The following is a 55,220-nucleotide window of genomic DNA, read 5'->3' on the forward strand; positions in this document are numbered from 1 at the left end:
CATAAGTATGTTAGAAAGGATATTTCTTATGCTATTAAATTTGTTATGCTGAAGTACTTGAAGGTGGCAAATGTTAAAATGCTTTGTTTATGAGTTAGTACTTTTGGACATTCACACAGAATGTCAATGATAATTAGTTTTATAATTTCTGTAAAATTCAGGTTAAGTAAATGTAACTCTCCTATAAAATTCTGCTTGGAATATTCGCTTATTTCATAAGGTGATTCTCAGGACAAGATTTTCATTGTTAGAAAACTGTACAATTTTCATATTGTCTGTTAAAAACAAACCTCACTCTATGCTTCACCTTTCATTACATGCACAGCTGAGGGCTAAATTCCAGCTTCTGAGTAATGTCTCTTACTATTTATAAATCCTCCCCTTATAGATTATTTTAAGAATGGAAGTTTTGTGCATGCATGCATCTTGTTTTTCTTTTTCTTTTTTTTTCCATCTGATATTTTGTTAGGCAGCATGGAGATTTCAGCTATTTCTTTTAGGGAGCCAGGTTGTCATATTGGATCATTGGAGTGATTATTTTATTTTTGCACCCAGCTAGTTATATACAATAAATGAATTTTTCTCTTTGGAATTGGGTTGATTGTTTTGTTGATTTTTATATTGAAGAATATGATATTTCGTATTGTTTAATGCCAATTTTATTTCTAGTCAGAATTGGGGTGAGTCATCAAGGTCAACCCCTTCAAGGTCTAAGTGCCTTCAACACTGAGAAATACAATATTTGTTCTTGTTTTTATTACAGAAGTCAAGGCCTAGGCGAATATTTCTCACCATCCATGTGGATTTTACAATGCTCCAGAAAATTACAAGTTTTGAATTGCAACATTTTTAATAAAAAAAAATGACACCTAAAATAAACAAAGCCCATGATAAAAGGAAGTGGCAGAACAACAAAGTAAAACAGGACTTTTAAAATTTTAGTAGAACAATAAAGTAAAATAGGACCCTTAAAATTTGAGTATGATTATCAAGAATGATGATAAAATATCTGCATGGTACATAAAATCCAATTGAGTACATGGTATATATAAGTTAAAGTTTTCCCTTTCTTACATGGGAGTGATATCTATAAAAGTTCTCATAATTCTTGTAGAGATGCTTGAGCAATGTTGCACTTGTGGAGGGAAGGGTCACACTGAGATGGTTAAAACTGTGACGACTGCATATATCCAGTAAATGGTAGATAATATTCTCAAGTATAACCTGTAAAATGAAAACTTGGTAAATAACACATATTAGCTATAATATTAATAGCAAAAGTACAGAAACTTCTTTGTCAAAATAATAAAACATTTAGTAAATCGTCAACCTGAAACCTTTGTTGCCAATAATTCTTAGCATTAAAACTAATGATAGTATTCCAGCTATACATATTTGCAGGAACTCCTGGGTATTTATGACACTGAAGTGAACACATTTCTACATAGTTACTCCTCTACACAGAGGGATTAGGTTCCTGAACTCCTTGTATAAGTTCGAAATTTAAGTAAGTCAGAAAAACCCTTCAGAGCCTCTTAAAAACACCTTTAACCCCTTTCACGGTTATAAAAAACACACCATAGAGGAAATGCAATAGCAGATACATACTATGTTATTATTATTATAAAGGATTAGTTTATCCAGACCTCTGAACCTAACAACGGCTCTTCTCGGGCTGGTTAGATACTATTGTGTAACTTCCATAATTGTTTACATGCATGGTATATAAATAATAAACAATGCTCACTAAATGTATTTTAGCGAGACCTAGATTTTTCTGAATAGTATAGTTAACAGGTAATAATTAGCTTGACTTAACAATTGCATTATCCACACTTATACCACAACAATCAATCCTTCCTTGCATCTCATATGGGTATGTGTTTTCTATACCTATTAGTAACATATAATTGCACATTAAACATCCATGTATAACAAACATTAGGGCAGCAACAATAATGTTAAACAAAAGTGTCCGAAACCTTCAAAGCATGTACATATTTTTTTAGAGATTCCTAAACCAGCTGTTTTCTCTATTATAAAACTAAAAGTAATTTTGTGCAGAAAATGTTCCCTAAACATATGGAATTTAAGGTTTCATTTGTCAGTGAGGGGAATTTTAAAATAACCGTCATTAGTGCTGCTTTCACATGATGGAGGTCGCAGTGGCCAGGGATGTGAGGGAAGGGGGTGCTGTTTAGGAAGAGGATGAAGCGATTAGGCTGACGTGAATAAAGTACCTCCCAACCAAATGTATTATTTATGTTTTAAAAAAAATGCATATGCATCACTTTAATCCTTTTCCCTCCCCATCAGTGCTACTTACTTGATATGTAAAGCCATATGTTGCCACTGTTAGCTAATCGTTTATATTAGAATAATTGCAAGAAAAAGAATCATAATTAAATGACTATTAATTAATTTTCCTCATTCACTTTAACCCCCTTCCTCCGCACATCCCAGGCTACGGTGACCTGCCACTACCGACCTCCATCGCATAAAAGCAGCCTTCATGATGACAGTTATTTTAAAATTTCCTTCACCGACAATTGAAGCCTTAAAATACACATGTTTATAGAATGACTTCTGCTCAAAATTACTTTTTCTTTTTTTCCCAAAATATTTGCATAAACTCATGTTACACCCTGCATAATATTACAGTAACGAAACAGTGCAGTATACCTGAAGGTGAAAAGTGCTTACAAAAGACATTATTACAGTTCGATCAAATATGGAACAAAATTTAAAAAGAAAGGGATGTTTCTGTGAATGCACTGCACCATGAAATGACTTGTTCTAATTATTTGACTTTTTCCAATGAAAATATCTGATTTTACTGTATTGACATGTAAAAATCTATCGCAACTGATACATAAAAACTACACCCAAAATATAAATCAATGGCTGGCCAAACTATACTGTACACTTTCTCATCTTAAATTACTGGATAGATTCATGTAGTAGCTACTCAACCTGTAATTTGGAAAAACTAAAAAATAAAATCTATTGTTTTACTGTAAAGTTCAGATTTCTCAGTACTCCATGGTCAGATTAAATGGCATTAAGCATCAGAACTGGTTACATTTTGCACATGAAAGTTTGTTAAAAAATAAATGTTTTAACATACACTGCTAATTATGACATTTATGGGACATGCATCAAAACATGGGCTATGATTCACACGTTAACAAAGTGATAGTTAATGTAAGCTTTTAACTTACATATCAAGCTAGGATCTAAGGTATAACATAGCATATACGTACACACTTTAAAATGAAGAACAAATAAGAAATAAAGGACTGTAATGATAAACTATAAACAAGAAAGAACACTGCCCGTTTTTCTTCATAAATCTTTCCTAGCTATATATAGTGCCTGTTTAATGTAGTTCTAGCATGTAAGCACATTGCTGTGAAGAAACCTTGGTGATGAGCAAAGGAGTTGTGTGTTACCTTGCCTTTGTAATAATGGTTTGCGTTTTGGCTCGTGTCAACTGGTGTTATTTTTAGCAATTTTTAACTTTACTGGTTTATTTTCACTATTTTTCAAACTTTGCTACAGCCTTGCTAATCTCTGAACTTAAGTCAAGCTTTATATATGGAGAGGAGTCTCTGTACCTTATAAGAAAGTCCTTAGTGAACAGGAATCTTCCAAGCTAATGAATTTGAGTTGAAATGACAAATTTTTTTATTAATTTATATTTTTCATAGCTAACAAGCCTCAGGTCTTAACATTAGGACGAGTCTAAAGAAAACTCATAATCACATGAGTCAATATAATGGAAAAGTAAATCCACAATAGTATAGTATGTCTGCTTGACTTTATGTCTGCTTGACTTTATTTAAAATATGAAGCAGAAAGCTTTCGATGACCTGCATGGTCCTCCTTGTCAATCTGACTATAATTACAAATAGTGACACTACAAAAACTTTTTTTGACCATTAGAGAATGAGGGGATAACATGAAGAGCCAACTACCCATCTTCAAAATGATATTGTTAAACTACAATAAAGTTTTGTACATACTTACCTGGCAGATATATACTTAGCTATAGTCTCCGACGTTCCCGACAGAATTTCAAATCTCGCGGCACACGCGACAGGTAGGTCAGGTGGTCTACCTTACCCGCCGCTGGGTGGTGGGTGTATGAACCAATCTACCTCTCCAGCCAGATTTTCTCTTCCACCTGTCTCCTGAGGGGAGGCTGGGTGGGCCATTAGACGTATATATCTGCCAGGTAAGTATGTACAAAACTTTATTGTAGTTTAACAATATCATTTTTGTACATGAACTTCCCTGCCAGATATATACTTAGCTGACTGGCACCCTTGGTGGAGGGTAAGAGACAGCTAAAGTAATAAGGAGAGATAGGAAACAACTGATGTTGTAGGATATAAATAACCTTGGTTCTTACCTGTTCAGGCAGAAGACTTCATTGATACTGTCTCCGAGTCTGCATTGCCTGGAGAGCTACAGCTAGGATCTGACCTGATGCTGAAAGACTCTTGGATCTACCACTGGGATATCTGATCCCTTTGTGTGGTAGAATCCAAGTCGGATCCTGTTAAAGGTAACTCGCCCGTTAGTTTAACAGGTCCTAACCACTACCATTGCAAGGAGCCACACTCATCAGACCACCTAACCAGACAACTAAAGGTCAGTATTACGACCTAAAGAGATGCCTTCCTGCATCCTCTCTAAGGCAACCCACAAAAACAAACACAAGACATAAGGGAAAAAATATATACTACTAAAAAGGATGAGTTCCAGCTCCCTGCCCCAGCACCGAATCCGCCGATACGTACGGGCCCAAGGCGCAGCATTTTTCGTAAGTGATTCTCACATCACCTAAGTAGTGGTTCGCGAAAACTGACTGACATCTCCAGAAAGTTGTCTCCATCAGGTTCCGCACGGACATATTCTTGTTGAAAGCAAGAGAAGTTGCTATGGCTCTTACTTCGTGGGCTTTCACTTTAAGAAGCCTAAGATGTTCTTCCCTGCAAGATCCGTGTGCTTCTTTGATGAGACTTCTTAAGAAGAAGGACAATGCGTTCTTCGACAAGGGACGAGTAGGGTCTTTTACTGAACACCACAGGACCTCTCGATTGGCTTTCAGTTGCTCTTTTCTTCTAAGGTAGTATTTTACCATTCTCACTGGGCAAAGAGTTCTCTTGGGTTCTTCTCCTACCAAAGAAGATAACCCGCGAATCTCAAAGTTCTTGGGCCATGGATTTGATGGGTTTTCATTCTTCGCAAGAAACCCAGGAAGGAAAGAGCAAATGAGAGAGTCCTCCTTAAAACCCACATTACCATCAATCGCCTGAAGCTCACTCACCCTTTTGGCGGAAGCTAGAGCCATCAAAAACAGAGTCTTCCTAGTAAGGTCTCTGAATGAGGCTGAATTAGGGGGTTCAAATCTAGAGGACCCAAGGAATTGAAGGACCACATCCAAATTCCAGCTAGGCGTCTTAGAAGACTGTATTTTCACTGTATCAAAAGACCTAATAAGGTCATGCAGGTCCTTATCCTCCAATAAATTGAGGCCTCTGTGTCTAAAGACATTCGCCAACATGCTGCGATAACCTTTAATCGTTGAAACGACTAGACCACATTCTTGTCTTAGGAATAAAAAGAAGTCTGCAATCTGGTTCACAGAGGTACTGGAAGAGGAAACGTTATTTCTCTTGCACCATCTTCTGAAGACATCCCACTTCGACTGGTACACTCGTAAGGTGGAAGACCTCCTAGCTCTAGCGATTGCCTTAGCAGCTGATGACGAAAAGCCTTTCGTTCTGACCAGTTTCTGGACAGTCTGAAGCCAGTCAGACTGAGAGCGGGGAGGTTTTTGTGGTACCTGTCGAAGTGGGGCTGTCTGAGTAGATCGCTCCTTAGAGGAAGCGATCTTGGAAGATCCACCAGCCATTCCAGCACCTCTGTGAACCATTCTTGTGCTGGCCAAAAGGGAGCTATCAATGTCATCCTCGTGGAATCTGACTCTGCGAACTTTTTTAAAGTCAACCCCAGAATCTTGAAGGGGGGAAACGCGTATACGTCGAGTCCTTTCCAATCGAGTAGGAGAGCGTCTATCCCTATTGCCCCTGGATCCGAGATGGGCGAGCAATAAAGATCCAGTCTTTTGTTCTTTGAAGTTGCAAACAGGTCTAAGTGAGGCCTGCCCCACAACTTCCAAAGGCTCTGGCAAACATCTTGGTCCAGAGTCCACTCTGTGGGAAGGACCTGATCTTTCCTGCTGAGGAGATCTGCCCTTACATTCCTCTCTCCCTGTACGAATCTGGTGAGAAGTTTGATCCCCCTTTCTTCTGCCCACAGAAGAAGATCTCTTGCTGTTTCGTATAGAGAGAAGAAATGCGTCCCCCCCTGTTTCCTGATGTATGCCAGAGCCGTGGTGTTGTCTGAGTTTATCTGCACAACTGCTCCTGTCACATCGGACTCGAACTCTTTCAGAGCAAGCCACACGGCTATTAGTTCCTTCCTGTTGATGTGCCAGGAAAACTGGTCCCTCATCCAGGTTCCTGACACCTCCTTGGTTCCCAGAGTCGCCCCCCAACCTGTTTCCGACGCATCGGAGAACAACACCAGGTTGGGGTCTTGAAGAGAGGCATCCCTGCGAGAACTTGTTGGGATTCGCCCACCATGTTAAATCCTTCTTGATTTGATGAGAAATGGACAGGGAGAACGTCAAATCCTGAGAAGGACGACTCCAATTCCGATGAAGAAAGAATTGGAGCGGTCTCAGGTGCAACCTTCCTAGGGAAACAAATTGCTCCAGTGAGGAGAGCGTCCCCAGCAGACTCATCCACTCCCTCACTGTGCATACTCTTTCCCTAAGAAGGTTGTTACTTTCTCGAGTCCCCGGGCTATCCTCTCCTGTGATGGAAAAGCCCGAAAACTCAGAGAGTTCATCTGGATCCCCAGATAAACACACTCTTGAGCGGGAATCAAACTTGACTTCTGTAGATTGACCAGGAGTCCTAAGGAATATGTCAAATCCAGGGTTTTCTTCAAGTCCTTCAGACAACGATCTCTGGAATTGGCCCTTATAAGCCAATCGTCGAGGTAGAGCGATATCCTCACCCCTTCTAGATGAAGCCATTGTGCTACATTTCTCATGATGGCCGTAAAAACTTGGGGGCCGTCGAGAGGCCAAAGCACAGGGCCCTGAATTGGAAAATTCTCCCCCCCTTCATGAATCTGAGAAACTTCCTCGAGGAAGAATGGATTGGTACGTGGAAGTAAGCGTCCTGTAAGTCCAAGGACACCATCCAGTCCCCTGAACGGAGTGTTGCTAACACCGAAGCAGTGGTCTCCATCGTGAACTTCTTCTTTTCGACGAAGAAGTTCAGGGCGCTTACGTCCAACACCGGTCTCCATCCCCCTTAGGATTTCGGAACTAGGAAAAGGCGGTTGTAAAAGCCTGCCGAATGATGATCTGCCACTAGTTCGATCGCCTCCTTTTCCAGCATCTGATCTACTGCTAGTTGGAGGGCCTGATTCATGATGGGGTCCCTGTATCTGGCCGTCAACTCCCTCGGGGTAGTCGTCAAGGGAGGCCTCGAAGAGAACGGGATAAGGTAGCCCTTCCTCAATATTGAAAGGGTCCAGGCATCTGCGCCTTTCTGGGCCCAGACTTCTGCAAACTGTAAAAGCCTGGTGCCTACAGTTGTCTGAAGGACTTGAGTCTTACTTGGGAGGTTTGACTGACTTCGCAAAAGTCCTCCCTCTTCTATTTGGTTTACGACCTCTGAACGAAGAGGATCTAGAGGTAGAAGCCCCTCGAAAGGGTTCCTGAGAGGTCGACTTCGCTTTCTTCGTCTTAGTCGGGAAGGAAGGACGAGGCTTCCTTGCAGACTGTGCTAAAAGGTCCTGCGTAGCTTTGGCAGAGAGAGCCTTCGATATGTCTTGAACAAGATGTTTAGGAAACAGCTGCGCAGAGAGAGGAGCAAACAGTAAAGACGATCTCTGTGCATGTGAGACAGACTTAGTTAAAAAGGAGCAAAATACTGATCTTTTCTTCAAGACCCCTGCCCCAAACAGTGAAGCAATTTTGCTGGCTCCATCCCTCACCGATTTATCCATACAGGATAAAACACAATTCAAATCCTCCGGAGAAAAAGGGTCTGGTCCTTGAGTTTTCTTGACTAGGACTCCAAGGGACCAATCGAGAAAGTTGAATACTTCCAACACTCTAAAAATGCCCTTTAGAATGTGATCCATTTCATTCATAGCCCACGTAGTTTTGGCCGAGTTCAGAGCTGATCTTCTAGTGGCATCTACCAGGGCTGAAAAATCTGCGTCAGCTGAGGACGGAAGGCCCAGCCCCAAGGGCTCTCCTGTCTCATACCAAAATCCAGTCCGTCCGGAAAGCTTCGATGGAGGGAAGGCAAACATAGTTTTCCCCACTTCCTCTTTGGTTCGCATCCATGAACCGAAACTCTTGAGCGCTTTTTTCATAGATAGAGTCGGTTTCATTCTCACACACGAAGACCCTTTCGTTGCCTTCGCTGTGGAGAACAACGAGTGTGGAGAAGGAGGAGCAGTGGGGCTCAGAGACTCCCCGAACTCCTGAAGGAGAAGCTCTGTGAGCTTCTTGTACGAAGAAACTGCTGCCGATGTATTCATTTCTTCCTCAGAGCCTTCCAGGTCTTCTTGAAGAGGAGAACGAGGAGGATCCTTATGAGGATCCTTAGATGAATTCCTTGCTGGGGTACAGTGCGATGTTGGAGACAAACGTCTTGAATGAGGAGAAGAGTCCAAAGGAGAGCGACGAGTCGAAACCGAAGGACGCTTGTCCGAAAATTCTTGTCTCATCACGCATTCCTTCCTAGAAGAAGACAAAATCTTAACAGCAAAAGAGGAAGGACTCCCGTCCCTAGAAAGACCAGGTCTATCCACAGGGAGCTTACGAGAGGGAGAGCGCCTACTAATATCCTGGCGCCGATCGTGAGGAGAGCGGCTACTAGGAGCCGAGCGCCTATCAGTCACAGGGCGCTTGGGGGAATCCTGGCGCCTACCAAGCGGAGAAACGTTGCTAAGAGTAGAGCGCCTGTCAGGAGCAGGGTGCTTGAGAGCCTCTTGATGCCTACGAAGCGGAGAGCGGCTGCTATGCTCCGAGCGCTTAAACGGAACAGGGCGTTCGACAAGATCTTGGTCCTTACCAAGGGGAGAATGTCTGTAAGGCTCCGAGCGCCTAACCGAGGAAGGGCGCTTGAGGCGTTCTTGACTTCTAGCAAGAGGGGACCGGTCAGGAGTAGGGAGCCTCGAGAACGAAGAGCGCCTACTAGGAGAACGAAGCAAACAAGGTTCAAGGCGCCTTTCTCCAGGAGAACAGCTACTAAATGAAGGACGCCTACCAGGCGCAGGGCTCCTACTAGACTCTTGATGTCTTACAGGCGAGGAGCGAACTCCATGTGAAGAGCGCCTGCTAGTCACGGGTTCCGAAGTACAATAACAGTAGTCGGAAGGAGAAGCGCGCCTACTCTCAGAAGGGCATTCCCTAGGTTCTCTGAGAAGACGAGGAGAGGAACGACGAGACGGAGACGACGAAATAAGCCTTCCTTGACCTGAGCGACTCTCTCCTCTTGAACGAACTCTAGAGGAAGGAGAAACAGACGGGGCGGAGCGTCTACCGGAGGCAGGAATCCGATCTGGGGAAATATCTTCGTAATCCATTGAGCGCCTATCCGACGATTGGCGCCTCGACACCTCAGAGAGAGAACCATGGGAGTGGTGCCACTCTCGTGATATCCTACGATGTGTTGAAGCATCCTCAAAAGAAGGAGATCGCCGATTACGAGGAGAGCGATCCTTCGACGAAAAGCGCCTCGATCTCTTAATAGGGAGAAAAACATCCTTCCTTCTACGGGATCTCGATGCTAAGGAGTCCGCCAAGGCCGAGATCTGAGCTTGTAGGCCCGCCAGCACTCGAGTCGGTGAGTCAACAGGATCTTCTTCCGAAGCAAGCTCAGAGCGAGGAGCGGGAGAAGAAGGGCGATCACAGGATCTCCTAGGCTTCTTTGCTTGCAAGGAAGCTACTTCAGAAAAGTCTTCTGGGCTGGACGCTAAAGTACTGAAGGGAGCCTCCGAAGCCCTCTTCAACGGGCGTGAAGCCTCCTTAGAGTTCCAACCACGTTTCGGCGAAGGAGAAGAAGACGACGAAAAACACTGGCGAAGTATCTCCTTACGATCCAAGGCAGCCTGGGAGCGAACTTCAGGATCTGCCGAGGGGACGCCTGACCGGTGGGGGCTCTCCCTAGCCCTCCTGCGGCTTTCGACTTTCCTCCTCCACTGGAACTGGGAGTCTGGAAGAGGTCTAGGTCTGGAGGCACTAAGGAGCCGGTCAGACGCACCCTCCACATCACTGGGGACACTGCACTTATCATCACTGACACTCTTACCTTGATCAGTTCGAAGAGTCTTGTCTTCCTTAGAACGCAAGGAAGCCTTTGAGGCCGCCGCCTCCGAAGACGAATCTACGGCTTCGGCGCGGGGAGCAGGGGCTGAGACCTGGGAGGAAGGTTCTAAAACTACATTAATGTTAGTTTCGTTCTCACTCACTCTCGACCTGCTCGAACTCCTGGAAGAAGCCTTACGCACCCTATCTCTTTCAAGCTTCCTAATATAAGAAGAAAGAGCCTTATATTCATCTTCGTTCAAAACCTCACATTCTTGACACGGGTTACTAAACGAACATTCATTCCCCCTACATTTAACACAGATAGAGTGAGGGTCAACCGCAGCTTTCGGTAACCTCACCTTACATCCATCAGTCAAACATACTCTAAACAAAACCGGAGTTTTGGGAACAGAATCAAAATCAGACATTCTACAAGAAAATCCAGCGCAAAGTCAATAACGGTCCACAATAAGCATATGCCAAGCCAAAATAGAGCGAATACGTCACCAAAAAAGTCCAAATCAATCTCCAGGCAAGTGAGAATCGAAGAATCTATCGGAAGGAAACGACAACAGTTGTTATCGTTTCAAGCGACAGAGAAAATCTGGCTGGAGAGGTAGATTGGTTCATACACCCGCCACCCAGCGGCGGGTAAGGGACCACCTGACCTACCTGTCGCGTGTGCCGCGAGATTTGAAATTCTGTCGGGAACGTCGGAGACTATAGCTAAGTATATATCTGGCAGGGAAGTTCATGTACAAAACAACCTATTTGTAAACAAGTAAAGAAAAGTTTCTGTATAGTCACTATTTGCATTTGATTTTAAATAATAAAATCAAACTCATGCTATTGTGGATTTACTTTTCCATTAGGGTAAGTCTTCTGGCACTAGCTGGAAACTGGTTAAAAACAATAAAAAAATTGTATATGCAAGGAATCTTTGGTATCTGGCATCTGATACGTATTTAGTCTTTCTTCCAACCTAGGATAACACAGACATAAGAGGGGTGGCTAGAGGTGGACAGTCAATGTTAGGACCTCAGGTTTGTTAGCTATGAATAATACAAATTAATTTAAAATTCCTCATTTGTTCATACGCGGAACAAACCTTTGGTCTTAACATTAGGATAGACTCACACTTGGAGAGAGGTGTGAGAATCCTGATCAACTGGAGGTTCTGCACACCTGATCATTCTTCTTAGAAATGAGGATTCTAAGGAAGAAGATCTAAGCCTCTGAGATGTTAGATATGTGGATTCTAACACCCAGTCCACAGGGTTTAAATACAATGCAACATGTCCAGATTAATTGCATATATGGAAGTCAATGAGAACTATATCTGTTCAAGCAACAAACCATGTTAGCAACAACAAATTGGCTTGCCACCACTCCTCACTCCCCTTGCTGGAGAGAGGTGAAGCTTCTGAGAAGCAGATTTGTATATTGTATGGAATGTAAAAGGTGCTGTAACAATATGACTGCAATGCTTACCTGCATCAAGCCAGTTTCAGAGTATGATGTGTGTATTCTTCAAACTGCTCCATAGGTATTGAAGAAATTAAAAAGCAAAGAAAATAGACCAGTCACCTCACTCATTCTTTCTTCCACACTATCATCTTAGGCAAGATATGAGCTATCCAGCCAGGGGCACTAGATGAGCTACACAACTTGCTGAGCACCCACCACCGGACCCAAGGAAAAGTATCCAAGGGACTGTGGGCCATACCCTTCAGGTAGAAGGAAGAGAAAGTGGTCTGATGAAGCCAGGAATCAGTATTCACAATCCTATGGACAGACAAGTTCTTCTTATATGCCAGACAGGAATTTACTCCTCTGATGTCTAGTACTTCTGCATGCAATGCAGTGTTGGCGACAGAATTTGACGAGGAGTAGGTTTGCCTAGTCACCTCACAGCTAAACGAAATGGTATTCTTGGACACCTCTTTCTTGGCCTGACTTGTGCTAACAAAAAGTCTACAACACTTAGGTCTTAGGTGACGAGTTCTTTTTAGATAACAACATAGTGCAATGACGGGGCAAAGCATTAACTCTCGAGGGTCATTATTACAAATTCCTTAAGGGAAGAAATGAATAATGAAATGAGGCAAAATCTGGCATCGTGAACTGAGGGAATTTTGGGTCTAAGCCACGAATTCTGGGACATTTGAAAGCTACTGACCCTCAACCCCTGGTGTGTTTACATCATAATCCCTACCATAGAGTTCTCCAACTCTTTTTGAGGAAGCCAAGGCCAGAAAGAAAAAGTTTTCAAAGTCAATTCCCTGTCACCAATCAGAGCAGATGACCCATTATCCCTTGTACACAGCTGAAGAAAATCACCTGAGGTAGCTGGACACCCTAGTCGCTGCTCTGTGAGAAATATCTCTCGCTCATAAAAGATACTGACTGGACAGCCTCCAGACAAGAAGAGATAAGGGCCCTACCAATTGGTGGCACCTCTCCACAAGAGGATGGCAGAGAAGGTTATGCTATGGGGAAAACTCTCTCGGCATTGCTGAGAGAAGAGACAGAAGATCTAGGAACCACTCAGCTTGTGGCCACAAAAAAGCTACTACAGTCATCCTGAGATTCTTGGAATCCATTACTCTGTTCACGACATGAAGGATCAGGCAGAATGGAGGGGAGGAGTAAACTTCCAGGTTGTCCCTAGTATGCTTGAGGGCATCCTCCACTTGTGCAAATGAAGCTGGGACCACCAGACAGTAGACCTCTAGCTGTCTGTTGAACTGTATAGCAAAGAGGTCTAACATGGGTCTTCCCCAAGTAGACAGAGGAGAGGATAAGTTTATTTCATATTTATGATGAAAGGGGAATCAAAGTGAAGGGCATCAGATGATAAAACATCAAAGGATGATGAGATGCCACAGAAGCATACAAAGGCTACATTGGAGAAGCCATCCATCTAAGATTAGTGCCCTTGAGCAAGGCTGACAACTGTTGTGTATAATTCATTTAAAATCTCCTTACTGGGTGCCTTCTGCAACAATCTGGAAAATTTGCTGTGCACAGATGCAACCTCTTATGGGATTTCTGAAATGGTAATACAGGGAAAGTACAGAAAACAGTCTTCCATATGTCTCCTGATTGTTCATGTGTAGAGTTGTTTGTCTGCAGACCATCTTACAAATACTATTAAGTCACTGTGTTCAAATTCCCCCAGCCTTTGGAAGCAGAGCAGTATGTCTGAAAGTCTGTTGAAGGTAAAATAGGGGAGGCATCTGCATTTTGAATGCACTCTCTCTCCAACAATGTAGATCTCTTTTTAACCTTAATAAAAGAATTAACAGTATTTGGAATTCTTCTGTGATGCCAACCAGTTATGAAACAGATGCAACTGTGAACACCTTATCTTGCACCTGGAAAAAACTTTTTAACTTTGGTTGAAAGGAAAAGTGTGAAAAGAAACACAAAGTTACCTTTTCTAAATAGTAAAATACTACAAAAAATAACATACCTTTACATCTGGGTAAACTGAAGTACTCTGAAGACATACAATAATTCTACCCAAAGCCACATGCATAACATTTTTAAAGAATGGCCTTAAAGATGTAAGTGATCCAACAAACACTTCCAGCAAGGCACTAGACTGAACAAGCATCTGAAATAGGTATACTGTTTAAGAGACTTGGACACATAAATGTTAAAATGGAACAAAAATAACAACTTTTAATTCTATTTTAAAACAGATAAATCTACATATAATCCAGTCATATATAACGCACAAAAATCAGAATTTACTGATATGGATTATCATCAAATATTGCTGAAATATAAGGCAAATCTCATTAGTTTCAATACAATTGAGATTCATGTGGGAGTTTGGTTCCATACACAACCACCAACAAAGAAAAAATTTAGAAATGCATTTTCTGTTTATCTGATTTGACCTGTCCAAGGTTTGATTTGCCTTTCTTAGTCTTTCACTAAATTCCATGTCCTGAGGAAAACACTAATGGACATATTTACTCAGAAATATTTGAATGATGCAGCCTCATTAATCCTTTCTCCAGCTAATGATATTTCATCTATTTGTGCATACTACACCTTCATTTACAAAAGATTTACAAGGCAAGCTTTGTAAATCTTTTGAATTTTTGAAAGTATAATGGAATCATCTCATATTCTAAGCTTCTCCAATCTGAACTTTCTCTTTCATCTCTGACCACTACTTTCACTGTAAAATCTAAGAAAATGGCATAAAACAAATGTAAAATATCATTCCATTATGGCATACCACTATAAATTGCAATTCACTTTACAAGATTTCATTAACATCAACTTTGTTTATAGATAATTCAAGTTAGGTTTGCATAATTAACTGGTAGATGTATGCTATCAAATGCCTTCTTATAATCAATGAAGGCAACTCTGATCATTATGTCAATTTCTCTCTCCAGCCTACTGTGAATAAATACGTACTGGATATTTTCTATACAACTGACATAAAGTGTAATACCTCTAAAGGTACCACAATCCAATTCCTGATCGTCAGGACTGCTAGGTATGGCTGTTCTACATCTAAGGTTCTTTATAACTGATTCCATGTCAAAACTGCAGGTTCATTCATAATCACAGTCAGTCTTTGTAAGGTCCTGGTATATATATAAATTATAGTTTCATATATAATATTCATGACTTCACAAAAACGTTCAGTCACTTGTTGTCTTTCTTCCTTTTCTGGTGTTATTTTTTTATCCTCTCCTACTTTTGACAAATTTTTCCTTTTTCTTTCACCTATGGGTATCTCATTTATAATTCTGTGGGCTACTTAATTTCAGCACCAGTCCTGGCTGCAAGGCTTTGTTCCACATCATCAGCCTGTCTGCGTAAAGTATTCTCTCTCAGCTCCTGATTTTCATTTTACTTACTATCTACACCAGAGTACTAAGCACATACTTATACTGAGGCTCTTATATATTATTGGCTACTGGTTAAAACCTTGGGAAAATATGTAATGCACAATATTTATTCATTTACAGACTTTTAGGCATCACAGATCATTGAGGGACATTAACTTTATCAAAACTGGGAATAAAAAAAGTAATACACAATGCAAGGAGAGAGAATAAATTTACTTATCACAAAAGTGCAATTTACATGTAATATTCAGATTAAGTGAGAACATTTACATTTAATTTCTGTGGTTATTATTATTATAAAGGATTAGTTTACCCAGACCTCTGAGCCTAACAACGGTTTTCAGGAATTATTCCTGAAAAAAAAAAAACTATTTAGGAAACGGGTTTTACTTAGGAATTTGATGGTCCTATTAACCCTCTTACCCCGAAGCCCTAAAAATCAAAACCTCTCCCGTATGCTGGCGCTGGTTTGGAGTGAGCGCGGAAGCGGAAATTTTATTTTATTTTTTTTCAAAAAAATCACAGCGCCATACTTTTAGTTTTTCAAAGATTAAGAGTTAATTTTTGGCTCCTTTTTTTGTCATTGCCTTGAAGCCCGAATTTGAGTTGAAAATCCGAAAAATATAAAAAAAATTACGAAAACCACGCTACATGGCACCTTCAGGTGTGGAGATTCCAATGGCGTAGCGCGGCCAGTCGTATGACGCAATTTAAATGTACAATGGAGGCATTTAAATACCCACGCTGTCCTTTTAAACGCCCACTTGACTCAGTACTCATTTTGTTTTGTTTACAGTTCACTCAAAAATTGAGATATCTCGATTTTTTTTTTTTTAATCTAATCGTTGTAAGCTGTACGATATGTTGGGCGCATTAGTTATCTCCTGGCAGAAATCTAACGCACGCTACTGGGCCAAAACAAAACAAAACAGTCGTGTTTACATGCGGTTTTTTGTTTTCACGTCGGTTTTCCCATCTTTTACCGCCAATTCGTCGTGTTTTATTTGTGCTGTGACAAAGAAGTGACTATACAATGCGTCCTACAAAGCAAACAACAAGCCTTGAGAGCTCGTATGCTTGCAGCATTGCAAATAAAACGATGAAAAAGGAAACCAAACCAAAACAATAAGATCAGTGGCTCCCCACGTGTTTGCTAGTGAAGGTGAATCTGTGGACAACGGTAACAATGGAACCGTGGAAATACCGGGAAACAAGTGAAATAAGGAAAAAGTATGTTTCCTTTGAAGACAAGGAACTTCTGTTAGCGAAAATATTGTGATGATTGGTGAAGACAAGCTAAAAAAAGCTTGAACTGAAGTGATTGTGTGTGACAACAAAAAATGCAAATCGAAGTGCAAAGTTGATGTGAAAAGAAATCATTATGAAGTAGATTTTGGTTGTCCAGTGTATCAAATGTGATAAGATAATGTATGAATGTAAGCCTGAAAGAGTAACAGTTCCCATACGAAAAAGGTTTTTTACTGATACAATCTAAGAATGGTTTTATCTTCCCTGATGAATGATATTGGTTGTGTAGGCCTAAAGAGACAAAGTGGCATTCTAGGTTCACCACCATTATCGTCTTGGATGTTTGATAAATATCAAAATGCCCTTTGTGATGCTGTGCTGGATAAGTACAATAAATTGAAAGAACTTGCTATAAATGGTGTATTTGAATATTATAAAGAGGAGGGACAGATGCCTGATGAAAATGGAGTGATCGAAGTGGATGTGACTTATGATGCAACATGGTTGACACGAGGTCACAAGTCGAAGATAGGTGTGGCATTTGTAATAGAGGCTGATACTGGAATAATTCTTGATTTTGAAGTGCTTTGCTCATATTGTCATAGCTGTGCTATACTTGCTAAGAAACTAAGATAAGAGGAGAGGGGAGGGGACCAGGAGCCATACTGCATGCCTCCGCATCAACACATCTCAATCGTACAGTAAGGTAGGCAGTTTTTAAAACCCTCTAAGAGGTTTAATTATTTATAATTATTTTTAAAACTTTACCTATGCATAATACATATCTACTTATACAAGTAGACCAAATTGTATGACTATATCACCTCAAATGGAGTGGTAGTGACGCTTTGAATGTTTCAGAAACTTTGAACGCGATTTTCTCGGTTTTAATTTTTTCGGCTAAAATGTAAAATATCTTCGTTAATATGCAAGATAATTTGATGGGGCAAATTTCATTCTGATTGTGAAAGTTTTCTCTACAGATGTCATTTGGCAGATTTGTTATAAAGTTCTACTAGGATTTGTAATATTTTTTTGTTTATTGTTATTGTGAAAAACGTTAATCGGCAACCCTTCGTAAAATAAGTGGTTATGAAAATTTTGACAAATAGAGTTTATTTGTACTGTTGAATAGATATTGTGTTGTAATTTTGAAGGCTACAACTGTGTTAGTTATGTCATTATTATTTTGTTAAAAATATATATATTTTATTTTATTTTAACAGAATATCGGGTAGTTTTGACCCTAGAGTAATGAAAATTTATAGGAGGCATATCCATTACATAGTAGGTGCACTCAGAAATTTTCAAGAACATAAATACAATAGGAGCAAATTTAGAAATTTTATCAAATTCCGGCCTGAAGTTTAGTATGCAACCATCTCAGAAATGAAAAAAAATATCATCATCATATGTAAATAATGCGATATATGGTAGCGAAAAAAATAAATTCATACATAATTGTATTCAAATCCCACTGTGCGAAAAACGGTTAAAGCTAAAGAGTTACTTTTTTTTTCCGTTGTATTGTACACTAAATTGCGATCATTTTGATACTTTTTTGTTGTTGTATTGTACACTAAATTGCGATCATTTTGATATATAACACATTGTAAAACGATAAAAGCAACACAGAAACAATATTATCACAAAATGATGCATGAATTCGTAACACGCGGACGTAAAAAAATGTTTTTTTCAAAAATTCACCGTAAATCTAAATATTGATCTAGAGACTTCCAATTTGTTTCAAAATAAAGACAAATGATTGAATATTATGATACTGTAAGAGTTTTAGATTAGAATTGCAGATTTTGACCATTTCAGACGAGTTAAAGTTGACCAAATGTCGAAATTTTTATATATATTTTTTTATGAAAATATTTAAAAAATGAGAAAAGCTACAACCTTCAAATATTTTTTGTTGTATTCTTCATGAATTTGCGCACATTTTCATATATGAAACTCTATGAAACGCCTAATATGAAAAGGAGCAAATATTAGGATAATGCGACTTATGCATTTCAGAGATTTGCGGCTGCGAATCGGTGCGCGGAGGGAAGGAAGAAGTTTTTTTTCAAAAATTCACCATAAATCAAAATATTGTTCTAGAGACTTCAAATTTGTTTCAAAACGAAGATAAATGACTAAATATTACTAGACCGTAAGAGTTTTAGCTTACAATTACGTTTTTCGACCATTTTGGTTGAGTCAAAGTTGACCGCACGTAGTTTTTTTCCTAATTATCGTGATTTGTATGCAAATATTTCGAAAATGAGAAAAGCTACAACCTTCAATTATTTTTTGTTGTATTGTTCATGAATTTGTGCAAATTTTCATATATTAAACTATATAAAACGCCTAATATGAAATGGAGCAAATATTAGGATAATGCGACGTACGCATTTCGGAGATTTGCGGCCGCGAATCGGCGCGCAGAGGGTAGGAAGAATTTTTTTTTCAAAAATTCACCATAAACCGAAATATTGTTCTAGAGACTTCATATTTGTTTCAAAATGAAGATAAATGACTAAATATTACTAGACCATAAGAGTTTTAGCTTACAATTACGTTTTTCGACCATTTCGGTCGAGTCAAAGTTGACCATACATAGTTTTTTCCTAATTATCGTATTTTGTATGCAAATATTTCAAAAATAAGAAAAGTTACAACCTTTAATTATTTTTTGTTGTATTTTTCATGAATTTGTGCACATTTTCATATATAAAACTCTATAAAAAGCCTAATATGAAAAGGAGCAAATATGTGGATAATGCAACGTACGCATTTCGAAGATTTGCGGCCGCGAATCGGCGCGCGGAGGGAAGGAAAAAGTTTTTTTCAAAAATTCACCATAAATCGAAATATTGTTCTAGAGACTTCAAATTTGTTTCAAAATGAAGATAAATGACTAAATATTACTAGACCGTAAGAGTTTTAGCTTACAATTACGTTTTTGACCATTTCGGTTGAGTCAAAGTTGACCATACGTAGTTTTTTTTCCTAATTATCGTGATTCGTATGCAAATATTTCAAAAATGAGAAAAGCTACAACCTTCAATTATTTTTTTTTGTATTCTTCATGAATTTGCACACATTTTCATATATAAAACTCTATAAAAAGCCTAATATGAAAAGGAGCAAATATTAGGATAATGCGACATACGCATTTTGGAGATTTGCGGCCGCGAATCGGCGAGCAGAGGGAAGGAAAAAGTTTTTTTCAAAAATTCACCATAAATCGAAATATTGTTCTAGAGACTTCAAATTTGTTTCAAAATGAAGATAAATGACTAAATATTACTAGACCGTAAGAGTTTTAGCTTATAATCACGCTTTTCGACCATTTCGGTTGAGTCAAAATTGACCGTACGTAGTTTTTTTTCCTAATTATCGTGATTTGTATGCAAATATTTCGAAAATGAGAAAAGCTACAACCTTCAATTATTTTTTTTGTATTCTTCATGAATTTGCGCACATTTTCATATATAAAACTCTATAAAAAGCCTAATATGAAAAGGAGCAAATATTAGGATAATGCGACGAATGCATTTTGGAGATTTGCGACCCGAATCGGTGCGAGGAGGGAAGGAAAAAGTTTTTTTTCAAAAATTCACCATAAATCGAGATATTGTTCTAGAAACTTCGAATTTGTTTCAAAATGAAGATAAATGACTGAAGATTACTAGACTGTTATGTACTTTGCTTACCCAAAAACACCAACATAAAAAAAAAAAATGATATTGTTATGATACAATAAAGTTTGTTCATACTTACCTGGCAGATATATATATAGCTGTATTTTCTGAAGTCCGACAGAATTTTAAAAACTTCCGACACACGCAGTGGTCGGCCAGGTGGTTACGTACCATTCCGCCGCTGGGAGGCGGGTATCAGGAACCCTTCCCATTTTCTATTCATAATTTTTATTTCCACTGTCCCCTGAGGGGAGGTGGGTGGGGGGGGTACTTGATTATATATATCTGCCAGGTAAGTATGAACAACTTTATTGTATCATAACAATACATTTTTGTCATGAAACTTACCTGTCAGATATATATATAGCTGAATCCCACCTTTGGAGGTGGGAAGGGACAGAATAGAAGGATTTTGGGAAACAAATGCATGCAGATGATTTACATCTTGGTTCCACCTGTTAGCATAGCTGGCTTCGTGGTTACTGCCACGTAAGTCTGCTTGTGCTACTAGAGTTGCCAGCGAGGTAGAGACCTATATAGCTGGTGCACTCCAGATGATCTGTCAACAGGGGCGAGACCACGACGTGACTAGACCATATTGACCATACCATGAGGGCTAAGAAGTAAAATAAATATATATATATAAATATATATATCACCACCTGACCAACCTAGCCCAAAGTTAAGGGTGTGTTAAACTAAGCTTAAGAGTTAAGAAGTCGCCGTTGTCGGGCGACTCAACAACTAAATTAAGAGCTCTTCCTAACCATTTTCTACAGGATAGGATGAGTGGTACTTCTTGCCCCACCCCCAAGATTGTGTCTGCAGACACGTATGGCCCTAGCGAGCAGCAGATCTCATATGCCATCTTCACATCTCGCAGGGAGTGTGAAGTGAACACAGAGTTGCTTCGCTAAAACATGGTACTCAGGATGTTGCTGAGTGCCATGCTCTGTTGAAATGCTTCCGAGGCTGCGCCCCTCACCTCGTGAGCATTCAGATAAAAAGATTTCAAATCTTTGTGCAAACACAATGAAGGAGCATTTTTGAAAGAACTCCTTAACACTAAGCCAGGCTGTTCTTCGATATGGGCAAGTCTGGTCTTTTTCGGAACACTGCAGATTGCCCGAATGACTTCGACTTTCTTGAGTTTTATGTAGATAAAACTTGAGAGACCCGACAGGGCACAGGACTCTCTCTGGCTCCTGCCCACTAACTTGTGCCATCCTTGCTTCCAAGCTCCTGGCCCAAGGACAAAACGGGTTACCATTCTTAGGCCACAACGCCTTGTGTTCTCTAAAGCCAAAACTTGTGACGATGGCTTAAAATCTCACTAACCCTCTTTGTCGTATCTAGGGTGGTTAGAAGAAGGCCTTCCTGATCACATGCAAGAAGTTAACAGGTAGGAGAGGTTCGAATGCTTTGACATCAAGAACTTCAGACTACGTCTAAGTTCCATATTGAAAGCTTCGATCTGGACATGCACAGTCAGTCCGTCTGTACTAAAGTCAGGTGACCGACCAGTTGACCAGTCAGACGAATCAAGGACAGCAAGGCTGTACCCTGAAGACCATAAGGCACTATTCTTCGCTGAAGGATGAGTGTCTGGACTGCCTGGGCGATTCAATCTAAGCAAACCTTGGGGGTGTAGCAACGCAACCCAACGTCGTCAGCGAATCAACTCCTGACTCGAGCTTCTGGTGCCAGGAGAAAGGAGCGAGGAGCAAAAAGGCGATTTCAGTCCCGAAGGAAGAATGCCTGACAGTCCAACCTGGTCTCATGTTACACGATCATCGGGGGTGTATAAACGCAACCGACTTCGTCAACAAGGAACTCAGGGCTACTATATGTCGCCCTGATCTCGCACGAGTGTCTGACTCCGAGAAAACAGGTGAGACAAAAAGTAGATGATGAGCGAGGTTCGAGATTCCACAGAACTCAAAGATCGTGAAGGGCTTTGTTGTTTGACAGACGCAAATCTCTGAGCCCAAATGCCGTCAACAAAAACATATTTGCGTATTCCTTTAATAGTTGTGACTGCCAGCTTATTCCCATTCTTCAGACGGAAATGGAAGACGGTAATCTTATTCCTGTCAACATCTCGATAGCCTGAACGTAGTCAGACTCAGAGCGGAGATGTATATAGGTAGTTATAGGTACCTTTCGAGTTAGAGTAGACCGACTCTCTCTCGGAAAAGGTCCTTGGAAAGTGAACTAGGAAGTATGTGACCTCTGTGAATCCAGGATCCTGAAGGCCAACCTGGGCGATCAGCGTCATTGTCGCTCCCCTGTGACGTCATAAATCCTCTTATTACATTTCCTAAGCGATTGAAAAAAGGGGAAAAGAGACTACATATCCATCCCCGTTCAATATCATAGGATGGCGTTTAATGGTACCGATCCCGGATCGAGAATAAGGGAGCAGAAAAGAAGAAGCCTCTTCGTCCTCAACATATCGAAGAGGAAGAATGAAAGGGCGTCCCTAAAGTCTCCACAACTCTCAACTTACTTCTAAAGAAAGATTCCACTCGGAAGTCAATAGTTGCTGCCGTCGATCTAGACCGATTCGTACGGAACCTTTTGCAATCCTGTAACGAACCTCTAGAGGATCGTTACATTCTACGCCTGTTGTTATAATAGGCTTTCTCGTAAACTCGAACAGGGACCGAGAGAAGATACTTCTTAAGATATGAGAGAGCTGTGGAATATCAGAGTTGATCTGGACCACTGGTTCCCAAAACTCGTTACAGGTACTGGAGGGACTACCGAATCGCTTTTACTTCTTTCAGATTAAGATCCAGGACATCTGAAAACCCTATCCAGATGTCCGGGCACCTTCTTTCTATCACCTCAGGTGATAAACGCACTGAGAGATGTTCAGAATCATTCCTAGATCTTGAATAATATTTTCAGTTTCCCGGTAGGAAAAAAAACTGTGGTCTGAATTGCAGTCTATTCGGGGAAACAAACTTCTTCAGGAAGGAAATGGTCCCCAGCAAGCTCATCCATTCCTCCCCGAGTATGCTTACTTCCCTAATAAGGCTGCGCTTTGCCTAAGCAGGAGAGCATATAAAAGTGCAATGTTGCGGTAGACTCGTAGTCCTATACCGTGCGGTAACGAGCACCGAAAGGATTAAGAGATAACTCTGTTGAACATAGTAAGGCAAAACGAATGCAACGTTTATTCATTCACGTAAGGCTAAAGTCCGTGATTGTTAGGGCAGAGATACAGTTAGTCAGTCAATCCCGCAGGAGAGACGTAACCGCCAGCACAGAGATACGGTTAGTCAGTCAATCCCGCAGGAGAGAGAGACGTAACCTACGGCGCATGACAGCGCCCGATCTGTTACTGGCTCGGTTGGACTGGAGGACAGACACAGCGTGACAGCAGCAGCCAGCAGCTTACGAACGTCGTCTCTTAACTTTATGTCTGGGTTGCCAGCTACCCTATTCTACGAAGAAATAGGTCCAGTTATTTTTTGAGCCGAAAGACTCTCAAGCTGGTATATTTAAGCGAAACAGAAAACGCTAAATATATAGATGCGTTTGTGTCGTCAGAACACTACCATACAACGGTAAAAGATAAATCGGAAACTCCTGGAAGGCTGCAGGGAGTAACGATTAAATGTCCTTAAAATAGACAATAGACCTCTCGGTTGCCATCCGAAGAGGTAACTACAGCAAGCGTATATGACTTGAACCAACCAGAAGTAAAATAACGCAAGGCAAAATATGAAATTATATCACAATAAAGTTTGTTCATACTTACCTGGCAGACATATATATAGCTGAATTCGGAAATACAGCTACATACATATCTGACAGGCAAGTTTCATGAACAAAACTTAGAGAATCGAAAGCAGTCAGCTCAAGCTTCTTATGTTTACTGGACATAAGCGTTCATTGACGTAGTCTACAAGTCTATTTCTTGTACGAGTCTGCGAATGACGAATGAGAGCTCTTCCGAATCTTGTCAATAAGAGCTTATTCGCTTACGCAATATCAAGTTAATGAGATGTTTGTCAATGAGACTAACCCATTTATGGGACAAAGAGATATTTTGTCAATGAGGGGATACACCACTTACTTGACAAAACGAAAGTATATTGTCAATGGGGGAAAGTCACTGAATTGACAAAACGTAATCCAGGGGAGTCAAGCATTTAATTTTTTCCGATTCCCGTCTCAAACGAGGAAGGGGCAAGAATCCTGTTAAGAGACTGGGCTTACGGCAGGTAGAACGACGATGTTCAATTCGGCAGCGTAGTCCCGACTAGAAACTAACAAAATCTATCATCTGAAAAACCCTTTCAGATGGGCTAAAAAGCTTGCAAAATTATCCTGGGAAGAGGAAGAAACTCTCCAACCAGCTTCCTCTCCCGTATCACAACTAATGCCTGCTAAAGCTTAAAATTTATTGGCAGTATGGCAAAGGAAGTCCTGTCTTGCGCTTTCCTGAAGAGCGTCCTTTTGATGAGTGCCTTTGCAAGAATCCCACTGAACGTTGCCGAGAGTCTGACGTGCAGGACATCGAGCCTTACATAACCCGTAACTGCCTTATCGCAAAGTCTTGACTGCGGTAGTGGCAACTTAAATTTATTGGCAGAATGGCAAAGGTTGCGGTAGAGCAAACGAGATCTTCCCTTGAGCTTTCCTTAACTCCATCCACCTATGCGAAAAGCAATATTAATTGACAGAGACCTCTTGAATTCACGAAACCCGATGTCTTGCTGGGTTTCGAAGAAGAAGTTGTCTGTTCACTTTAAACTTCCTCCGAAGCACTGCCTACTTCACATTCTTTGCAGGTGAGGTAGAAGGTATCACCGGAGGTAGAGATAAACATTCTTTAGGCCCATATCTGAAACAAGAGCTTGAAGAGTTCAACAGAAAACGTTCAGCCAGGCGACACCATGGCGTGCGCTGGTGGCACGCTCGGCGTCCACTGGAGCGCGCTCGCGTCCACTGGAGCGCGCTCGGCGTCCACTGGCGCGCACTTGGCGTGCACCCGCGCGCGCCTGGAGTCCATCCGAGCTCCCGGGCCCAGGGCGTCCGCTCTCAAAAGCTTCCTGCTACTATGACTTCTCTTACGTATTTCTCGGTGGAAAGACGGACACGAGTTCAGGCGACGTTCGCCTTCTTACTTCTCACTGAAACGCATAACGAGAGAGAGAGAGAGGACGTGAAGCGTCCTCTTCTATAAAGCTTCTATTTAGAGGGCGCGAGTCCTTCCGAAAGCTCCAACCCAACCCCTGCATGGGGAGGACGCTTCGGAGGACGAGAAGCAATCTTTCAGGATTCGTGCACGCGCACAGCACTTTGGCAGTCTGGGGATTTTCATCAGAAACTGCCGAAGGCACGCCAGATCGGTGGGGGTTCCTTGTAACCCTCCTTAGGCTTTTCGACATTCTCCCTCCCCGGGTCCTGGGAGTCAAGCAGAGGTCCCGGCCTAGAGGGCGAAACGAGGCCGATCTGACGCACCCTCCACTACACAAGGGGTATCACTGCACTTCTGCACTTCACTTTTACTCTCTAAAGCAAGCACTTTCGATTCTAAGATACGAATCGAAAGAGTATCAGAGAAAGGGCAATTCCTCTACAGACACTGCTTAGGGCCCGAAGGCAACACTGCAGGGTTAGGAGTAACAATTACAGAAGTAGCACTTCACAGCAATGAAGGAGAGCGAGCACCTCTCGTAGACATATTCATAGCCCGTAGGCCATACTACAGGGTTAGGCAAAATAAAGTCTACAGGAAGGTTAGCAGGTTGACTACCCTGACTTTTGTTACGATTAATTGCGTACATACGAATCATACGTCTTCCTTACGGAATTAGACATGTTTACTGATTAATTGCGTACATACGAATCATACGTCTTCCTTACGGAATAGACAAAGTCTCACACTCCTTACATGACAAATCTCAACAAAGAAGCAAGACCCATACCCCTCGTACATACCAAGTGCGGATCTACCGAAGCTTTCGGTAGCCACACCCTATCTTTGCAGACAACCCCGTCTGAAACTAGCCTAACTAGATTCAGATATTTTATGCAAAAATGAATCAAATTCAAATCAATTTAAGATAGTGTATGCCTAGCCACAAATCCACAAATCCAAGTAATAAATCAAAAGACAATTAGGATACTTAGCGGCAATGAAGTTTCCAAAATCCTAAGACGGAGGTACTGAAAACAGGTGTTTTCAGCACCAGCGACAGAAAAATTATGAATAGAAAAATGGGAATGGCCTTCCTGATACCCGCCTCCCGGAGCGGCGGAATGGGTACTAACCACCTGGCCGACCACTGCGTGTGTCGGAAGTTTTTAAAATTCTGTCGGACTTCAGAAAATACAACAGCTATCATATATATCTGACAGGTAAGTTTCATGAACAAAATATAATATAATATAATATATATATATGTATATATATATATATATATATATATATATATATTATAATATATATATATATATCTATATATATAATATATATATATATATATATATATATATATATATAATATATATAGATATATATATATATATATATATATATATATATACTATATAATATATATATAGTATAATGGTATATAATGTTGGTTATATATTATTTATTACATTTTCCGATTCTGGTACGAATACATAAATAAAAGGAATGCAGATGACACTTTTCTTTTGCATACAATGAAATATCATATTCATGCATAGATACAGAGATACAAAAACTTGAAATAATAAATAAAAAATAAATATAAAACAAATGCAGAATACTCACTCGTAATCCTGACTCTTCGTTCTATTCTTGTTTTCTCCCTCCTCCATTGAAGAGTCTTGCATTTTTTTCCTCTCAACATGACGAGGTACAGGTGGAGGAGGGAGACACGCGCCCTTACGGCAAATGGGCTAGGGCGCGGTCCCGTGCGCCCTCCCCGTCCGTTGCTGACTCGCACTCCAATAAAAGACCGCACTGTGGTATTTGCGGTCACACTTCCCGAACCTGCATAGAGCTATTCTGCAGGTGCGACAGAAGAACCGGGTGTCTCTCCTTCTGCCATTCATATGGCACACCCAGCACCGTTTCTGCCTGCGCCCTTCTAGGAGCTCCAGTGTGTGATCCCCTGGCAGCAGCCGACACACAGGGTCCACTACCCGACGAGAAGGGGTGCGGGCGGGGCCGTCAGCAGGGGCGGCAGGCAGCAGGCAGGAGAACGAAGTTGGCCCTCCTAAGGTCTGCCCTTTTCCTCTACAGGCAGATCTACAGCTCGGGGCAGGGGGGGGCAGACATGGAAGGCCACTGATCGGGATCAAAGTTGATGAGGGCATCCCCAACTGCCTCGAGGAACTGTAAGTGGGTCATCCTCCGGAGATCGGGACCATAGTACCCACAGTAAGAGTATGTAGGCATTTTGGAGGGCCAACTGCAGAATGTATTTGAGGAGCTTCTGGGTCCACCTCCTGGTTCTCCTGGCGAAGGAATAATACTGGATGAGTTGATCAAAGAGATCAACTCCTCCTATGTGCCTATTGTAGTGCCCAATGACGGTAGGGCGCTGTACACGAAACTGCTCATACACAACTCAGCCCTGTCGACATGTCTTCTTCTGCTGTATGATCTCCTCTTGGACAGGTTCATGGCTCGTCGTAATCATGGGGGCGAGTCGGACACCCTTCCAACAGATGACGAAGACAGCTCCCTTCCGCCGCCACTCTGTCTCTCCTCTTGCCAGATTTTGCGGATGGCTAGCGAACCTCTTGAGGACATTCGGGGCCCCACGCACCAACCAAAGGGTACCACTGACGTGAACACCTGCTTCATACAGTTCCTGGGCCAGGGATACAGAGTTCTAATAATTATCCATAAACAGGTGGTATCCCTGGTTACGGAAACGATCCACAAGCCTGAAAACAGTTTCATGCATCGTGGAGAAGACCCCGGAATACACTAAGAAGTCCACGACGTATCCAGTGTTGGCCTTGGTAATAAAAAAAAAATTTCACTCCATATTTCTTCGGCTTCTTGGGGTTATACACTTTAATGCTTAGACGTCCTTTGCAAGGCATCATCCCCTCATCCAAAGAAAGGTTCTTTCCAGGAACCACGAGAGTTTTACAACGTTCACGAATGTAATCCAACACTGGGCGCACTAAAAATGTTATTGTTATAATACAATTAAGTTTGTTCATACTTACCTGGCAGATATATATATAGCTGTATTTTCTGAAGTCCGACAGAATTTAAAAATTCGCGGCACACGCAGTAGGCGGCCAGGTGGTAGTACCCATTCCCGCCGCTGGCGGAAGGCGGATATCCAGGGAACTATTCCCATTTCTAATTCATTATTTTATCAGTTGCCACTGTCTCCTGAGGGGAGGTGGGTGGGCACTTTAATTATATATATCTGCCAGGTAAGTATGAACAAACTTAATTGTATTATAACAATAACATTTTGTTCATGAAACTTACCTGACAGATATATATATAGCTGAATCCCACCTTCGGATGGTGGGAAGAGACAGAATAGGATTTTTGGGAAACTAAATTAAGTAGATGATATACATCTTGGTTCCTGACCTGTTAGCATAACCGACTTCGTGATTACTGTCACCAAAGTCTGCTTCTGCGTTACTAGAGTTGCCAGCGAGGTAGAGACCTGTAATGCTGGTGCGCTCTAGATGATCTGTCAACGGGGGCGTGACCACAATGTGACTAGACCATATGACCATACTTCTGAGGGCACCGAAGCTAAAACCACCACCTGACCTAACCTATCAAAGTTAGTTCCATAACTTCTAGGCTAAAGAAAAGGAACGCGCCTCAAGCGACCAACCCTTCAAAGTTAAAAGCACACCTATCCCTTTTCTATAGGATAGGATTCGTGTTGCTTCTTGCACCCAATAATATATCTACAGATATATTGGTCCTAGCGACTTACGGATCTGAAATGTCGTCTTCACATCCCGTCGGGAGTGTGAAGCGAACACATAGTTGCTTCGCTAAAGCGTGGGCACTCAGGATGTTACTGAGTGTCATGCTGCTGTTGAAATGCTTCCGAGGCCGCGCCCTCACCTCTTGAGCATTCATATTAAGAAAAAATCTCAAAATCTTTATGCAAACATAATGAATGAGACCTCTTAAAGAACTCCTTGGCTATAATGCCAGGGGTGTTCTTGGACATGAAACCAGTCTGGTCTTTTTACGGAACACCGCAGATTGATCGGGAGTGTGAAGCAACCCAGAGTTGCTTCGCAAAAGCGTGGCACTCAGGATGTTACCTGAGTGTCATGCCTCTGTTGAAATGCTTCCGACCCGCCGCCCTCAACCTCATTGAGCATTGATATTAAGAAAAAATCTCAAATCTTTATGCAAACATAATGAATGAGAACCTCGTAAAAGAACTCCTTGGCTATCATGCCAGGGTGTTCTTGGACATGAACTAGTCTGGTCTTTTTACGGAACACCGCAGATTGTCTGTGACCTTGACTTTCTATAGTTTATCAAGATAAAACTTGAGAGACCCTACAGGGGCACAGGACTCTCTAATGCCCTTGCCCAATAATTTGTGCCATACCCTTGGTCTCCAAGCCTTCGGTGTCAATGGGTTAGCCATTGGTTTTCGTTCTTATCAAGAACGGAAGGCTTAGCGGACAGACCGCATTATGTCCTTTTAAAGCCAAAACCTCTGATGATGGCTAAAACCTCACTAACCCTCCTTGCCGTGGCTAGAGCGGTTAGAATATTAGCCTTTCTGGTCACGTGTATTAAGTTCGCAGAAAGGATAGGTTCGAAATGCTTTTGGCATCAGAAACTCAGACTACGTCTAAGTTCCATGCCGGAACCTTTGATCCAGAGAATTTCAAGATCTCCACAGACCTCAAAGATCGTGAAGCTTTGTTGTTTGACAGAACCGAATCTCTGAGCCTAGAGGCCGTCAACAACATATTTGCATATTCTACAATAGTTAGGACTTCTATCTTATCTCATACTTCATACGGAAAGATAGAACCATAACGAAATTCACAGAGGTCGAGGTGGAGGAACAGTCATTTCCCTTCACTAACTGAAAATAGGCAGCACTGCTTTGCCTTGGCCAAGAGACTGCCATTAATCTTGAAGCTCTTATCGCTTCTCGATAGTCTGAACGCCTTCAGAGTCAGAGAGGAGAGATATTAGTACTTCACTAAGTGACGATGTTAGATTACACAGATTCTCTCGGAAGGGTCTTTGGACAATTCTCTGAATTACCTGACCTCTGTGAATCCAACCTCTTAGAGGCCAACATGTGGCGACTAAAGCTAATCCTCTCGGATCATGAATAAGGGAACAACTTAAGAGGAAGCTCCTTCGTCTTCAATATTACGAGAAACTTAACGAAAGGACGCCCTCAGTCTCTCCTCACTTTCGACATACTTCAAAGTGAGGATTACTCAGACGTCAGTAGTTGTTGCCTTCGATCGAGAAGACCCGCACGGACGTGCACTAGTTTAACGAACCTCTTGAGGATCGTTACGTTCCGTGCCCAAGCCCATAACCAATTCTCTCTTCTCGAGCTATGAGAGAGCTGAGAAATTATCCGAGATGATTTGGGCCACTCGTCCAAACTCACCCTTCGAGGAACTGGAGAGCCGACCAATTTGGCTTCCAATTCTTTCAGACAATGTGCCAGAACATCTGTTCTCTGTTCGGATGTCTGGCACCCTCTCGCTATCACCCGAGGTGATCCTCAAGCCGTTGAGAGAAAATTAGAATTACAAGATCTTTGATGTTATTCCAATTTCTTCGTGAGGAAAATTTGTAGAGGTCTGAATTGCTGTTTATTCATTTCTTCGTGAGGAAAACTTTGTAGAGGTCTGAATTGCTGTTTCTTTATTCAGGGAAAAAACAAGCTTCTCCAGCGAGGAAATGGTCCCCAGCAAACTCATCCATTCCCTCACTCAGCCTGCTTCCTTCCCTAAATAAGGCTGCGCTTTGCATCAAGCAGGCGGAGAGCATTATTATAGTGCTATGCCGCCGTAGATTCGTACAGAATGTTACCGTGCGGTAAACCCGCACCTAACAAGTATAAGAGATATCTTGTTGAAATTTTCTAAGTAAACGGCAGGTATGATCATTCAAGATTACTAGAAATTTCCTCAACCCGAGGCTAAAATCCATGATTGTAGGGCAGAAGAGACGGTTTATTCAGCATTCCCGCAAGGGAAGAGAGACGTAACCAACAGCGCATGACACCGAGCTAGCCGGTACAGCGTAGATCACAGTAACAGCAGCCTTGATCATCGTCTCGCACTATGTGCCTGAGTTGCCAGCTACTCCTTTTACGAAGGGATAGGTATGAAATTATCGAGCCAAAGGAAACTCTCAAGCAGGCATATTTAAACGAAACAAAATTCGCTAAATACAGAAGCTGAGTTGATGTTGCCCAGTTCAATTAGAATACTTCTCGTCGTAAGTCGCAATCCGTAGAATAACTAGGATATGCGCCTACCCCTCGGACAATTCAACTGCTTAGTAGAATCATGTCGCGAGGTTAATATACGTAGTATATTTATAGTATTCTGAACAACGATCTCCATCCTAAATTCTTTCCTTCAAGAAAACAAAATAAGGATTGGAGATCGACCACCTTCGATCTCTATCAAAAAGAGTGAAGGAGAAGTCTTCCTCGAAGGAAAGCTTCGATGGTGAACAGAATACTATCTGCCTGAGTTGCCAGCTACTCCCTTTACGAAGGAATAGGTATGATATTATCGAGCAAAAGGAAACTCTCAAGCAGGCCTATTTTAAACGAAACAGAATTCGCTAAATACAGAAGCTGAGTTGGTGTTGTCGTAACAATACCTGAAGAGTTGTTCTTACTCCGAATACTCTTGGAAGGTTGAAGGGAGTGTCAAATAAATACATTAGAACAACAGTTCTTTCGGCTTCTATCCGCAGAGGTAAATACGATATGCGTATATGACTCGACCCATGCGTTAGCAAAATGACGCAAAGATAAACTACGTAAGTATTGTAGTAATTTGAACATCGAATTCTCTACTACATCTTTCCTGGACGAGGAAGAGAGAAAGAAAGAAAAACGACTGTCCACGTTCTAATGAACGAGACTTTTAAAAGAACTCCTTGACTCTTTGCCAAGACTCTTTCCAAGAAAAGGGAGTAACATTCGAATAGAGATCATCAAAGAGAGAACCGAGGATCGAAAAAAAGACCGTTCAAATGTTCTTATGATATTGGACAAAAAAGACTTCCTGGATAGTCTACAAGTCTTTCTCTTAACCCGGATGAGCCTCTGAAAATGAATGAGAGCTCTTCCGAAATTTGTTAATGAGTGTTTTATCCGCCCTTAAACGATAAAAACGTTAAAATCTATGTCAATGAGAACTACCCCACATTTATGAGGGGTCCCCACTTAAATGACAATGGGGAAAACGTCCTGACTTGACAAAAACTATTAGCACTTTGCTAATAGGGGAAACCCTTTAACATGACCGAAAGTCACCCAGGAATCCGAGTATATAATCTTCCCGATTCTCAAAGAAATCGATGAAGAGGAAAGAGGGATAGAAGAAAAAATTCGGGTATGTCTCTCCGCTAACTCCGAATCCTTTTAAAAATTTCTGTAAAGAAATGTCCTCAACAGCAAATAAGACGCCTTCAACAAGTCTTTTCTCTCGCAAAGCGTCCTGCCGAGCTTCCACCGAAGCGTCCTGGCGAATGTCCACAAAAGCGTCCTGCTGAGCGTCCTGCTGAGCGTCCTCAAAAGCGTCCTGCCGAGCGTCCTGCTTAGCGTCCTGGAAAGCGTCCTGCTGAGCGTCCTCAAAAAACGTCCTGCTTAGCTACGAGCGTGTCTGAGCAGAGAACACCAAGTCTTCTAACGACGTTTTCAGAGAGGAAACTCGTTGAGCGCCTTGATGCATGCAAGGCCGCCCAAGAGGCGTCCTGGCGAGTGACCTTGCCAAACATCTCAATGTTATGACGAACCGCGTTTTGCGTATGACATTTGAATATTTTTAAGGGACGTCCTCATGCGAGTCTCCATGGAGAGACGCACGCTGCTCCTGAAGAGTGTGAACACTAAAGGAAGACGTATGGCTTTCGTCTTCCGCAAGGTGCTTGCCGAGCGTCCTGGAGAATGTCTCTACTTATAGGACGTCGAGCACCTCCAAAAGCTTCCTCGCGTCTAAATTGCCCTTCTTATGCCGACCAGAGACATAAGTTGTTGGACTGTGCAAAGCAGTTTGCCGGCCGTCAAACTTATCAGCTTGCTTTATCGAAGTAAAGCGAACAATACATAACGTATACGGAGCGCAATGAGGAGAGGAGACGAATACTGAGTTGCTCCTCCAAAAGGTGGAATCAAGAATGTCCTTGATTACCAAATTCTTTTGGAATGCTAGCGAGGTTGAAACAGCTCTAACTTCATGAGCGTTCACTCGCAGGAGGCTCAAATCACTCTTCTGGCAAGATGAATGAACCTCCTTAATAATGTATAAGTGATATATACATGAGCGTTCATATACATGAGCGTTCACTCGCAGGAGGCTCAAATCACTCTTCTGGCAAGATGAATGAGCCTCCTTAATAATGTATACATGATATATACATGAGCGTTCTCGCAGGAGGCTCAAATCACTCTTCTGGCAAGATGAATGAGCCTCCTTAAATGTCCCTTAGGAAAAGAGCCAGTGCATTCTTCTAAAAGGGAAAATGTGGTCTCTTTACTCTTTCATCCTCTCGTGACGAGAGAGAGGACGTGAAGCGTCCTCTTCTCTAAAGCTTCTTTAGGGGGCGCGAGTCCTTCCGAGAACTCCAACCCCTGTGTGGGGAGGACGCCTCGGAGGACGAGAAGCAATCCTTCAAGATTCGTGCACGTGCACGATCTTTAGCAGCCTGGGAAGAGTCAACAGGTTCTGCCGAAGGGACGCCAGATCGGTGGGGAGCCCCCGTAACCCTCTTGCGGCTTTCGACATGCCCTCTCCCTGAGTCCTGGGAGTCCGACAGAGGTCCAGGCCTAGAGGCATTATGGGGCCGATCTGACGCCCCCTCCACAACACAAGGGGCACTACACTTCACAACACTGATTGGAGAGCGAGCACTTTAGTCTAAGATTACTTGATGTAATCCTTTAGCAGACACTTCTTCTAGGCTCGTAAGCCATACCACAGGGTTAGGCAAAATAAAATCTACAGGAGGTTAGAAGGTTCATTATTTCTAACTTCTGTTTACTGTGGAGGAAAACTCCTGATTCTAACACGCTCTAAAATGCGTAAATGAATCCTCCTTCTTCCGTAATCAGTCACACATTACACTAATTACCTTATGCAAAGAAAACATGTAAACGTCATATATACTAAGCGAGTGTCTACCGAAAGTTCCGGTAGCCTCACCTTACCATGCAGACAACAAAGTCTGAAACTAGGCTAACTAGCTTCAGACATCAAATGCAATGAAAAAATTTACGATAGCGTATGCCTAGCCACAAATCCAAGTTAATCGAAAGAATAATTAGGATACTTAAGTGGCTAATGAAGTTTCAAAATCCTAGGCGGAGGTCTGTAAACAGTTGTTTACCGACCGGCGACAGAAAAAAATATGAATAGAAAATGGGAATAGTTCCTGATATCCGCCTCCCAGCGGCGGGAATGGGTACTACCACCTGGCCGCCCACTGCGTGTGCCGCGAATTTTTAAATTCTGTCGGACTTCAGAAAATACAGCTATATATATATCTGTCAGGTAAGTTTCATGAACAAATGAGGCGATCGGAGTTATTCCGGGGTATGGTCCTTCAGTTGAAGGTGTTGAAATACCTGTCCAACGCCAGGAAAGTATCACGGGGCATAACGCCAGGCACATTGGGCGTACCTAAGAAAAAATTACGCCTCCAATATTGCCTGACGTCGGCAGCAGGCATCAATCCAAAAAAAATGTGGAGCCCCACAAAATGAGCCATGTCAGTGAGGTTGCAGCCTCGCCAGCGATACGATAATGTCGTGCGCAGTTCATCACGGCAGTACCTGGCGTAGTCCGCCGTCTCTGCTACCAGGTACTCCAGCAATTCCCGCGTAAGGAACAGCTGAACTAACCCCAGAGGAGTCAGGGGAACAGGTATGGTGAGCCCAGGATTTGCCGTGAATGGGTGCATGTTAGGTGGTGTGGGATCCTCCGTACACCCATCGTCGCTCTCGGACGACCGACCTTCACCTTGGCTGGCGCGACTATCCGACCTTCTACGTGCCCCGAGCGCGGGCACGATTTCGCACACGAACCCCCCCTACTGGCCCATCTCCCTCACTTAAGCCTTCGCTTTCTGTATCGTCATCCGCAACGAAACTAGACCCCATATCCTCATCCTGCCCCTCCTCAGATTCCCCCTCATACGCACTAAAACCACTGAATTCTAGCCTTGAACGGACATTGGGGGCAAATATTCGTCATCACTATCATCGGGAGTTATGTCCTCATCACTAGATGACCAACCGCCATCAAAATGAGGACTTGCGACATACTCTCGATCGAGCTCCGATAAATATCATCTATGTCCCTTGGTTGGAGCCCTCCCAAATTCCTACGAATGCCCCTAAGGACAGCCCGATGCTTCCTAGGGGTTACTAAAGGCACTTGAGACACTCTAAAAGCACTTTCATCCACACCTGGCCGCACAAAACGGCGTTGAGGAGCCAGGTCATGTTGGGTGCTTGGTCCTTCCCCAGCATCCAAGTCCAAAACTCGCCTTACACGATCCCTTCCGACGGGTAAAACGCGCCTTTCGCGTTCCATACGACGTTGAGACATCTCTATGAACGTCCTGTAGCAACACAAATGTTCAAAGTCTCGCACAAGTTCAGTCAAACACGATTGCGCCAAAAGATCGCTGTCGGATGACGTGTCGCTGATGCTGGCTGAAGCGAGAAGGAAGGATTTCGCGCATGCGCACTTGGGTCACGCTTCTAAACAAAACAACACCTCGATCCGTGAACTCCCAGCATCCCCTGAGCCGCGTGATTCAAAAGTTTTCGGCTGGTAGGCCTATAAGTATTTTTCCGCGAATTTAAAAAAAAAACTTTTTTGAGTCTACGTATAATATGTACGTCCAATCGGCATATGGGAGACATTTTGACTCAACGTTTAATACGTCCAATCGGCGTAAGAGGGTTAAATACGAAATCTTTGCCTTCAGGAAGAATGTCTTAATGTTGAGTTTTGAAAATATAAGTTTCTTCTTTAGCTCTTTCTTTTTGAGATGACGACATCCATGAATTAACTTCACTTTTTATACTTCTCAGTTTGTTTGTAGTTGGCACTGATGTCCAGTGTGTTTGCCAGTCTTAATATATTACAGGCTCAACTGAGGTTATCCAGTCTGATACTGGGGCATGTGTCATTGTTGATGGAATGCAAGCTAATTTGGCAGCTATATAATTTATAACCTATTGTGTGATTTACTACTTCTAACCCTTCCAGCCAATAAGAGAGAGAGAGAGCGCTTACATCGGTTAAACAATTAAAAATGTCAAGAATACAGTATATATTATGTATATCTTTCCATCAACCACTCTCCCTTTCTATCTATCTATCCATCTCTCACATTCTTGAGAAAGGAGGGGAGAAAGAGAAAGAATTGTTATTTTATTATTTAATGCTATTATTTAATTTTATTAAACTTAAAAGTTAATACTAACTGAAAATTAGTATTGCTGTAAATCATTACTTCACCATAAAAGGTACATGTATGTACAGTACAATATTTAGTCACAAAAGTAATATGAAAATACAGAATATTGCTCTACGAAAAAATCCTCAAATTTACGGATAGGTTCCACAGAAAAATCTGTGTACACCATCCAATTCAGTGGTTAACAGGCACAAATTAATTTAGTTCTTCAACTGTGTTGTACCTATTATTCCCTGAAAGTGGGCAGGCCTAGTCACCTAAAATAAAACAATAGAAGCGCTACTATGAATTTCAAAATTTAAGCAGCAGCGTGAGTTAAAACATTATCTATGTAATTACTTGATAAATTACTTATGTGAAATATAAAGTTTAGTACAGCAGACTGATTTCTCATACAGTAATAACTAGATCTTATGTGATTCAAGTTGCGCGAATTCACAGACATGCAAACTTTTCATTGGAATCTAACTAACTGGCACACTCAAATTTTTCAGACATGCGATATTTGCGAAATCCTCAAGAAACATTGCAGTAAGTGTTAATGTTTAATTATTTTAGGTAATTTATAGGTTTCATGCTTTTATGTGTAAAATCTGTATAAAAAATTACAATGTTTATTTTTGTACATGGATAAATATAATACAAAGGTAATTACAGCATGTACAGTTGGTATACTACTTTAACAAGATGCGGTACCCAATCACAAAGTTACTGCATTTTTTGAAGACAATACCCCTACAGAAAGCTTTTTTTTTTTTATTTTTTTTTTTTATTTTTGAAGTACATTTATAAGTTTTCATGCTTTTTATTGTAAAATTGGTATGGAAAATTATAATTTATTATATTTTTGTACATAAATGTGATACCCCTGAAGACTGAATAAGATTATAAGCAAGTTTTACAGTATCAGACAACCTTTCACCTACCTTTATTTCTTGCTCATTAAGCTTGTTCTTCCGGTTAGAATGAGAAAATTAGGGCTTCAGAAAAACTGTCCAACAAATATTCAAGATGGATGGTATACATTCCTTTATACAATCTGAACTGCTTACTACAACAGACGTAACTATATCAATTAAAATCCTGAAAATCTGAAAATGAGAAAATACTATCAGTTAACATGAATTACTTCACTTACATAAATAAAGGATTTTTTTCTTTCTGTATTTCTCAGAGTTGATTTTCATAAAAACAATATGAACCATGTATTTTCTTCACCTATCAGTTATTTCACTGTTCTTACTCATTTTATTTATAAAATTATTATACTTAGCTCCTTATCTTCTTGAAAACAAGGGTCTTGGTAAAAATGTTTTTCCACAGTTAAAAAGTAACAAAAACTTTCATACCAAACTCATCAACCCTAATTAGCCTTAATTCAGGGTCAAACTCCCTAGACACAGCTTTGAAGTTTTGAAAACAAAGAAAAAACTAGAAAATCAACTAACTGAGTAACAGTATCCCCTTGCAAACCTTTGGCTTGTTGGTAAATGGAAACTAACTTTATTTTCTTGCGTTTCTTAGGTTACAACAGCCAGAATGGGCACTATACTCAGTCAAGTTGGAAATCAATATACGTACTTTATTTCTGTCTATAGTCCAGCCTTTCTTTTTCCTAAATTATTTTTGCTTAGTATTACCTATCGTGCTACAGTGTCATAACCAGGGTTATTTCTCCTTCGAATCTTAGTTCTACTAATTAATAAATCTTTCTTTTCCCACTAACTAATGTTAGGTAAACAGTAATAATTTTTTACTGAAGTTATTCATCTCTGTTTGTTATGGTTTAGCCCTTCTATAGTTTGCTTTTTGTTTTAATGCTATATAAATTTTCTTTGTGTTTGGAAGGAATGGAAGTAGCAGGACAAAAATATATTGGTAGACCACAAACCATGGAGAGAGGGGACAGATAAAGAACTAAACTATAAGAATTCTGGCAGAATACTTGTTTTCATCGATAACATTTATGCCTTACCATTTAGTAACTGTTTTCTACAATTTGATATTCTTTTTTTATTTTCACCAGGATTATCACTTGTGTTTTTGTATGCTAATAAGTACCCTTTTGCTACATCATAAATTATATACTGTTGCTTGTCACTGGCATACAGTGGGGTTTCCTTAAGTCTACATGCAAACATAGTTTTCCTTATTACAATGATGTATTTGATTGTTATAATTGTGTTAAAATACCAAAAGATTTGTCCGGGACTGTCAAGTAAAGTTTTCTGTGATCTAATGTTCTTGATAGAGAAAGATCCTCACTTGCTCTGTGGCATATGTCATGTCAAGAAGTGTACTCCTGATAAACTTTGTGATGTTTGTTCCTCTGTCTGAGGACTAACGGAACTGCTTTTGGAGAGGAAGTCTTATTTATTAAGGAAAATAATGTGTTGCTTCATATACGTCTGCTTTTTAAACATAAGGGGTCTTTCACTGCTACTGTTGGCTTACAAAGCATTTTCTTCTGGAGCTGGAGCAAAAGAGCTGATTTTTCTAGCAATGGTCACTGCCTGCTGTTTGGCAATTCACTCAAAGGAACACCGCCCACTACCTGGCCTGCAAAGCTTGAATTTTTGCTCCTATGATGCTTGCTTCTACCAATTCAGCTCATTTAATGCTGCACCTCCGGTGCCACTGACACTGGGTCAGGCAACTACATTTTCCTTTCTGAATTTAACAGAGAAGGGTTGGAAAGTGGCAGGAGTCTTTAGAGAGGGGTGGCTTAAAGGTGAATGTGAATAAAACAGAGGTTTTACTGAGCATTAGGGAAGATACAGAAAGAATAGTAACACAAGAAAGAGGAGGCTCGATTATAAAACAAAACAGGCAGAAAGTTTTATTTAAATACTTAGAATCTACTTTAAGCCAAGAGAGAGGGAGGATGTGAGGCTGAAGTTGACAGTAGGATAAAAGCTGCATGGGGGAAGTGGAGAGAGGTAGCTGGAGTAGTATGTGATAAGAAAAGGCCAATCAAGCTAAAAGTCAAGATCTTTAACACAATGATAAGACCAGTGGTAATGTATCGAGCGGAAACATGAGCTCTAAGAAGAAAAGAGGAAGTAAAGCTTGAGAAAACTGAGATGAGAATGCTGAGGTGGATTATGGGAATATCGCTGCTTGAGAGATTGGAAAATGATAAAATAAGAAGGGCAGGCAGGCTTAGTAAAGATGACAGAGGTCGTAAGAGAGTCATGACTGAGATGGGCATGTGTTGAGGATGGATGACAAGGAGGGAGTGAAGAGGGCTTGGGAGAAACCTGTTAAGAGGAAGAAGATCGAGAGATGGACATAATTAGATAGTGACATAAAGTGAAGGAAGATATGGAGAGAAGAAGTTTGGTGGAGGATGATACCTTTAATAGAAGGCAGTGGAGAAGGCACATCAGGCAACCGACCCCTTAAAGTAGGGATAACGGTGGGAAAGAAGTTTATATTTATTTCAGATACCTTTTTATAATCACACTCATATTCTATTTCACTATTAAAGGCTTTAGCTAAGTATGGCTGTACACAAACACCCAGCCTCTCTTTCTCTCTTATAAGATAATTTCAATTATATTACGGATAGTCAATGAACTTTCCGTATATCCACAGGTAACATGAAACCAGCACTGTACCAGCTTTACCTAAAAAGCAGTAAATGAACTATACAGGCTTTATCTCAAAGTAGCATATGAAGAGATAATGGGTATTATTCATGGGAATTAACACATGTAGCTGTGGCAGGTAATGAAAACTGACCATGTAAACCTGGGGTTCTCTATAGTGAGGACTGCTTACTACAAAGGATGATTCAAGGCTTATTCTTCCACCAACTAATCAATGTTTAGCTATTATCACTCATTCCTGGCAGTGAAGTATTGGTAAAATAAGAGGTTTGTGCTTTCTATGGACTATTAATATAAGGATATGGAGATATAAAATTGTGGTCAGTAAGTAGTGATACCTAAATGATGGATAAATATGATATTGTTATGATACAATAAAGTTTTGTACATACTTACCTGGCAGATATATACTTAGCTTTAGACTCCGTCGTTCCCGACAGAAATTCAAATTTCACAGCACACGCTACAGGTAGGTCAGGTGATCTACCGCCCTGCCGCTGGGTGGCAGGACTAGGAACCATTCCCGTTTTCTAATCAGATTTTCTCTTCCACCTGTCTGCCAGGTAAGTATGTACAAAACTATTGTATCATAACAATATCATTTTTGTACATGAACTTTCCTGTCAGATATATACTTAGCTGATTGGCACCCTTGGTGGTGGGCAAGAGACAGCTAACTACTGAAATGGACAGGAAAACAACATACGTTGTAGGTAAACATAAAAAACCTTCATGGCTACTGCCTAGGAGTCTGCTTCGCCTCAAGAGCCTCAGCGAGGTAGTGACCTTATGCTAAGAGTTCTTGTGGATCTGTCAATGGGGTCTTATCCGCTTACTCGACAGAATCCTGAGGATCTTTGTTAATGGGTGCTAATCCACTTATATGACAAAACACCTTGCCTAATGGTATAATCAAGGAGCACAACACCGATCCCGACCACCTGATCCTAACACCCGGGTTAGCAACAAGATTGAAATAAGTTACCCCGAACATTCTTTCAAACAACCCTAAAAAAAAACCCACACCAAATTCTAAAAATTAATTAAGGATCGGCATCAGCTCCCTGTCCCAGCACCGAATCCGCAGATACGTATGGACCCAGCGAGAAGCATTTCTCGTAAGTCACTCTTACATCCTTCAGGTAGTGGGATGCAAAGACAGAGTTGCATCTCCAGTACGTGGCAGCTAGAATGTCCTTCATAGACAAAATCCTATGAAAAGATAAAGAAGTCACAATGGCTCGCACCTCATGCGCTATTACTCTAAGCTGCTTGAAGGAGTCGTCATCGCACGCCCCATGTGTTTCAGAGATGACACTTCTCACAAAGGCGGCCAGGGCATTTAAAGGCATGGGTCTTCTTGGGTCCCTCACCGCACACCAGAGACACTCTAGGCTACCCTTAATCTGTTTCTTCCTTTGAAGATAGAACTTAAGGGGCCTGACTGGGCAAAGAGACCTCTCAATCTCCATCCCTACCAAGGGGGAGAGTCCCTCAACCTCAAAGCTTCTAGGCCAGGGTTTGAGGGGTTTTTGTTCCTTGCCAGGAATCATGGCTAAAAAGAACATATTGCCGAGTCTCCTTAAAATCCGACACACGAGTGCAAGGCATGAAGTTCACTTGTCCTCTTAGCAGTTGCGAGGCCCAAGAGAAAAATACCTCCCCTCATCAGGTCTCTAAAAGAAGCCTGATGGGGAGGCTCGAACTTGTTGGATGTGAGGAATTTGAGAACCACGTCCAGATTCCAACTAGGTGAAAGTGAGGACTTCTCTTGGATACCGGTAGATGAGATTCTTCTCTCAGAAAGAGAAGAACATCAGCAATGTCGGTCACAGAGGTAATGGAAGAGGACAGCTTCTTCGACCTGCACCATTGTCGAAAGACTTCCCACTTCGACTGGTACACCCGTAATGTTGAGCCTTTCGCAAAAATCCTATCACTCTGACGAGTCTTTCAAAGTTGAAAAGGCAGTCAGGCAGAGAGCGGGGAGGATTTGAGAAAGCTCTCGAAGTGGGGTAGTCTGAGCCGATCTCTCCTTAGTGGAAGGGATCTGGGGAAGTCCATTATCCATTCCAGAACCTCTGAGAACCATTCTTGAGCGGGCCAAAAGGGAGCGATAAGGGTTAGAGTCCTCCCTGTAGAGGACAGGAACTTTTTCATCAATTCCCCCACCAGTTAGAGTGGGGGAAAAACCTACGCCTTGATGCCTGACCAGTCCAGTAGAAGAGCGCGAATGCTATTGCTCTCGGGTAATCAAATGCGGAGTAAAAGTTGTCCAGTCTCCTGTTCTGATACACGGCGCACAGGTCTACATGTGGCCTGCCTCACAGGGCCCATAGGCTTAGGCACACATCGAGATTGAGGGTCCACTCCAAAGGAAGGACTTGGTTCCTCTTGCTCAACAGGTCCGCCCTCACATTCTTCTGAATAAATCTGGTAAGGAGCGCGATCCCTCTCTCCTCCGTCCAAAAGAAGGGTTCTTGTTACCTACTAAAGGGAGAAGGAATGTGTCCTCCTTGTTTCTGAAGGATGTCAGACCCGTGGTGTTGTCTGAATTGACTTGGACCACCGTGTGTCTGACTTCATACTGAAACCACTTAAGAGCCAGAAAGATTGCATACAGTTGAAAAACGAAGTATCAGTTAACCTGGTCCCCCTTCCAGATGCCTGACACTTCATACGTCCCTAGTGCTGCTTCCCCTCGCTACTCTGACGTGTCAGAGAACAACACTAGGCCTACACCGTGTCGCGTAACTGACTCGGGCGCTCTGACAGCTGCCGACTGACTGCGTACAGTATCGAGGAAAGTTGCTCAAGAAGAGACGAAGATTCTCATATCCGAGCAAGTCACTTGACCATCGTATTTGAAGGGTTAAGCCGAAAGACTATAATCTGTTTGTCACCGATGTCGGACGGAGAAGGTGAAATTCTGTTAAGGCATGAGCCCCACAGGAGAAAGTCAAATGCCTTCAAGAGACCAAGGTTCCTGAAGGCAAAACCTTCTCATAATAGTTGAATCTCAGTTAAGGAGAAACAACACTATATGCTGTAGAAGACGAAGGAGGACAGAGAAGCAACTTACTTCACAGTCGAATCGAAAGAAAGATTCTCAAGATTCTGAACCCGTGCTTACCAAGGACTGAAAAAGCTAACCTCTAAATCGATGCTGCCCCATGATAAGTCGTTAGCTATGAAAGCAGATCGTTTTTCAGCAAAGAAAAACTCCGGGAAGTACTGCCTGCAGAACTGTTTTTCACGGGCTGAATATAGAAAGCAGAACTGTCAGTCCGGGGTACAGGCGATGTCTTCCGATACATCTGTTAATTCGGGGTGAACAAAGAACTTGCACACCTAGGAACACGAGAAATTTTCTGCAGACAAACTCCGATGTCTGAAGAAAACATTCCTCATAACTTAGTGTGAAGCAGCGGTGGACTATTACAGACTTCCGTTACAGGGCGGTAAACAGAAAAAGAAAGAGTCCAATAAATATCTCTGTGAAAAAATACTAACAATGTCGAAGGTGATGAAACCGAGCGAAATAGCAGAAGATGGTCATTCATGCATGCAAGAATCCCCGTTAATCAGGGACCTAAGTCCGTGATTATTGGGCAGAGATACGGTTCGGCAGTACATCATTGCAGGAGAGAGAAACGTAACAGACCGCGTATCGCTGAGGGTCAGCTGGTACTGAGCTGCTATGGCAAAGACAACAGTCTCATACAGCGTTAGCTCTCGCTGCCTCTTCATCCTAAGTTGCCAACTATTCCATTCTATGAAGGAATGGGTTCTGCTAGAACCATCGAGCAGAAAAATACGCTCGGGCAATTATATTTAAGAGAAACGGATTTCGGTAAATACAAAAGCTGACTCCTGAAAGGTTTGCAGTTCAATTAGGATACTCATCGTCTCAGTCAGCATTGATAGAGCTAACTATATATGCGTCTGCACCTCGGACAAATCAACTGCTTAACAGAACATGTCGTGAGGGTAATATACATAGTATATTAGCAGGTTTTTGTACAACGACTTCCATCTTACATTCTTTTCCCTACGAAGAGAGAGAATAAGGATTGGAGATCTACCGTCTTCGTTCTCTAGTCAAGATAAAGAAGGAGAAGTTTTTCCCGAAGGATAAAACTTCAATGTGAACGGAGACCCGAAGGCGACAGTTCAAGCTTCTTATCTTATTAGGCAGAAGACTTCAAGAATACTGTCCATGAGTCTGCTTTGCCTCAAGAGCCTCAGCGAGGTAGTGACCTATGACTGAGAGTTCTTGTGGATCTGTCAATGGGGACTAACCCACTTACATGACAAAGCCTTTTTTGGATCTTGTCAATGGGGGCTTACCCACTTACATGACAGAACCTCCATGATCTTGTCAATGGGGGCCAGCCCACTTACATGACAGAACATATCAAAAATTCGAGCATTAGCGAGGTTCCCGAACATCGTAAAAAACATCGGGAATTCTCGTTTTAGCTCACTGAGGACCATGGTTTTGCTAAAGTGTTAAGAGATTGTAAGAAACTCTAACACTGCGAATGCCAGAAATTCCTCAGAATCTAAAGCATTCGGCGAAACCCTACCGAATTCGTCAGACGATCAGCAGTGGAGGTCATCTAGATTCCCGTAGAACTCGAGGGAGGGGCAGGATCCTTCCTCAATGACTGGGCTTACGCCAGGTTCCGAATAAGGGCGCCTACCAGGAAGTAAGGCAACTGCTGAGAAGGGCGCTTGCTAGGCGTACAAGAGCCTGCAAGGAGAGGAGAGCCTGATTGTAGAGGCAGGTTCTCGCTCATGAGGAGAGGGGCTTCTGTCCGAGGAAGAGCGGTCGAAAGACGACAATCTTCGGTCTGGCGCCTTGCCTCTGGGAGTTTCTTCAAGGCTGTGAGGCGCCTCGCGCCTGTAAGAAGCCTCGCGCCTGTAAGAAGCCTCGCGGATGGAAGGAGCAGTGCTGCTGGCGTCTCGTGTCTGATCGGAACATCGAGGAAGGAAAACGCCTGTTTGTCGACTCGCGCCTTTACTGGAGACTCGCGCCTGGCTGGCGCTTTGCGTCTGGCAAGCGGGCTCACGCCTGGATGGAGCCTTGAGCCTGGTTGGCGCTTCGCGGCTGGAAAGCGGCTCGCGCCTGGCTGGCGCTCGCGCCTGGCTGGAGGCTCGCGCCTGGCTGGCGCTCGCGCCTGGCTGGAGGCTCGCGCCTGGCTGGAGGCTCGCGCCTAGTTGGCGTTTAGCGGCTGGAAAGCGGCTCGCGACTCGCGCCTAAAGTGCCGTTCGCGCCTCGCTTGAGCATCGTACCTGGCTGGCGCTTCGTGATCGGAAGGAGACGAGGGCTCGGTCGCTAACTGTTCCCGAGCCTTGTGTTTCCGAAGAGGCGAGCGAGAAGCGGGAGGATCGAAGGAACTCCTCTGAGAACGAGGAGCTGTGGAGAGGAGCTTGGAGCATGGAACGTCCAGGGGACGAGAGGATCTCTTAACTGGAAGAAAAGTGTCCTTCCTGTGAGGAGGATCGTTCATAAGTACTCCTACCAGAGACAAGATATGCTCCTGCCTGTTACGGAGAATCTTCGTTGTAGAATCTTCCCGCTCCTTGTCAGACGAAGGGGAAGGAGGTCTGGAGGACGAAGGGGACTCCCAGCCAAAAGCTGGCGAAAACAGGGCTCTCAGGCTCTCTTCCTATCCACAGGCGAACCTTCTGGGAAGCGCTCAGGGCTAGAATCCAAGGAGGGCGCTTTCATAGGCCGCGACTGCTCGGCCGAGCTCCAGCTGCGCTTGGGCGAAGCGGAATCGGATGACGAGAAGCACTCTCTCAGGATGCCTTGCAACGGCAATCCCTGGCAGTCTGGGACGACACAGATCCTGCCGAAGGGACGCCTGACCGGTGGGGGTTCTCCCTAACCTTCCTGCGGCTGTCGACTTTCCTCCTCCACTGGGTCTGGGAGTTTGGAAGAGGTCGAGGCCTGGAAGCGCTACGGAGCCAGTCAGACGCCCCCTCCACAACACTGGGGACACTGAAATCACTATCCACTGTACTGCGCTTACCTTCAAAAGCTCGCATTTTGAGCTCCATCTTTTGAGGGCATCCTTCAAATCCGCTAATTCCATTTAGACAAATCTGCAGGTTCTGTGTCCTGGAAAAGTGCTATAGTCCCACTAACTGGCTTGTTAGAACGAGACCTACTCAAGCTTTTCTAATGAAACTTCAGCAAGGAAGGTTCTCTAATGAATTACATCAAAACGAAAGTTTCGTAATAATGACTGACATTCAGTAAATGTATACAGTCATTATTACAGTAAATGTATACCGAAAATGTATACATCCACTGTAATACAGCAAATTTACTGCATACAGCAAACGTATCAGTCATTATTACAAAAGTTTCGTAATAATGACTGTCAATCAGTAAATGTAAACAGAATGATAATTGACTGATACAAAAGAGCTGTAGTTTCATGATAAACAAAAATCAAATCTACAGTGTGAGGATCTACCGAACCGCTCGTTCGGTAGTCTAACGATATACATTCAATCACATAAACTAACTACAGTACTAGCGACTGACGCAAAAAAAGAAAGAAAAAAAAAAAAGATAATAAAGCGTATGCCAAGCCAAAGATCCAATACGTCACCAAAAGACGGCGAAAAGATCCACGGCAAGCGAAAAACGAAATCCATCAGGAGGAACCAACAACAGGAGTTGTCGGAACCGGCGACAGAGAAAATCTGATTAGAAAACGGGAATGGTTCCTAGTCCTGCCACCCAGCGGCAGGGCGGTAGATCACCTGACCTACCTGTAGCGTGTGCCGCGAAATTTGAATTTCTGTCAGGAACGACGGAGTCTAAAGCTACTTATATATCTGACAGGAAAAGTTCATGTACAAAATTAAAAGTTCACTCATAACTAGAAAAAATAGGGAAGATAATAGTATCACAAGATAAGATAAGAGCACAGGAGAACTGCCAAACCAACTCTTCTTCATGAAAGTACAGGCAGCCCTCTGTTAACAGCAGCATCAGTTAACGGCTTTCCGGTTTTATGGTGCTTGTCTAGCTACGCTGTTAACTGGATTTTCTGTGCCAATCTCTGCTTAGCAGCAACGTTTTCTAGTTAACAGCAGCACTGATCTCTGGTCAATGGCGCTGATATCGGGCTTTAGCGGCGCTGTTAAGCAGGTTTTTCGTGCTGTTGTCGCCAATGTTTTGGTTAGCAGCACTGGCTGGGAACGGAACCCCTGCTGTTAACAAGGGTCTGCCTGTATAGTTAATAAATGTGAATCTATTTCATATATATATCTTAAATAACTGCTTTGTCATACGGAAAATATGACAAGTTATGCTGGCCACTAAAAGTGTAAAACTCACTACATATAATTGGTACAAGCAGAAGGATATCTGTAGGCAATAGGAAAGAAATGTGAGTTCATGTATGACTGAGGTGAATTACATGCCATCAGTAAGTTGGGGATAGGGATCACCATACCGATGATAAGCTTCTGTATAGGTGTAGAAGTAGCACCATACCGATGATAAAGCTTCTGTATAGGTGTAGAAGTAGCAATGAGCCTGTAAAAGGTTTTTAGTAAAAGGACTGTACTTAGAAGTTTTTTCAGTAAAACCACTGTAGTCTCACTTTCCTCTGGACCACCTCCTTTTAGAATACTAAATACTGTAGCTTACTCATGAATAAAATAAAAACAATATTTCTGGGCTCAGCTCGTGTCGCTTGCGCGAAATATCCTTTAATCTATTATTTCTAGGGTAAATGTACTAACACATACCAGAGAATAAATAAAATAAAGAAAAAGGTCAGTATAACTGACTCCGCTCACCCTCTAGGAGGGTGTCGGTATGAAAACAACACTAGGCGAGTGAGACCACTACCACGAGCCAAATGCCAATAGAAATCTCACCCACTACAAAACCTCCAAGAGGGGAGCCGTCCCACAGAGAGAGCAGCTCGTACTACTACTACTCCATCCCACGCTCGCGACTGCTGCGCCTCTGGTGGACATCCTTTTTCAGTTAGCTCACACGAGTCACACGTGTTATTTTCTCTCTGTGATTTTTGTGCCCTTTCTTCGGATTTTCGATAATGGAGCGTGCAGCTATTGCAGCAGCTAAGTTAAGTACTCAGTATTTACGGTTAGCGAGTTTTTTCCGTCCCCGAGGACAGTATTTGCCGTTTTTTAGGTACAAATACGTTCTCGGGGCTGGAAGCATGGCAGCATGGTCCTGCCGCATGTTGGGTTCGTTCTTGGTCTCCCATACCTAGAACATCCCTTATTATTTACGCTCTATTTTGATTATCCGCGTCATTAGGTCTACTCAGGTTGTCATACATGTATGTATTTCACCTTATGTAGGCTTTTCTATCCAGACCCTAGTCCAGGTTCTAGTATCGGCCCCTGACTAGCTTTGAGTCGTAGACTCGCCTTCGGGCTAGTCGCACACTCCTGGATTTTTTCTCCTGCTTTTTTACCTTCTTTCTTCATTTTTTATTATATATATGTATATTTATATGTTTTGTCACTGTGAGGTTAGTTAGCGTCTGGCTTAGCCTAGGTCCCGGCTCGTAGAGCCTAGTCTACCGTTGATCAGTTCGGCGCTTCCACATAGCTTCTCTCTGATCAGTTGGTTTAGCCCTATGGGCCTTTATGCTACCGCTTTTCAGTTCAGGTTGCTTCCGATAGCTTCTCTCTGATCAGTTGGTTGGGACCGAGGCTTGGTTACCCGTATCTTAGTTTACCGCCTACGTAAGTGCACACTACGTGATCACGAGTCAGCCAGACGCCTGCCAGTCCCCCTCCCACCCCCCTCTCCCGTCTCCCATAGAGTCGGGTGGGGGTGGGGGTGGGTCGGTCTGTCCTTGCTCGCCCCGCATGCCCGAGCCTGGCTTCTCCCCCTCTCCCTCCACCGGAGGGACCTGGGAGTCCGACAGTCCCTGACTGGTTCCGACCTCTCCGCTTCTCGGCTCGGCCGGGTGGTACGTTGTGGGGGGCCCTGGCCTTCCCCCCCTCCGTTACTTCCTTGCCGCTCCGGGCTAGCTCGAGTCTGTATGTCATCTCGCCCTTCCCTCCTTACTAGAGCTCCTCCCTATCGAGCCCTGGTATCCAGCGGAAGGGTATAGTCCACCGCAGTGGACCGGAGCATACAGTAGGTCTTTACTAACCGTACCGTATTGCTGAGTTACTACACTCCGCTTCACTGGACCTAGTCCGGTTCATTGCATGACATTGCATGAAGGTTTAAGTTATCTTTAAGTTTATCTTGAAGTTTCTTAAAAAACCATCCCTACCCCTCCCTTTCATTTTACCGGATCTCTACCGGGATTATAGCCTATTCAGGCAATGCAGGGAGGGGTTATGCCCAAATTTTTTCCGAGCTCCGGCATGTAACGGAGTTCTTTGTCCTTAGTCTGTAAAGTGTTTTCCCCCCCCTTTAAGATACTCATGTGTCTTCCCACTTACAGGCCACCAACTGTGAGCATTCCGGGATGTTCCGCTACACTTCAGGACCCCTGTGGACACGAAGTTTGCCGGTCCCATGCTCATGCGCGACTCCGCACAGAGGACATCCAGGTCTGGTACCATGAGACGTGTACCATATGTTACGATCTGGTGAGCCAGCTTTTGGAAGGCGTAAGTATTCCATCTCCGCATGCTGCTCCGCTTCTTTTAGTACTTAAGTTTACGTTATTTACTTTAACTTAAGGCATCTAGTTTAAGTTATATTCTAAGTTTTAGTTTTAAGTGATTCTTAAATCTAAAATATACCCTCTCTTACAGGCTCCTGGCAGTAAGAGATACGGCATTGGCTACCCTGCGGGCCTGGGTCGGAGGTTTTGGCAAGAACGCCGCCAAGGGTCAGCCCTACATACTGGAGAAGCGATTAGCTCTGTTAATCTTTCCCGGAGGCAAGGCGACTGGGTACGTCGACCCGGTAGAGGCGGACCCCTCTATTGCCTTTATCCAACAACAACTGGCGGCCTCCTTAACAGAACAAGACCAGGATATCTCCACGGATGTCGCAACCCTGGATATAAATGTTGAACCTATGGTAGGTATAGACGACCTGTTGGCCGAGGTAAGTAATGCAGGTACCCAAGGGTCTCCCTTGGGAATGACTGTTTCTTCTACCCCTGCAACCTCTCCATCCTTCCAAGGCTTTACGGGTGATGAGTTATATACTCCTCCAGAGGCTTCGGTTAGACCTAAGATCAAGTCCAAACATATGACCTTGACTAAGACGTCATCGTCTTCGAAGAAGACGTCCTCGTCTTCTTCCTCGCGCAAGTCTCCGGCTCGTAATCCGGCCCAGACAGATCTAAAGGGTCTAGCTCCGGCTCAAAGTCCTCAAAGAGTAAAACCTAAGGAGAAATCCCGCACCCCGGCAGTATCACCAGTTCCACTACCTTTGGTGCCTATTCAGAGTCTCCCCTCCACCTCCGCAGCAGCTCGCTTTGGACACCAAATGCTGGCCTGTTGCAACAGGTGGGCGACCTAGTGGGCTCCCTTAAGTCGAGTATGGAACATATGATATCCCGTCTGTCGGACAGGATCACTCTCAGGACGCTATTATAGCCGGTCTAAGAGAAGCCCCTCTTGCCTCTCTCAACCTCCAACACTAGCGGATCTCAGCTTCCCCCGCATGACTCGCTGCCCGCTTTCTCCATGAACAATCCTTGGAGAGTAGCATCATACGCCCCCTTCCAAGATGGTCTCATCTCCATACCGGAGTTTGGAACTCGAAGAATAGAGGACTTCGAGTTCTACCCGGAAGGCCTACAGCCTCCCTTCATAGGCTACGCTAGGCTCACGCCTTCGGCTATGGTTAGGGATGACAGGGTACCAAAGGAGACAGTCCTCTATTCTCGAGACCAGGCTCAGCGAGAATGGCTCAGATGTTTAGAGGACATGGACTGTTCGAACACCAAGATCCAACATTCAAAAGTCCCTTTACCATTTTCACGATGGACGGGAGTACCCCGCTCCCTTTCCTAACCAAGATAGCTAGGTCGACCATCTCAGCAGCTCAGAAAGGGGAACCCATGCCTCAGTTAAAAGAAGCAGACCCCACATCTCCGTTGCTGCCCTTCAATTGGAGAATTGTGGGAAGACTTGCCTAATACTTTCACAGCTGGCAAAACTCAAACCTGACTGTGCTATGGAGCAGTTTGGTGAAAAAGCTGCCCAGGCTCCCTGATAGTCTTGATTCAAGCGGAATTTGACTCACAGAAAACACGACTAGCCATGGTCAATCAACCTGATGGCTATGTCTGAGGTAGCAACCATGGCTTATGGTTCAGAACCAATTTTTAAGCTTATGACCAAAGCCCTGACTCAAAACGGTGCAGTCAGATATGTTCGAGTTTGCCACTGCCAGAACGAATTGTAGGAAGCATGTCCTGCTAGAGGCAACCATTCGTCATGAACCGAATAGGTTACTCTCTTCTAACATCTGGGGCGCAGATCTCTTCCCAGAGGCTATGGTAAAGGAAGTCCAGGCAGAGGCTACGAGGTTGAACCAGAGCCTTAGGACGTTGGGGGTCTTACGGCTAGGAGAAGGCAAGACCTGACACCAAAAGGTAAGGGGGGGGCAAAGGAAACCCAGACGTTTCCAGCCTTACCAAAAGAAGCAACCGCGCTTGCCCTCAACAAGTTTCCTACAGTGCCGTTAGTGCAGACAGCCCAGCCCTCCACGTCTAAAGGTCAATCACAGCCTATTTATGTGATATCCCCTCAGCCTCAGCCCTCCACCTCATACGCCATCTCTCCAGCTTACAATCAAGCCTTCGAGAGTCAAGCTTCTCAGAAGTATGACCCGCTCGAACAAGGAGGCAGAGGTAAGCGTCCTTTCGTGGAGAGGATCGGGAGGCCCCTTCAATAGGGGAAAGCACTTCAGAGGAGGTCGAGGGGTTACCAGCACCAATGAAGAACTTCAGGTAGGAGGGAGGCTGTTTCACTTTCGCCACCGGTGGAACTTCAGCCAGTGGGCTCAGAGCATAGTGTCAAAAGGGCTGGGTTGGAGCTGGTTGACGAACCCACCTCCAGCCAGACCTTTCCGTCAACTTCCTTCCAAGGAATTGACAGAGTACGCAGAGGACCTCTTCAGAAAGGAGCTATAGTCAAAGTCAAAAGGTTAAATTTCAAGGTCGCTTGTTCAGCGTTCCAAAGAAAGGCTCAAACAAAAGAAGGGTAATCTTAGACTTGTCCCGCTTAAACTTAGCCATCCGCTGCGACAAGTTCAAGATGCTCACGATCTCACAGGTGCGGACCTTACTTCCCCGTGGGGCCGTCACCACCTCTATCGATCTTACAGACGCCTACTATCATATCCCTATTGCAAGACACTTCCGTCCGTATCTGGGATTCAAGATAGGAGATCAGACGTTCTCCTTCAAGGTAGTCCCGTTCGGCTCAACGTGCACCCACCCGGGTGTTCACGAAGCTAGCGGAAGTAGTAGTGCAACAGCTCAGAGCTCAAGGGATTATGGTAGTAGCGGTATCTCGACGATTGTGGTTTGATCTGGGCCCCATCAGTCGAAGAATGCACAAGGCCACACTGAAAGTGATCAATTCCTAGAATATCTAGGATTTCAAGATAAACAGATCCAAATCAGACTCACTCCAGAGTCAAACTTTCAATGCTATGGCATTCAATGGAATCTATCCTCACACACTCTGTCGATTCCATCCACCAAAGGAAGAAATAGCGAAGTCAGTCAAGCAATTTCTGAGTCACAACTAGCATCCAGGAGAGCTCAGGAAAGGATCCTCGGTGGCTCTCCAGTTTGCTTCAGTACGAACATCTTAATGAAAGCCAACTAAAAGATCTAACCAGATTCTGGCGCTCACGAGCAAATGTCAGGTCCAGGACAAGCTATCCTCAGTGCCTCTGATTCTAAAGAAACCGGCTTCGGCCGTGGGCAAAAGTCAAGAATCTGTCAGTGTCAGTTCCTCTTCAGTTCCCTCCACCAGGGATCACCATCCATCACAGACGCGTCCTTAAGCGGCTGGGGAGGTACTCCCAAGTCAAAAAGGTTCAAGGAATTTGGTCACCCCAGTTCCGTCAGTTCCATATAAACGTACTGGAGGCAATGGCAGTTTTTCTTGACTCTGAAAAGATTACGCCCACCAAGGTACTCCCACATAAAGCTAGTCTTGGACAGCGCAGTGGTAGTACATTGCATAAACAGAGGAGGCTCCAAGTCGCGTCATCTAAACCACGTCATGATAGCCATCTTCTCCCTGGCAGACAAATTCAGTTGGCATCTTTCCTCCACCCACATAGCTGGAGTGAGAAACGTCATAGCAGACGCCCTATCCCGATCAGTACCCTAGAGTCGGAATGGTCTCTAGACGAGAGTTCGTTCCAATGGATCCTTCAAAGAGTCCCAGGGCTACAGGTGGATCTCTTCGCATCACAAGCAAACCACAAACTACCGTGTTATGTAGCCCCCAACCTGGACCCTCTGGCTTACGCCACGGACGCCCTGGCTCTGGACTGGAACAACTGGGAGAAGATTTACGTCTTCCCTCCAGTGAATCTCCTTATGAAGGTATTAGACAAACTCAGGACATTCAGGGGTCAAGTGGCTCTAGTAGCCCCAGACTGGCCGAAGAGCAATTGGTACCCCATGATTCTGGAACTGGGCCTTCGTCCCCTTCGGATCCCCAGTCCCAAGCTCTCCCAGTCAGTACAAAACGAAGACTGTGTTCGCTTCCTCAGGGATTCTCAAAACCCTAACTTTATGGATTTCATGAAGTTTGCGGCAAAAAGAAATGCGAATATTGACCCTCAGAATATTCTTTTCCTGGAATCCGATAAAAGGGATTCCAACTTTGAGGCAGTATGATGCTGCCGTCAAAAGTTAGCAATCTTCCTGAGGGAGTCAGATATCAGATTCATGACAGTTAATTCTGCTATATCCTTTTTCAGATCTTTATTTGAAAAGGGTTTAGCAGCTAGCACTATTACGACAAACAAGTCAGCATTGAAAAAGATATTTCAATTTGGATTTAACATAGACTTGACAGATACCTATTTCTCGTCTATTCCTAAAGCATGTGCTAGACTTGGCCCTCTGTCAGGCCTACGTCAGTTTTCATGGTTCTTAAACGATGTTCTAAAACTCCTGGCTTCCGAAACCGATAATGACACATGCTCGTTTATGATGCTCCTAAGGAAAACTCTGTTTTTATTTAAGCCTAGCTTCAGGAGCAAGAATTTCAGAACTGTCGGCTTTGATCCAGAGATCCGGATCATGTTCAATTCCTTCCCACAGGGGAAGTGCTACTTTTCTCCGGAACGTAGTTTTTTAGCAAGAATGAAGATCCTTTGATGAGGTGGGAACCTTGGAAGGTATTACCCCTTCCGCAAGATGTTTCCCTTTGTCCAGTTTCAACCTTACGAGCCTTTCTATCCAGGACCTCCTCTTCCTCATCGGGGCCCCTCTTTAGGAGGGAAAAAAGGTGGTACTTTATCCACTAAAGGCATCAGGCAACAATCCTGTACTTTATCAAACAAGCCAATCCTGACTCCTTTCCAAAAGCACATGATGTCAGGGCAGTAGCCACCTCAATTAATTACTTCCAGCATATGAATTTTGATGATTTAAAGAAGTATACCGGATGGAAATCGCCGACAGTGTTCAAACGTCACTACCTTAAGTCCTTGGAAGCTCTGAAATT

The 55,220-nt window shown here is 43.0% G+C and overlaps 1 long non-coding RNA gene across 1 annotated transcript; it reads right to left on the minus strand.

Moving 5' to 3' along the window:
- Positions 1-741: 741 nt before the first annotated feature.
- LOC135216845 (uncharacterized) lies at positions 742-37,909 on the minus strand. Its single transcript, XR_010314939.1, has 3 exons — positions 37,845-37,909; positions 13,890-14,033; positions 742-1,224 (listed from the first exon to the last, which is right to left on the minus strand). It is a non-coding gene; the product is annotated as an uncharacterized LOC135216845 (long non-coding RNA).
- Positions 37,910-55,220: the final 17,311 nt, after the last annotated feature.

Source organism: Macrobrachium nipponense, chromosome 6 (genome assembly GCF_015104395.2).
Source record: "Macrobrachium nipponense isolate FS-2020 chromosome 6, ASM1510439v2, whole genome shotgun sequence".
NCBI lineage: Eukaryota > Metazoa > Arthropoda > Malacostraca > Decapoda > Palaemonidae > Macrobrachium > Macrobrachium nipponense.